The 65,740-nt window shown below is 36.3% G+C and overlaps 1 pseudogene; it reads right to left on the minus strand.

Annotated features, from left to right (window-relative positions):
* Nucleotides 1-28,321: 28,321 nt before the first annotated feature.
* On the minus strand, nt 28,322-45,327 carry LOC141575601 (large ribosomal subunit protein uL6 pseudogene; annotated as a pseudogene).
* Between the last annotated feature and the right edge of the window lie 20,413 nt (nt 45,328-65,740).

Genomic DNA, 65,740 nt, shown 5'->3' on the forward strand with positions numbered 1-65,740 from the left:
ACCATCCATAAAAGAACCATTATAAACTGGAATTAATGAAAGTAAAAAATAATAATAATAACTTCTGTTCTTTGAAACATACTCTCAGAAAAATAGACAAACCAGAGACTAGAGTGCATATCCACAATTTATATATCTGATAAGGAGCTTGTATTCAGAATATGTAAAGAACCTCAACAATCAATAATAAGAAAACAAACAACCCAATATAAAATGGGCAAAATATTTGAACAAATATTTAACAAAAGAAGATATTCAGGTGGCAAGTATCCAGAAAGATACACAATATCATTAGTCAATGGAAAAAATGCAAATTACAACCAAAAGGATGTACTGTTATTTACCAGTTAGAATGGCTAAAATTAAACTAATCATAAAAAACTTTGTTGAGATAGTGGGCTATTTGGAACTCTCACATACTCAATGAAAACAGAAAATGGTAAAATCAGACTGGAAAGCAGTTTGTCAGCTTCTTAAAAAGTTAAACATGCATTTAACACATGTAGCAGCCATTTCATTCCTAGGTATTTATCCAAGAGAGAAGAAAATATACAGGAATGTTCATAGCAGCTGTATTTGTTATAAAGAATCTTGAATCAAATTAAAATGTTTATCAGCAAGTAAGTGAATAAATATGGTGGTACATCCATACAATGGAATATTATTCAGCAATAAAAAAGAATGTATACAACAACATGGATGAATCTCAAAATAAGCATACAGAGTGAAAGAAACCAAACCAAAAAAGGTATACAGAGTGTATAATTCAAGGATATAAATTACTAGAAAATCCAATCTAATCTATAGTGACAGAGAGCAGTTCAGTGGTTGCCAGGTAGGATGGAAAAAGAACATATGGGTCCCAGGAAGTTTGGGGATGTGATGAAAATGTATTTTATGTGTGATAAAACTTGTTTGTGGTGATAGTCTGGATATACATATGTATGTCAAAACTCAACCAATTTTACACTTTAAATGCATGCAGTTTACTGCATGTCACTTATGCCTCAGTACAACAGTTGAGAATGGTGTGCAAGAAAAATTAAGTAACATCTCATATGGTCAAAGGACAAGGAATATTAGAAGTAAATCTACGACAGAACTAAGCTTAGACCTAAAACCTAAGTGTAGCATAGACAAAGTGGGGTAAAGATAACATGTAAAATTGTAAAGGAAGCTGTATGAGAGTGAGTTGGTATGGACTCGGGTGCCATCTTGGGCTTCATGCTTCTGATTAAACCGACATTCTCTTTAACTGGTCAGTGCCTGGGTAGTTATTTAAGTTTCATATTTTCTCTCAGTCCTGCTTTAGGAAGTATGTGAAAAACATGCAGGCAAAACAGAATAGGCAAGTTTTCAGTTACCAAAGGAAATAGATTTAATTTATCCAATACGTATTGAATATTCATATTTCCAAGCAATAATATATGGTAAAAATTCTGCAAAGTATGACAGACATGCTATCTTTCATCCTATCATTTGGGGGTTACCACTGGACAGAGGATGGGATGTTAGACACAAGTGCCTAGAAAGGTAGCTGAAGGAGCACGTTCTTAAGTTACAGGAGAGTTTTTGAGTATCTAGCATTTTTGCATCACTATAATTAATCAATGTCGGAGAAACAGACATCCCTATGCAACAGAAGCGGAGAATTTAAGACATACATCCGCGTCCCGAGTAGCCCTATGGAAAGTGACTACAACTTATAGGACACACTTCTCTCACAGAAAAGCACCCTGTGAGTAGAAAATTCTTTTGTTTCCAAGTGCGTCGATGCAATGCCTCAAGCTGTTCTGTAATTGCACGATTTCAGAGTTGTTTTTCACTGACGTGACCGAGTCTTTCCAAAGTAATGCTTAATAGACAGAAAGCTGAAGTGTTGCAGCTTTGCGATGAGATTTTTTACAAGTAATTACCAGAATGAGTCACCATTCCGGATGGTGAGGAGCATTGATTTTTTAGTCCCTTTAAAGATTTATTTTTTTTCCCTTTTAACTTATCTGAAAATCTTCAGTAAAGGAATGGTGCTGACAAAGTATGTAATCATAAACCTTTAAAGCAATGACAAATGGGGAAAATGATTCCCTTACGTTTCTTTCAAAACGTATTTGAAAAAATGTGAAGTTGGAGACGTATAAACTTGCAATCCCCTTTAAACTGTATCAAGATGTCAATATTTTAGGGTAAAAAGGTTTTATACTTTTTGAAACTATAGCTAGGTATATAGCTAGATCAGTGTCAAAAATAAGAATGAGCAAAAATTTCACAATTTCAGTCTCACAGTTTCACAATAGTTGCACAACAATTTTACAGTTTTACTTTTACTAATGTTTTCTTTAGATTTTGGAACTACTGTCAAGTGAATGATAAAGCCAGGAAGCCCATTCCACAGACTCAAAACAGGCGTCTTGCACTGACTTGCCTCTAATTTTGTTTCCTAAACTAGGCCTTCCTAAAGTCTAAATATTCTTTATAACGAAAAAAATCAATGTCTCTACACAGAGGTGAGGAGTAAGCTCTCCAGCTCTCAAGGCTGATGGAAATCATGGTAAGATAGCCTTACTATTTTTTCTAATTAGTATATTTAAGATTACATTTAATATTTTATATAAACAACTTGAAATATTCTTGTTTCGTTTTGCTCTTTACTCAAAGCAGCAGTTTATACAGTTTCTCGTGTGTGTGTGTGTGTGTGTGTGTGTGTGTGTGTGTGTGTGTGTGTGTTTTGTTGGTATATATATCAATTAAGTAATCAGCCAATGCTAAGTGCTTATCCTTTATTGGTTCCTTAGTATTTCTCCTTGAAGAAAGCTCTTCATTTGAACAACAAACATATTACACAGCCCTAGACGCCAGGCATTATGTTAGCTGCTGGAATATTGGCAAGTATTGACAAACAAAGACAAAGTCTCTCTCCCAAAGGAACTTGCTGAAAGTGTTTTGTGGTGATTGAAAAAAAAAAACAAAACTCACCAATTTTCTTCAATAATTTTCTCCTAATTCTTTTGCGAACCAGTGTTGGTAACTCCATGGAAGAAATGGGGGCATAAACAGTATATATAAATATATATTCTCATCTGTGTAATTAAATATACAAATAACTCTATAGCCATGATGCATTCTTCTACTTCATGGTATTAGTAAGTAGCTTCCCTTATTTCTTAGTTTTGCCATCTTGTTTATTTAACTTAAACCTTCTGTCTTCAGTTCCCTTTTTTGAGAAATAGAGATAATAATCCAAACCATATCCAAGGGTAGTTATGAAGATTAAGTAATAAGGTCATTCGTGTAAAGCACTGGGAATAATGCCTGGTGCATACATCACTAACGGTCAGATTTTTTTAAAATTTTGTTACCAAACACTATGCAAAGTATCATTTTCCAGTGTTGATCATTCAAATGTATGCAAAAGCAGTATCAGCTACTGAATACTGGATTTTTAAAATATTTATAAACAAACACCAAATAAACACTGTAAATACTCAAATGCCCCTTTGACAGATTTACCTCCTACGTGACAGCATTCTTTATTCCTCTAACAATCCAAGTAACTTCCTGAGATCCTACAACACTTACAACACTACACATCATAAACTTTATCTTTTAATTATATAATGATTTTTATTGTCACTATAACTTTTGTCCCCATGTCTTCTTATTTCATTATGTGCCAGTTCTCTTCCATTGGATTTAAAATTAATTCAAAGCAAGCAATGGTGTTATTTTTTTCTATCTTCCTAATACCAATACATCTACTAATTGATCAAACATTTCTAGATTTTATTTTTAATAATTTTAATTGAATATTGCTTGAAAGAAACTATATACTATGATTAAAAACATGAGTGTTTCATGAGAGATCTTTATCTTTGGTTCTTTTGAAAAACAAATGAAAAATGATGTTAATTCAATGGAAACAGCCTAAATGTCCATCAACAGATGACTGGATGAAGATGTGGTGTATTTATACAATAGAATACTATTCAGCCATAAAAACCGACAACATAACACCATTTGCAGCAACATGGATGCTCCTGGAGAATGTCATTCTAAGTGAAGTAAGCCAGAAGGAGAAAGAAAAATACCATATGAGATCGCTCATATGTGGAATCTAAAAAACAAAAACAAAAAAACAAAGCATAAATACAAAACAGAAATAGACTCATAGACATAGAATACAAACTTTTGGTTGCCAAGGGGGTGGAGGGTGGGAAGGGATAGACGGGATTTTAAAAATGTAGAATAGATAAATAAGATTATACTGTAAAGCACAGGGAAATATACACAAGATCTTATGGTAGCTCACAGAGAAAAAAATGTGACAATGAATATATATATGTTCATGTATAACTGAAAAATTGTGCCCTACACTGGAATTTGACACAACATTGTAAAATGATTATAACTCAGTAAAAAATGTTAAAAAATATTCTGGGATAAAATATAAAATATTTGGGAATTAAAAAAATAAAAAAATATATAAAATCATATCCAAATTTTAGAAAGCAGCAATGGAACATTTATACTACTTTTCTGTTTTTTTTAATAGAACAGCCCTCCTACACTCTTGCTGGAGAGAAATCCCTGTGTTAAGTATCTTTTACCAAGAAAAAACCGATTCAAGCAAACAAGCAAACAAATGTCTGAAATTCCATTAGCAAAAGGCTTGCAACAACATGAGATCAGCCAAGCTTATAATTTAATTTTTTCCCACGCATCTTTATTAAGTTGTATGTCTGATCAGAGGGTCATGTCTTCATCATATGGCTCAAAATTAACTGTGTAACCAAGCACAGGGACCCAAAGTTAAACATAAACTACTAAAGAAATTAATGGAAGAGTAAGTTTTCATATGCAGAAGCTTAAGCTATTTTCTGCCAGATGTGCTGCTGACAGATTATTGGTCATTTAGCAGAAGGCATTTCTAATGAAATAATGAAGCCACACACGGAATGTATGAGTGTGGAATCTTTGAAGCCAAGTGAACAAATTGTATCAAAGAACACTGTTGACTGACTATGACAAATGAGACTCATAGAACAATCAAGGTGATGATTGAATTGGACTGTTAGACTTCATGGTATTGAACCCACTGTTGACCTTCTCCAAGTAGTTGTGGCAGAATTAGTGGGTGCAGCAGTCATTGTACAACCAGAGAAACAGAGCCAGTAGGAGATACATAGGAAGGGATTTATTACAAGAAGTTTATGCAGTTGAGGGGACTCCTGAAACCCATAGGGTAAGCTTATGAGGAAGAGCAGGCTGGAACTTTCCTGCAGCAGCTGAAGCTGCAGTCCCTGCGCAGAATGTCTTCTTTTTCTGGGAAGTCTCGGTTCTGCTATTAAGACCTTTCAATTGATTGAATCAGCCTCATCCTGATTATCTAGGATAATCTCCTTTACTTAAAGTCAACATTAATCACATCTACTAAATACCTTCACAGCAACATCTAAATTAGTGTTTGACTGCATAATTAGGGACTATAGCCTAGCCAAGTTGAAACCTTAAACTTGGCCGTTCTAGTGGACATGAAATGCATTTAAGAGAAAATGAGAGAGGAGGAATTTAAGACAACAAATAAATCAGTTCAACAATTCTACAACAAAGAGGAAGAAACAAATATGTCAGGGAGTTGGGGGATATTAAAGAATTCAGGAAATAAAGTAGTTAGGGCTTCCCTGGGTTTCAGAAGTCATGATTTTCAAGAGACCAGTCACTGTGGTTACATATTTTTCTCTAGATATTCTTAGCTACATGCGCCATGCTGATTAAGGACATAGTTCAATGTAAGTTACTGATCTAGCAAGTGAAGAAAGAGAGTTTTCAGTATAGCAGGAGAGTGAATACAATAATCGGTCATGAAATTTAAACTGGGTAAACAGGAAGGTAAGAACATACATGATAAGACGCAGAATAAAAGTATAGTAGGGGCAAAGGTATTACGGGTTTTTTAGAAGTTAGATGCCGGAAGGACTACATGGAAATAACAGTTGGTCATCAAAATGTGGGATACTTGAAGATGAATTTATAGAGAGATTGATGTGATTAATAATAACATGGTCTAGGAATTACCATGAAAGGAAGAGGTGAACATATTGTAGATTCCAAAGTTATTTGAGGACTAGGATTGAAAGAATGGAGGCTCAAGATTATTTGCATATCAACATCATAATTAATTAAGAAGTGATCAATAAATAATTTAATTAATTTAATCAAGGTATAAAAGTATGAACTGGTATGACTAAAAGTATGAATGCCTGCCACACCAGTAGCTGATTATGGCAAATAATTATTTGTCACATAATTAAAAATTTTACAATTATAATATCTTAATTATACCAATTATTAACAATCAGAAAAGAAGTGAAAGCTGTGATAAGAACATTTTTTAAAGACCTAACTTCAAAAGTTAACATATTCTTCAAAGAGAATAAATAATTTGAGGTCATATTTTTCATGTGTAAGAGTTCAAGTAGGACAAGCGTCAGAGAGAATCCCAGTAGGGAACATACACAGAGAACAGCAATAACTTTGCTACAAAGTTATCGTTCAAAATAAAATGGAATATTTTAGATGAGTTTGGAGGAGAGAGAATTTTCCTGAAAGGTCTAAATTCCTAAGGATTCTGTCTCTCTTGTATTGCTCTAAGCTTCCACTGACATTTACTGTTAGATGTGGAATTAGTAAGAGCATGACTAATATATACTAATATAATATATAGCCTTCTTATTGTGTACACAGTATCAGTAAGTTCTGTTATTGGAGCAGGCCCTTAGGAAGGTGTCTTTTTCTGCCTGTAGGTTAAAGAGCAGGAGAACTTCAAAATATCCAGGCATCAGTCTCAACATCCAATTTCACCGAGCCATTGTGATGATCAAGGTTAAGTTGAGAAGAATTGTGTCTTAACAGTGGTGAGTCTTCTCACCCATGAATATATAATATCTATTTATTTAGATCATCTTGGGTTATTTCAGTTTTGTAGTTTTCTGCATACAAAGCTTACACTGATTTTATTAGATTTATGTCTAAGCAGTTAATTTCTTGTTTGTACTATTATATTCTTTTGTTTACTTTTGTTTTAACTTTTTATACTTGCTTCCTAAATTGAAGTTTAATTTGCGGGATTGAGCACAAAGGATGCATTCACTCATTACAAGGCAAAAATGAGTATGTCAGCTAAAGGATGTTAAGTAAACACAGCTTTTCCAGTTTCCCCATTCTCCATGATGAGCCAAATTTGGTAGCTAAATTTTGTGACGCCTTTGTTAAGTCATGGGATAAGCCTTGTTAAGCTTCTTATATCTCAGACAGAATCTCCTTTAAACTGCAGTGCGATTTTTTTTTTTAAAGTTACAGAAACATCTTTCAGTAAGTTGTCACATGGGTCTAATATCTATTTTTCTTGAAAAAATGTTATTACTTCTAAAGATAGGATAATGAAGAAAGCATGCTTTAATGTAGTTTCTAATGCGACGGGGTAAAAATGACCTGTCTGTGGTCTTACACCATGAGTTCAATGTCTCAGAGAAGTTTAGCAGCTGAGTTCTGACTAGAGGGTAAAAATAACATACCCTTTGATATAGTCAAGGTTTATTTTATTTAAAATACCACTTTTCAACAGGATAAAATAAAATAATGAGAAGAAAAGGGCCTTTCTAGGTGACTTTTGTATCCATAGACCACTCTGTTATTTGAATACTTTATTTCAGCATCTTTAGGTCTTTATAAAGCTATGTGTATTCAAATGGACATAATGGCCAATAAGAGTTTCCATTTGCTCTAAGCATTATTGAAGAACAGCAGATGTATGAGAATCAATAATACTGAATGTGCTAATGCTAAAAATGTAAAGCGTCAGTAAAAAGGTCAGATTCAATTCTACCTTTAGATATACACCTAATGGATATATATATGCATTTTGCCTACATTTATATTGACATTTTGTTACTTCAGTCTTTATAAATATTACTAAATCAGCAATGGTATGGTGAGTTAGGAAGCATAACAGTACATAAAAAGTTAGGAAACTAAACTGTTCCCAAGTTAATATTTTAAATTAATCCATTACTTTCATTTTTAAAGGTGAAATCGTTATGAATGAAGTGCCACCAACCATTACAGAAAATTTCTTCTCTGAAATTGCTTGATTTAAGGTTTCAGTCATCTTTGTGGAAAACCAGTACAGTGACCCCCATGTAGAAAATGTTAACTACATAATGAAATAGCGATGCGTTCAAGTTTTATTTATTAAAATGCCCAAGGAATACTTAAAATACACTATTAATAAAAATGTAATCCGGTGACTTCCCTCTTTTAATTTAAGCTTGAGTAACAACCAAGAGGAGTTTAGTCCCCAGGTAACCTTAAAGAATGCCTTTTATACAAACATAAACTTGAAAAACTTTGAATTTATTTGACAGTCATTTGCTATTTTATTTTCCTACTGTTTTTCCAGTTACTTGTGTTTCATTTAGTTCTTCTCTCTCAGTTATCAGTCATTTCTGATTCCTCCTTGGCTGGTATTGAAAACAAAATTTACCTATTTGAACACACACACACACACACACACACACACACACACACACATATACATGCAAAGAAATTTTATGAATAGTTCAGAAGTAGTATAACCAAAAGAAAAAGAGAATTATGCTTTCAAATAAAACTTAGCAACTTTCTAAAAGCATATTTATCTAATTCCCATCCAGTGACCCAAGTCAAAAGATCCAAATCAATCAACTTCTCATCAAGGTAGACTGTATTTAAACATACTATTGGCTCAGCCAACAGCTATGAGGGTGGTTGGCTCCTCTAATGGAAAGGGCTGATGTACCAGTTAGGAGTGATTTCATCTTGAACACTCTTCTAAAATTCGATGGTAAAGAATGCCATCCATTCAATAGGAATATTGCTGCTATCTAAACATTTTGCATGAAAATATGTAATTATGCAAGTAAGGAAAATTTCTTCTACTAATCAAACCCTTTAAACTAAATGGTAAAAAGTGTACCCATTCAACAGAAATAATGCTATTCAAAAAGTCTGCATAGAAAGACATAGTAATTCAAATAAGAAAAAGATTCTTACACAAATTGTTAAAAAGTATTTCATTATATACATACTTATCAAAATTAAGGCAGGTTTATTCAGGCCTAACGGAATATTTTTTTAAAAATCTACTTCATGAACAATATATATGTCAAATAAATATCAAATTAAAAATGTGGTTTTTTAATGCTAGAAAACATTTTTGGCTTTTATTTCATTGTATAGTTTGGTTATCTCTTAGGACAAAAGGACCCATTTGCACACTTGGATAAGTTAACATAGACTTGCCTGATTTTTTTGGTGATATTTACATGGGAACTTACTTATTCTTGTTAAGGAGGCAGTTGGAAGGAAGCCATCATGTAGGGAGCATTGACTAGGTCCCAGGAACTATAATAGATAGTCTTTTAAAACTTAACCTAGTCTGTCCTCTGCTTTGCTCCTCAAAAATGTGTGTAGCCAGCCATTTATTCTGAGGGGCTTATAACATGGGACCATGCACGTTTTGCAGCTGAGTATAAAAAGAGGCAAAAACTCTCTGAAGGACAATTTTGTTTTATATATTTTAGATACAACCAGCAAGTCACTTTAAAAAAAGCCTAATGAAATAATATTGAGTCACTGTGATGACTTTGATCTATGAATGTCTCCATTAGACAAATATTTTTAAAAAATCAGAGCAAAATATATATATATAATAGAAATATATTAGATGCATTATATGTATCTATATAACTGATTAATCTTTATAGTGAAGGCTTTTTAAAATAGGTTCTTTTCCCTGCATTAATTTTTGGTAGAAGTTGGTGCTCTCTTATCTCCTATACAGTTTACGGGCAGAAGTGTTGTGATCTTGTTTATGTATTCCTCCCAAGTGCCTAGAAGTGCATCTGGCATATAGTGGACATCTAACACATATTTACCAAGCTGGATGAACAAACCATATAAACATGTTTATTCAATTCTATGTGAGGGGGAAAAATCATGTCACAAAATAATACTTGCTTTCAAAGTCACTTTCTGTGGTTTTACATCCACATTATATATAACATGTTCTATATATATGTTCATTTAAAAGAAAAAAAATGGAAGAATTTTACCAAAGCATAAACAAGAATTTTTATCCATCAGATGATCGCATGTTTATGTTTTCTTTCCTTTGGCTTAGAATTTTTTGCCATTGTTCAAATTTTTTTGTAATCAGTATACATAAATATGCATTATCTTTCATTCAGTCAAATTAATTTCAACTCAAGAAGATGCAACACACTTCAGAAGTGTAATGCTTTCGCATTTCAGTTCTTTATTTAGTTACCGTTTAATGAATATCAAATAAAGACCAAAGGATACTGGTATTATCCTAGATCAAAACATGAAAGAACCAGGGCTCATCTATTTTGAGTAATTGGTTTGAAATGATTTAGTTGTTAGTGGAGAAACAAAATTCTAATTAAAGACATTTTGATTCCAAAACTTGGTTCTTTCCCGTGTCATGCCTCTTGAATGTTAATGAAAATATATACACATACATAAGAAATAAATTTTGTAGTAAAAAGTTATAAGTGCAAGCTTCCTTTATATATGATCCTTTTTAGCGCCTCAGAGGAGTAAATGATTGTCAGGTGGATAGAAGCTACCATTTGCTGAAAAATTCATTTTTTGCCCCTTACAACAGCACTTCAGAACACTCTAGTTTTAGAGAAAACAGACGTTCAGAGCTGCCAAATCCCTTGGCCCATGGAGGTCACCGAGCAGTTGTGGAAACGAAGCTGGCAAAGTAGAGTGAAGCTTAAATTGTGAAGTATTTCTTTCGCCACCCTATACATTTGGAATTTAGCCTGTTGACAGTGTGTAGTCAATAGAATTTTTGTCGGGTTCTACTTTGTTGTTTTTAAGAAGAGCAGTACTATCTAACGGGAGGGAAAAAAAGAATAAACACACTTATCTTTCTTAAATACACTTGTCCTTTCTAAGATACATTGAGTAGAGTTCGCTATTCATTTTACTTCCTGCATGGGTTGTTATTGTTTTATATTTTACAACATATATGCCAGTATGTAAGGAGAGGCGTATTCAGCTAAGGGTAGATTTAGACCCTTGGCAAGCCAAAGCCCCTGTTCTATACAGTAGACAAGTTCCTGTGTCAACAATACTGAATAATGTCAACAATCAGAACTTCTAAAATTTCTCACCACCAATTTAAGGATACGCACACACACACACTTTTCTACTAAAGCAGATGTCCAAAATTCATCAGCTACTTCCCCTGTGTTGGTGATTCTTCGGGGATCAACCCTGGCTATCCTTGGAATTATTTCTATATTCTTAAACTCTTGAAACCTTCATGGGATCACTGTGTTTAATGTTCCATGTTACATTTACTTGTTCCTGTTCTGCCCTTTTCATCTAAATATTCTGTTCATTTCTGTCAGGGAAATTTTGTTTTAAGGAATATTTTTACTCTTTCCCCCTCATTTGTTCAATTCTTTTTGTGAGAAACTTCCAGTCATCTTATGTCAACTCTGCTTAGACCTGTAAAAAGAAAAAATTTAACTTTCTTCACGTAATTTTAATTCTGCTATTTTCCAACTAAAAATGCTCCATCTTCTGTTTACAAGAGTGCCTCGCTTTCTTGTACTGCAGTCATTTTAGTGCTGATTTTATTTTTATTCCACATTTCTATTTTCAGTTATGCCAGCTTTTTATCTCCGTCCATTAAATCATATTGCCTTTTGACATCTTCTCTTTTTTTTTTTTTGAGCTCTTGATTAGAAGAGATACATGTTTTATAACTTTTTAAATTTTATTCTGATTAACTTCCTATTGATGTGGCTATTTAAGGATGCTTGCTCTTTGCCTTTGTTTTGTCTTTCGTGTTGTTTTTACATTTTTGTTTATTGCAGTTTTTTTTTTTAACTTCGTGCTTTTTATTTACTACTATTACTTTTCAGAGTGGGATTTTTTTTCTTTGTGTATAGCTTCCTAAAGGGACACTGTGATAGTAGTCACTGTGGTAAGGAAGTGCAGTAGGTGGCTTGAATTTTGGTTTTTGTCTCTGTGTGAGCATGTTTTAACTTGGGTTGCGAGTTTGCCTGGCTCCCAGTGCTCAACTCTTGTGTCCCACTTTTTAAGGGTGGTAATTGGCCATTTATTTCTCTTGAGCCCTCCAGAAGTCTCTGTCTTGATTTTTGTTCAATCTAAGTTAATTTAATTTTATTTGATAAAAAGAACCCTGGAGTTGAATATAGAAGACCATGGTGGGTTCTACAGTCCTGTCACAACCAATGTTTTTATAAACAGACAAATTACTTAACCATTTAGAGAGAGTCAGTTTGAGCCATCAAAAATTGGAAAAATAAATTTATTCTATATGGGGAGTTTGTGATATAATTACAATAATGTATTCTGGTATGACAATCTTAAAAATCAAAGAGCAGGAGGTTGTAATGAGAAATGATGTAGCCAGCCATTTGTTGGTTATTCACCCTGCATCATCTCAGTGCTTGGCACTGTGACAAATAAACAGGTAAATGAGACAGTCTGCACACACAGCGGAAACACAGTGGGGCCAGGACATGAAACTGCCGTGTGCTGCCCGGGGACCCCCCATCAGGATACGGACACTAGTTCCCCAGTCACTCTGAGTTTCTGCTGCGTCACCCAGACCTGCATCCCCTGTCTAGGGAAGTCAGCATCCACCGACAGGTCCACGGGGGACCACAAAGACCTGCGCCGCAGGACAGGCCTAAAAGCCATCCCGGTGCGGAGCTCCTGGCCATCACCCCTGTTGCAATGACTCCTTCTGCCAACTCTGCTTCCCTCATTCTCTTAGAATCTCTTTTTTTCTCCTGAGAGCACTTACAGATCAGCTTCCTGCAAACCCACCTCCATCTTAGAGTCAGTATCTTGAGAAATCAACCTAGGACAGTCTGAGACACATATAAACAACTGAGGAACTGGGGATCCTGTTCCTGGAGGAACCAGGGATAGGACAAGGGGAAGACGGTGTTGCTCATACATCATGCAGGGCAGCTGCGGTTAAATCCCCTCATGGACACTATCTAAGCGTCCAGGATGAAACACACCACAAGCCATTTGGAAATTTGGATTTGAGCAATTCTGCTGTGTATTTTCCTCTTCTTAGAGGGTAGGGTCAGGTGCACAAAAGAATGTTCATAATTCTTGCTTCATTAAGCACTGTCATCATTTGTCCTTGAATTACCATTACCCACCTTTATTCCATTTTACATTATTTATTATTGGCCTTACTAATACAATAGATAGGCAGGGCCCATCAAGCAACCCAAAAAATTAAAATTGCCAAGAATTTACAATGGATCCATTTACACTCCTCCAACCAGGCAACCAATTCCCCTGATTTTCTCTCTGTGGAACTAATCTGCCGAATTTGTGTGCTTGTGTGTAAGTATTTAACTAAACAAAGTACACCTGGCCTTGGACAATGTGTAGGTTAGCACTGTGTACCAACCTTCTGCACAGTCAAAAAATCCATGTACAACTTTTCAGTTGGCCCTCTGGATCTGTGATTCCTCCCTCTCCATGGTTTTGCATTCACAGATTGAACCAACCACAGATCGTGTAGTATTATAATACGTATGTATTGAAAAAAAGCCATGCGTAAGTGGACCCACAAAGTTCAAATCTATGTTGTTCAAGAGTCAACCATATTAGTTTTTTACTTGTTTTTAAATTTACTTAATTTTCTTTAAAAAGTATACTCAATGTAGTCTTCTGCGGGTTGTTTTGCTACTAAATATTATCTTACTGAAATACATTCATGTCATACTATGGACGTGTATTACACTCAATTTCACTATTGTATAATATTCCATTGTGTGAATATAGCATATTTGATTAACTATCTTCTATTCAGTGAATATTTAACTTGTTTCCAGTGTTCTTCTCTTCTTATCAATGGTGCTGCTTTAGACATTTTATATTATCTCCCCTATTGTATAATTACAAAGGTATTTCCTATGCATATTCCTGGGTTACATACACTCACTTTACAAGATAATCCCAACCTGTTTTTCAAAGTTATCATACAAACTTACCCTCCCACTAGCAATGTATATAAATTGCTGTTTATTCACATTCTTTTGAATGCTTGGTACATTTCTTTTCAAATACTTGGTATTATCAAACTGAGTAATTTTTGTGAAGGTAACATTTACAAGATAGTATTTTAGTATCTCAAATCATTTTGATTCATATAGCTCTGGTCTTTGGGCACATTTTTATGTATGTGTGTGTGTATATATATATATATACATATATATATATATAATTTATAAGTATACAAATATACATACCCAATTTATACATCCAAAATTTATATATAATGGCTATATTTTATTTGCTATATATTAAATTATAATATATTTATATAAAATTTGATGAAATTGGTGAAGCCAGTTGGTGAAGTTAACCCACTATTGTATAGTATTTGACTTCCCAGAGTTTGGAGACGGATATAGGGCCAACAGAGTCAATTTATAATTACAAATATATAACCTGCATAATAATGATAATAATAATTACCTACATTACATAGGTTGTGAAATAATCAAATGACAGCTGACCAGAAAGTAATGAATATATTAGCTAGAAAATGTACAATAAGCAATAAAATTTTGTCACTGAAATTGGTGACATTGACACTGCCATTTTATCCCTATGTTAAATTATGAGATGTGCCATCAATTAAACTTATATGTCATGTACTTCAATTTTTTTCCCATCTCCCTTTAATTAAAAAATTAAAATTTTTTTAATGATTTGATGGTTTCACTTTAAAAATGAAATATTTTAATTCTGGAAATTGATTTCAATATAGACTTTTTTTTAAATTCTACACTTCCATATACATTTGAAACATCTGTACTACATTTTAAAAAGAGACACAAAATACAGCAGAATGGGTATTTCTGCTTGGTATGAAACACTGTGTTTTTTTCCTGTATCTAATTTTGGAAAGATTCAATTGTGGGATACAGGAGGGGGATGAAAATGGCAGAGATTCATTTCTTTGTGTTTAAGAAACCCATATTCCCTGAGATGCAGGGGGGAATGAGTCCATTATTTGCGGCATTATTGAAAATCACTCCATTTCCCCTCTGGGCTTGCGGAGCAGAGAAGCACCTGAGGCCTTCTGGTTCCTCTATGGCATTACTGATGTAATACATTCCATTGTAACCTTTCAGCCTAAAAGGAGTCCTGTTTTTCAGTTTCTAACTGATTGCTGGGATCCAAACCCTTAGATAGGTCCAGGGATTTGACATATCTGGATAGACTGTTAATGTTTTTCTTTTAAAAGCGGAGTTTGTGGTACTGAATCTGTTCAATTCTCTTTAGATAAAGCAAACATCAAAAGAGAGTCATGCTTTGGCATTCTGGAATCTCTGCTCATCTTGACCAAGTATGGATGCCTGACAGTTTTAAAGATGAAGAGAATTAACATAGCAACCAACAGAGGTGGTTTTAGCAAGCTAATGAAATGCTGTTTTTCTATGAATTAAAACTTCAATTTCCTCAATTTTAAATGAGTACATATATATTTATATTGCGTATGTACAGAGATTAAATGTGAAAAATAGGCCAAATTTATCATACACACACAATAAAGATTAGTCATCTTGTTAAGCATTCAATTCTAGCAAGTAATATATTTTAAAATATTTATGATCCTTAATGAATGATAAATAGTATATGTCTTACAGGTACTTATAATAATCCCAAAATGCTAAATAATTTTGGGTAAAAATACATTCAGTAATAAGCTTGTGAAGATGCATATTGCCCTTAAAAAATTTTTTTTTATTTAAAACTTTTTAATTGAAATGTAGTTGATTTACAAGGCTGTGTACCCTTTCATTTTGAACATTTAAATTTTGGAAAGTCCAAGGTAGAATAGGCAGAATGAAGCAGCTGCAAGAGGAAGAGTCAATAAATGAATCAAGAGAGAATATAATACGATTCCTCGTGTATCCGTCATACAGAGATGGGAAGGTCAGGATGAGAAGGGAACGAGAGAGCAGATGAACAGTATGGTGAATTCATCTACCTATTCCCGGCACCTTAATATCATCTTTGTCCCATGAGGTTACCGTATCTGCATGAGAAGCTGCTTTTTGTGAGTTCAGGGGCCACCTGTATCTGCCTGTGATGTGCTCTCACCGCCTAGATCAGTTCCCGGCAGGTGGGAGAGGGATAATTTCTTGAATGAGTGAATAACTATATGGAAGAATGAGTGAATCGGCGAGCGACTAAGTGAGCAAATGGATAAAGTAGAAGACGAGTTAGCAGAAGCCCTTATTTAGCTTGGTAATGTTAGACGCTCTTATTTGACCTGATAACGTGAGCAGTTTCCTCTGAATCACAGCCCAGAGCCAATGCAACAAGCACAACGTGGAGAAAAGAGGGCAGTGGCCTAATGAACCACAAACTGTGTGCAGGTTAAACTTATATGATTATTCTAAGTAAGAATAAATTCACCCCCCAAAAAGAAAGTCTGGAAGTGGTCTGTGGTGCCTTTGGTTTAAAACCATTTAACGCTGCCTCCCTTTAGAGATCAGATTTCCACTCTTTTACCAAAACTACCAGATCACTCACTGTTTGAAAAATAAAATAAATATATCTTAGATGTGGAAAAAAAACACATTTTAAAATCCCAAATAGAGTTGTTTCAAGGAACCCTTGCTTATGTTTTTCCCTGCATAACTGAGCTTAAATCTTGTGTGCTATTTCCACTCACCATTCTACATGATAAGGAAAAATGCATAGTTTGACAAAAATCCTGGGTATATATTAAGGGAGACTGCACTTGTATGGAAAACATAAAAGTATTTGTCCTTAGCCTCAGTCACAAAGTATCCCCTGCACTGAAATGCCCATTAATTATTCCCAGTTTCCATCCTCCCTGATCAATGGAATATTTGATAAATTTCTCTTAAAACTCTTCTACGTATTGAATCCTGTACGCATCATGTAAATTGCTAGTAGTTACACAAATAACTATCTTCATACTTTTATGCCTCAGGACCTTTGCTCATACCATCATTTTCACGTAGAACAATCATCCTCCATTCCTGCTGTCACACTTCAATTCATCATGCCAAGCTCCACTTAAAGCTCATCAGAAGTGAGAGCTCTCTGTTTGAATTTCCACTGTATTTTATTTTCCTTCCCTTTGGGACTTTTTAATATTTTGCCTTTATAGTTATTTAGTTCTTGCTTTTTCCTATTATAGTCAGCCCTCAGTATCCACCAGGGATTGGTTCCAGGACCTTGCAGATACCAAAATCAGAGGATGCTCAAGTCTCTTATGTAAAATGGCTTAATACAGGCAGCCCTCCCTATCTGAGGGTAAAATAACCGTGATTCGTTGAATCTGCAACAGCGGATCCGTGCATAGGGAGGGCTGACTGTAGATACAATTTTAAGAAGTGTAGTGGTATATTTACTTTTTGCCTACATTCACACTCAGAAACACAGTGTTTTATATGAGTAAATATTAAATAGGTATTTGCTGTCAGATGAATGAATTGTGTCATTCTGATTTCACATTAGCAATAAAATACAATGGATACATGAGAGAGTGAGGTTTTTGGTTGGTTTGGATGGAAGGAGAAAGTCCAAGGAAATAAGAGATTGTTAAATATATTACAAGCCTAGATAATGGTTAGTCACTTAACAAAACAGAACTTTTGAAAGGTATCTGAGGATAGTAAAACATGAAGAAAAGTGGCATGCTGTCTTACCCATACAGTTCAGGTAACAGGCAGACAAAACTCATGCACTTCAATTGGGTCATTATAACGGAGCTCTGTCCTGTTCCTTTCAGAAGACAGTGTTAGCAGCCACAAGGAAAAATAAAATACATTGGCAGTATTAGTGAATGTACTGTGTTGTTAAGGTAAACAATATTCAGAGAAATCAGCTGAAAGAAATGAGAGATTTCTAAAAGGTGCAATTACCACCCTATCACATAGTTAATGTGTTTTCGGTTCTACTGTCTTACATTTTTATTTCCCTCAGTCTAGAATCTATTCGGAAAAAAAATATGTATCCTTGTCTTTATGCTCCCCCTTGACAACTGGTCATGTTTGGTAGCAAAAGGAAGCCCTTACATGCTATTCAGGAGCAAACTTTTTTTTTTTAGTAATTTTTTCTCAGTATAAAAACTATCAAAGGAACCAGCAGGAGACCCCTCCGTGGCAATTAGTGAGATCCATGTGAAGTGTATGACTCTGGGAAGCACTTGCTGGGGCCTCTCTCCACCTCCACGTCTCTCCAGATGAATTATAGTTGGAGTTCGTCTAATGGAGCATGAACACAACATATCACAAAGCAATCAGGATACAACCAGAACAAGCCGGTTTGGAATAAAATTGTAAAACTAGGCTGCGGTTGTTCCTAAAGTCCTACTATTTATTCTATGTAGCTGTGTGATGACCTAATGATGTGAATCCAGCTCAGCATTTGGACAATTGTGGAAAGTAGAAAAAGCAAACATTCTGTTACGGAGTGGGAATCAGAGCGACAATATGCAAGGTCAACAGCAACGTGACCGACACTGTGTGCTGAAGCTCTGGTGGCGTCCGCTGAGTAAAGAAGCAGAAGAAACACGAAGAGGCCTGAATTGGAAAGAGATTTAATTCTGGAGATAATAGAGTTAGCTTAGTTTAGAGAAATAACGTGAGTAGTGATTTTTTTATTTTAAAAATGTGCCTAACATTACGAACGACAATCAGGTTATCTGTGGCTGTGTGAGCAATACAGCATTCATATGGGTGAACCATTGATTTATCTCGCTCCTCCCTTCCCTGAACTTCTGTTGCTGATGGTGGACCCTGGCCCTTTGGAGAGTTAACTCCCTCCCACTGACTGCATTCTCCTGCATTGCAACAGGGCGTCGTGAGTTAAACACACATCAGGAACCCAGTTCTGCTGACGTGATTGTTTTTCATTAGATTTTTCTTTTTTAAAAATCAACAACTGTTTTGTTGAAGGCTATGTGCTCAGAATAAAGCAAAAGTGCAGAAAATAACTGACATCTTTAAGTCATTTTTCCTCACTAACATTGCCTAGACACAATTTGAAAGGATTCTATAAAAGGGTCAACAGATTCGGCTGAAAAAGCACACAGAAACATTTTGTTATTCTCTCTTGCAAAGCAATGGACTTCAAAGGTTGTGGTATCATAGAACGAGGACCTTTTTTAAAAAAAATTCTTGAAATAACTAGAAAATCTTACTAATTTATGCTTTTGGTTTGGTGATTTCCAGGTGGTTTAAGAGAAGTTTGTATGTTGTACAATACCAGTGTTTAGAAGTTTAGGAACCAGAATTTTACCATTTTGGTGTATTTATTTGACTAATATTTTGGAGATACCACTACAATTTTGGCTGTTTAGTGTAACCTGTACTGATAAGGATTTTGAGCAGTGTACTGGAGCACTTATATTAAATTATGCTCAGCTTTAAAGGTGGAAGGCAGGTCATGTACTTGTTTAATATGCTCTCTAATTATAACCAAAAAAATAGGAAATTCTGTCATAATCAATCCTAAGCTAGAATAATGATTTGTGAATTATTAATAGCAATCCATATTTTACCTCCCTGGGAAGAACACTTCTACAAAATAACAATTCAGAACTAATTAAAAATGGCCAGTCACTATGCCAGATGCCTCAACTTCAACTGATACCTTTATTCAATTAGAATTTCTATAAATTTTATTAAATAGCATCTTCTGATTTTCCACTGTCTATATCGCTGCAACCGTGAGTTCAACTCCTTCCTTCCTATGCCTTGATTGCCCACAGTGTATAAAGCATCGTGCTACACATGGTTATGCGCTGCAAAGCCCTTCGTGGAGTTTGAATAAAATACTCTGATGACCACTACTTTCCTTCAGTCTGATACCTTAAACTGCCCCTTTGATCATATCGTCCTGAAGCTCCTACCTTCACTTTTCTGACAGAATTGACCTTTACTTTATAAAGTCATTAACACGTGTAAAATTTAAAGTCCCAGAATGGTAAATGCAGTAGTTAAATTTTATCGCTAAATTAATTTTTTTTGAAAAGTCTGACTGCTTTATGGTGCACACATTAATCAAGATGGATTCTGATGTGCTCAGTGTAATGCAGGGGTTAACTGGTAATGTCGGATTATGATTTCAGTCACAATCTGGTTCAAAAACCCATTTCTTTCTGCTATAGCTGCCCCATACAGCTGAAGCAGCCACAGCTGGGTTTGAGGGATCTGAGAGAACTGGTGTCCAAGCTTTTTATCTGGACGTGTCTGATGAGGCTACTCCATCATTTTTCAACTCTCACTACTAGGTTTCATCCAGTTGCCTCTCAGATTAAAAGTTTTTGTTTGTTTCTTTCTTTCCCCAACTGCCCTTACCTGTAGACAGTGTACTTCCTTCTTAATGTCTGTCACATTTGTTAACCAGGGGACTTCCTGTGCAGCAAGCCAGCTTTGTCCCCACCTCAGCTAATCTCCCGTTCCCCCATTCACAGTCCCAGGGAGTTGACAGTTCTTTCCATATCCTCAGGAGCCATGCGGACCCTGGGGGTTCATACGTACTGGTAAATGCTAGCTCAGTGTTTCTGTTAATCTAAAAATACCTTTATTTTACCACCTTCTTTGAAAGATAATTTTACTTTGTATACATGCCAGGCTGCCATATATTTTTTTAAAGTTCTTGATGTATTTTTTCAGCTTTACTGAGGTATAATTGAGGTAAATACAATAGCATACATTTAAAATACACAATGTGCTGTTGTGACATGTGCACTTTGAGAAGTGATTCCACAATTGGGTCAGTTAGCACATTCACCACCTCGCAGAGTTGCCATTTTTTTTCAGTGTGTCTGGTGAAAAGTTTTAAGGTGTAGTCTCCCAGAGAATTTTTAGTTCACAAACCTACAGTAGATACACAAAAGATACCGAAAAAGGAATCAAAGCATTCCACTGTGGAAAATCATCCTTTCACAAAGGAAGACAGCAAGAGTGGAAGGAACTAAAACTAGAGGAACTAGAAAACAGCCAGAAAACAGTTCATAACACGGCACTGGTAAATCCTTACTTATGAAAAATTATTCTAAATGTAAATGGATTAGATTCTGTAATCAAGAAGAACGGAGTGGCTTAATGGATTTAGGGGAAAAAAAGAGAGAGAGAGACACACACACACACACAATTAAAGCTGCCCATGAGAGATTCACTTCAGCTTTAAGGACACACACTGGCTCAAAGTAAAGAGATAAGAAAAGATATTCCATGCAAATGTAACCCCAAAGAAAGCAGGGGTATCTATGCTTTTTTAGACTGGCATATTTTTTAATTAGCAAATTGAGAAAGTTTCTGCTCTTTCTTACTTCCATTGTTCCCATGAAAAAGTGTTATGTTAAAATATATATAATTTCTTTATAGATAATCTCTCTTAAATTTTTAATTATCCTTAACATCTTCTCTTTTGGTTTTGTGTTCTGACCTGGCACGTTAATCTTTCTAGGGTTTTTTTTTTTGGGAGGGTGGGATTGCTTGTAACATGCTAATTGTTAAGCTTTGTTGATAGTTGTATTAATGTCTTTTTTAAATATTAATTTTTGGATATTTTCACTCATTAGCCCTTATAATATTGCCTCTTTTATTACCTTCTCATCATCTGGAATTCAAATGAGATATAAAGTCTTATTACTCTAAATACTATTTATTTTAATTTCTTATCCATATCCTCTGTAGTTTTTTCTCTCTGCCTTTAGAAAATAAACAAACAAAACACCTTCAGGTTTACTTTTGGTTTACTAATTCTTTAGTTGTGTTTGTGTTTTATTTATTCTTAAATAATCCAGTTAATTTAAAATTTCAACAATTATATATTTATTTCTAGAAGGTCTATTTGGTTGTGTCTCAAAATATGCTCAGGTAATTTTTAATAACCTTTCTCTAATTGATGAGTTCTGCTTTCACTTTGTTTTGATCTCTGAGGATTTCTTTCCTGCCAGTTCAATAATGAATTCAAATGTTTGTCTTTAAAAAGATTTTACTTGGTAATTTTATTAATTTTTTAGTACTTGGCACTTTGCTTACTTTTTTAAGTGAGAAGATTAATCAGATTATTTTGCTTCATAATGTTGATAAAATAATTTGCCGGGGTTAATCTTGAAGATTTTTAACTCAATAAATAAGTTTCATTCAGGGACCTTCGTGACCTTCCCCGTGTAAAGCTTACTTAATATGGGCACAGGGACCTGGCTAGGGCAAGAGTTCGAAGCCAGTTGTACACTTTTGTGTCTCTGTGCCCATATGCCCAGCATCCTTCAGGCATTGAAGTAACTTACTCCTATTCTGGGGGGTTGTTCTACAAGCAGGCTTTTCCCCTCAAAATTGGGTGTGATTCAGTCAGATGGAAAAGGGCTCCCTGGTCATCCAGCTATACTTGGGCTCACATTTGGGCTTCCCTGTGAAATTCTGCTACCAAATTCCCTTTATTCTTGCTCAGCACTTGGAATTCTCTGACCTTCTGTGGCCTGTCGACCTGTGTATATATTTGCAGGTATAAAACTTCAGTTAACCTCAATTTCCCAAAATGTGCAAAATACAGAATGTGTTAATGCCTCTGCATTTTGAACAATAAAAAAGTAGGAAAGCAGAGAAAAGAAGACAAAACATCATAACTGACGAACTTGTGTTGGTCCAGCACGATCTCAGCTCTCGTTTCCTTTGCTGCTTCCTCGTGGGCCTGGCTACTGCCACCTGGAGTGGTAACACCAGGCACTAATCCAGACAAAACACAGGCTCCAAGTGCTGTGATTTTTGATCAATTTGGTCCAACTGGACAGAGTTCAAAAGAGTTGTCTTGCATCTCCCTAGAATTTTACCTTGAACTTTCAGGCCAATGTCTCGGTAAGAAACAAATGTCCTTCGTTTAAACCTGTGTTATCCCAAAGACCTCCAGGGAAATAATTGGGCAGCTCAAGAACAGGATTGATAGCACTGAGAATCCTGTGAATCCGGCTTCTATTTTTCTGTCTCTGAATAAGTAGGTGCAATACATTCTAAAAGCCACGTCACTGAAAAGGCCAAGGGTTCACCTTGGGAAATCAGGGATAATGTCTGGTAATTTGTTTACCATGCTTCGTCCCATAAACATAGCCTCATTGATTCAACAGACAAAGCAGAGTTTTCCCTAATTTCAAATGAATAGAAAACAGATAATAAAAATTGATCCATCAGGTAAACACAACAGATCCCCAGTTAGAGAAAGAAAGAGTTGTTTGTAAAAAGTTTGTCTCCTATTTTTAATTCAGTAAATTCCTTTTTCCCTAGGAGGCAGTTGTGCTGTTACACAGTAAGGCATATTTCAATAAAGGCTTCATTGATAAATTGAATAAGACAAACAGAAGTGGCAGGAGGCAGAGAGTGCAGAGTGCTGCAGTGGTCAGCCTTTGACAGGGTGTATAACAGAATCCCCTGGGGAGCTGCTCGGACAAAATACTGTTATGTGGATCCCATCTCCAGAGAGTCTGATTTAATTTATCTTGGAAACCGCTTAGAGACACTTAGAGGCATGAGAGCTCTAATATGCAGACAAGGGTGAAGGAAACTGGTATTATAATTGGAAGCCTCTGTTTTACTTATTTTGAATCCCTTGATCCTAGCCTCCTGTTTGGTGCAGAGTTAAGTCCTCAATAGACATGTAGTGTGAACATGGTGAGTAACAGTGAAATTTGTTAACAAAATGGCAGATGCTGATTGCAGGTCAGAGTGAAAGGACAGAGGCCCCAGGGAGCTGAATACACAAGAGGAGTTGTAGCTTTTCACAGGCTCTTTTCTAGAATGATCTTGGGAAATATTGAGGACTGTGCTGAAGATGGGACAAAGTATTCCACTTGGTGTCCTGGTAGAAGGGATAAGAAGCATTAAGCCACGGGGGGCGGGCAAGCAGCCTCTTTTGCCCACAGGACGCAGATGAAGACCTAGTATAGCCAGGGAAAGGGGAAGAGAGAGAAAGGCCTCTGCCGCTGGCGGAGTGGCAAAGAGCCACTAGAGGTTCCCTACGGTCAGTTATTTCACAGGGAAAGGGCAGGATCATGGAGACCAGTCCTGAGACCCAGGAGCTCAATGGCTGCCCGGGACCCAGGAGAACAGAGAAAAGTCCCGCCCCAGGACCAGGCTAGCAAGCAAGGAGTAACCAGCAGCCACAGTCAGTGTGAGACAGAAACAGCTGCACAGCGGGGGGCTCACTGTGTAACATGCTCATTCAGCACACAGAGAAAGTCGACAGTGGAGAAACGTCATTAAGAAAAATTCTTCAGCACACCGGCCACCTCCCTAAGGATAAGGTAAGAGCTGGGGGACTTGAAGCTGAGTGTGCACTGAAACAGCAAAACCCGCACTCAGTTCAGTTCTTGGAGAAATTAATTCAACTCTCCTCACTAACAGACTAGCAGGATATGCATACACATTTCCAGGCATAAATACAAAGTACACATTTCACAGATATGATCTAGCTGTTGAAACAATGGCAGGAATTTTTCATGTTTTAAATATTTAAAATTTTTAAATTAAAAAAATTAAAATAACTATGGTTAATCTGTTAAAGGCTCTAGTAGAAAAGGTGTCCAGCATGCAAGAGCAGTTGGGGAATTTCAGAAAGAAATAGAAACCATAAGAAAGAATCAAATGGAAACGTGAGCAGAGTGGTAGCAGAGATAAAAAGTGCCTTTGATGGGCTGATCAGTAGATGGGACACAGCTGAAGAATCAGTGGTGCTAGGTAAATAGAAATTACTGGCACTAAAACACCTAGAGAGAAAAAGAGCAAATATAAATAAACATATGAATAAAATTGTAATATATTATGAATATATATACACATACGCAACGTCATACGCATTGACATACGTACGTGTGTGTGTGTGTGTATGCAAGCAAATAATAGTCTCTAAGAGCTGTGGAAACAATTCAAACAATTTAACATACTTGTAAATAGACTCCTACAAGCAGAAGAGAGAATGTAGTAGAAAAAAAAATAGAGGACATAAGGTTGAAATATTCCTAAAATTAATGGATGAAATCAAACCACGGATGTGGGAAGCTAACGAATTAGAGGATACATATCAACAGACATACACTCATGTACAAATCACATTCACATTTTTGCATATTAAATATAAAGAGAAGACCATGAAGACAGCTTGCGAATAAAAGACATACTGCGTGAAAAGCAAATCATGTTTAAGTCGTAAGATAATAGATTAACACCTCCGAGATGCTGATACAAGAATAAAACTACTGCCGACATCGAATTGTATAGATAGGGAGGGTACTTTTCATCAAGAATGTAGAAGGACTTTTTTCACACAAACTGGAGCTAAGAGAATTCACTATAGAGAGTCGTGCACTGCAAAAAAAATGTTATAAGAAGCTCCTTAGGCAGAAGGAACAAAATACTACACAGAAATGTGAATCTTTACAAAAAACTGATGATCAAGAGAAATAATTAAAATAAAGGTAAATACAAAATGTAGTTTTCTCATTTTCATCTCTCCAAATGAAAAATGCTTAAAGCATTTTTCTTAAAGCAAAAGTAGCACTGATGAGTTGTGTGGAATGTATAAAAAGCAAGATGCGTAACAACGATTTCTCAAAGACAGAAGGGAAAATTGGGAACATGCTGTTGTAAGATTTATACATGACCCGTGAAGAAGTATACTATGCGTTTCAATATATGCTTTGATAAATTACATATATATATTGTAAGCCCTAGATAAAGGGCATAGAAAGGTAACCAAGAAAAATCTATAAAGAGACCAAAAAAAGGACGAAAATGGAACAAACAGTTTACAACTATCAGGACAGATTTTAACTGAACTATTTTAAAAATTGCATTAAGTGATTTATTTATATTAAACTGCATAAGAAAATAGGTCCTGGCTGTATTCTGTCTACAATAATCACATTTAAAATATTATATACATTGGTTGAAAATAAAATTGAAAATACATATCATGCAAAACTAATCAAAAGAAAGCTTTAGTGGCTCTATTAAATTAGAAAAGGTAGACTCTAATAAGGAATATAACAAGAGGAAAATGTCTCTATACCTACAGAGAAAATCCTAGCCTTCTGATGAATACTCAAATATTTAAGCAAGAAATAATACCCATTGTTAACAAAATTTTCAAAAATAGAACTCTTTCCAACTAATTTGATGAGCCCAGTATTAACCTGACACCAAAGACAGAGACACATCTTTTCTTAGAAAACTGATCATAGCAAAAAGGGTAAAGAAAGTCGTGACTATTGGAAAGGAAGAAATAAAATTACCTCTATTCTCAGACCACACGATTGTCTCCACAGAAAATCTCAACTACTCTGTGTGAATGTTATTAAATCTAATAAATAAGTTTAGCAATTTCAAAGAATACAAGTCAGTATGCAAAATCTATTGTGTTACTACAAACCAGCAATAGACTATTGTAAATTGAAAGTTGAAAAAGGACCACTTACAATAACATCACCAACATCAATTGTAAGCCTAATCATATACATATGTGTAGAGACCGTACGGTAAAACCTGCAAAACAGTTTTGAAAGGAATGTGAGAAACTTACACTAGATCAATGGGGCACCGTAAAAACAGAAGCGAAAAATAAAGCCTTTACTTCTACTTCACACCATATGCCAAAAATCGTCTTGAAATTTATCACCAGGAAAATTCTGGTTGGTGTCAAAATGACATGGAATTCAACGTAATTTAGAGTTGCATCAAGACTGGTGTTGAGGTCCATTCTCAAAATGCTCCAAAAATCTTTCTTATCCTTTTTCTTCTTTCTGAACATGCCTAACAGAAAACTCCTGCTTGCATGGCTGTCAGTGTAGTCTTCTCATTCAAAGCAAATAGGCACCCATTCGAAAAAAAAAGGTCCCAAAAATAAAGATGAGTTTTTCCCTCCAACATCTGATCAATTTATTTTAGATAAAAATGAGTATAAGTCAAGCTGAATATGTTCACGATATTTCAAAAATTATGTAAAAATAATAGTCAGAACATGAGTGTGATCTATCCAGTGCCACTGCAATTCTTTTTCTTGCACTCTGAAATACAGCTCCTATGAAGGAATAAACATTTGATTATAGTAAAATGAGCATTAATTATATAACAGACTGAAAAGTCATGGCTCCTACAATGCTTGCATTTGTTCAGTTTTATAAGTTATAGAAAAGTCCTGTTCTCTGGAAAATATTCTTTTAATTTTTATACACTCTCACTTAAACGTTTAATCTGTTTATATTTTTAACTTCTTTTATACAGATGTTGATGTTTTAATTTTTTCCATAACTTCAACATTATCTCTATTTTCTATGGCTTTTCTCCTTTCTGTTTCTGTGGCCTAATTTTTTATTACATTTATGTATGCATATTTATGGGAACCTTTAGTATCAATCTATATTTGAATCTTTAATGCCAACTTTAACATCAATCTATATATTCAAACTATTTTTAGTTTTCTTTAAGTAACATATATCCCAGTTGAGCTCACTGAGAATATTTACATGTAATTGACATGTCTGATACATTTTTGTTGTCAAATTTTATTGTGATATTGTTTATTCAGTTTAACTTTTATAGTAGCTATGCTCTCATTTTTCTGGTGACTTCTGTTTAGTTCATTCTGTTCTATGAGTATCAATTATCATTTTGGTAAAGTAAATACTTGAGATGCTCCAAAACTCAGGCCCTGGCCCCTCCCTGATGTACCCGGGGAGGTACTCAAGGACCTGGGCAGGATGGAGTTCACCATCCGCCTAGGCTCCCCTTCCCATATACCAGGGGACTTTGCCTTCAGGAAATTTCTTTTATTTCCGAATGACCATGTCTCCAAGACAGTACAGACACTTAATAAGTTCTCAAACATCTAATAGGCCCCTCATATGCTTGCTTCCAAATAGTTCCACATGCTGTATCTTGTTTCCTGCCATCTCCAGATTGTTGAACAGTGTCCAAAGTCTTACATGTGTTCAATAATACTTGATGATTAGATGAAAAAGCAAGCATATACATGTTTTAAATTAAACAATTAATAACTTATTCTTGATAAACAGTACTGCAACAAGTACTGATTCCTTTTTGTTTTTTAATGCAGGGCTTTTGCATCTTTAAAACCTCACAAGTAGATCTTAAGAATCATCTGGCTTTTTGTTTTTTCCTAGCTGGAAAATTCTTAAATATTATTCATCAGCCTGCTGAACTATTCCTTTTCCAGAATCATAGATAGGATCTGAAAATTTCCTTGTGTTTAACTCTTGTGGCCTGCTGAGTCAAAACATCTGAACGTGATACAAGTTTAATGCGTTTCCTCTAAGACTGAACTCATCTTTTGGGGTTTGAGATACTGAACAAGGGCTGCCTAGTCTCATCCTAACATTGTGGATGCGTTTTTCACTCAAGACATTTCAGATTGGAACAAGAGACCTGTTCTCCTGAATAACAACATTGATGGGGAAGTGGGCACGTGCAGATCTCATCTTGGAAAGGAAGCCCTGTACGTGGATAGTAGAAACCATAGCCAGTTCTTTTATATTTCCCCATTGTCAACTGAGAGTCTCTTTTACTTTCCAAGGAGAATGAGTTCTACGTTGATGTGACTGAAGTCCTCTGGGGTGCCTCATGATAACTGCACCTCTCTTCAGAGTAATGTCAACATTTTCTGGAATATCAACAGTCTGATTGCTGAGAATGGTTTTCACTCTTGCAGGGAAAAGATCTCTTAGAATTCACCTGTTACATGCAAGTGACTGACATTTAAATTTTGGTGGCCCTGCCCTATAACCACACCCTTGAATTAGTATTTATTTGTTGCAAAATACAAAGCAGATAGATAGTGTTGGTGTTGACCTCTCAAAGACAGTACAGGATCAGAACCAAATACTCTTCACTCTTACAGAAGGGGTGACGTATGGGTTATGTGAGTTAGCTGAGATAATCATTCAAATGTATTCCAGAAATTGTTTGGTACACCTTAAGGACTGATGCCTTAAGTAATTGCTCAGCTGGTTACTCCTTACACAAGCTTTGGTGGTGAACAGAAAATAAGGAAGGTATTAATGTGATATTAAGCCATAGAAAGCCAAGACACAATGTGAAGAGGATTAAATGCTCAAAGTGGCATGAAAACGCAGTGAAGAAAGATGCTAGTTTGGAATAGATTTTTATAATGTAGAGCTCTGAAATCTTTCTTTTAATCAACAGTAGGCTTGAGGATCTCCCCACCTGTCCCCCTCCCACCCCTCCCACCTCTTTGTTCCGCCTGGTCTTCTATCTCTGCTATTGAATTAATTTTATACCTTTTTTGCACAGACAATTCCTTATTTTGTTCCTTCCTATAAGAGCTAAGCTTTGGTCAGTTCAATTTAGACAGTAAAAGCTTAAAATGCTTTTCTTAAATACATCTATTATTGTTGGCTTCTGAACCTAAATTAGATACTGAGTTTTACATCTTAATTTAAATGTGATTAACTTTATTTTTTAACCCTTTCCTGATCTGATGATATATTTATGCCACAAACTTCTGTTTCTCAAGAAATTTAAAAAAAAAGTTTATTATACTAATAAAATACATTTTACTAAAAAATAATGCAAGCCCAACTAATCACATTAAAGGCATCTTGTATCAGAGAAATGTATATTAATTTTTGGAAATTATTTCTCATTTCATTTCAATTGCTAAAGGATTTTTGAAAAAAAAAAGTTAAATTATAAACAGTAAGCACTGTTAAAGATGTTACTTTAGTCTCAAAATAATGTTGATAGTTTTAAGAAAATCATTTTTTCCAGGCTTAATAATACTTAAGCAGTCAAGTGGGCCATAATATATCATGTATTGCTGGGGATAAAGAAGAAAAATTATCAGAGTTTAGAATTCCACAAGTTTGGGGGAAATGAAGCTACTGAATGTGACTAGTCTCTGCCTTTTCTACTGCTCAGAATATAGCTGGGAATTGGGAATTATGCCTGGTAATAAGCTTTAAGCACATTTGTAGTGTGGGATAAAGTTCTTACTTGGAAGAGTGATGTTCATTTGACCAGAGCCGATTTTAAAGGGATAGAATATAGGCCAGCAGATTTCTGTGACACACTCATAACCTTTCTGTAAATGTGCTGCCTTTATTTTTTATATCAAATGAATGCTGGGGTTTCAAAAGGTATTATTCATAAATAGGATATAGTTCCTCAAAGGGGAAAGAAAAGAAACTAGCCTGTAACATACTGACCCTTGGGAAATAAAACACCAAATCATTTCTCCTTTAACTCCAAAGGAAGCCTATGTTTTTTCATCAGTCCCTTTTTCAAAGGAAGAAATCACTTGAGTTTCACCATCTATCTCTGAACCTATTAGGTTGTCAATCTGGTTTGAGTTTTCATCAGAGTTGGATTAACAGTTGGAAGGAAGAGTTGTCTAATGCAAACATTCACCAGGGGGCAATGAGAAAATTCTGTTACATTTGACATAGGACAATGGTACTTTTTCAAGAAGAGATTTTGAACATTTGTAATGGAAAGGCAACTTTTTGTAAAAATTGTTCAGAGAGTTCTCACAACTGTAGACTTGAAAATTCCATTTAATTGAAAAAGAAGACTAATTTAACAAAGGGGAAATAAAGAGCTATGAATGTACATATTATTAATTAAGAAAGTATTATAAATTAAGGAATTAATGTAGGGTCCTAAAGGAAAACACTGTCAATGATAGACTCTAATAAAATAATAATTCTACATAATAAAATTGACATATTATTTTTAGATTTGTTGGAGGGAATGAAAGAAAAATAATTTGAGGATTGCTAGGTTACAAGTGATCTAAACTTTCTTTTAATAGTGAAGGCATTCACATGTATATGTTTTCTAAGTACATGGGTCCCATAAGTCAACATGACCTCCAGGTTGCTACTCCGGCTGTAAACACTCCTTCTGACAACTGGCGTTAGCATCATATGGTGACTGGAAATTGTCCTCACTCTCACAATCATCAAGCATTAGGGGTAGAAATCATCCATTTTCCTGGCCCTGTTTTAACAAGTTGGACTGCACTTCTTAATGGAGATGCTTCAATTACTTTTCCTTTGTGACTACGTCTCAAAATTGAAATTCACTTATCTATCACGATGCATCTACAGAGATTTGAAATGTGTTCATGAAATACTCTGAGCAGTTACACATAATAAACTATCAAGCTGCTAGAATGTATCTTCTCACAGCCCTTTCTCTCAGGAGTATTTCATTCGTAAGAGCAAAGTTATTCTTTGCAATATACAAAAGCTTCCAGACACATATCTCTGTACAAAAATGGGTCACAGGCCATGTTTACAATAAGAAAGAGTCTATAACTCTACTACTTGGCATTCTGTTGCTGCTTCCTATATAAACAATATAATCAAAGCACATTGTACTTTCTAAGAAGCTAAAGGGAGAGCGTTTCAAATTGTAGAAAATAATGCATGCGATTGCATCTTTCAATGATCTGTTAACGTTCACTTATGTACGTAATGTTTTCACTACAGACCAGCAGGAGGCGATGACAGGGAGGATGACTGATCTGACAGGTGAGAATCTTTGGAGGCCACAGGTCAGAGTACTGCTTCTCATTCAGGTGGAATAATATGTCAAAAGTGATGTGTGGCCCGGTTTTTGTGTATCACTTTCTTTTGGATCCTCTTTGAGCAGTAACATGAGATTTTCCCCTTTTTCCAGGCACAGCCTGCTTCTACTGCCTAAATGTATTACAGCTTTTCTATTTTTGACTAGATGGCCGAGTCATTTTGACCCTGATGAGTTCTTTCTCTAATCTATTATTAAAGAATGATATTTCCACCTTGTTTAGCCAGAACATAACATTTCACTAATGTACAGTTTCTGAGATATTCATGAATATATTATTAGCTTAGGAGAAACAAAACAGTTGGCATGAAATGGAACAATCAGAAAATGAGAGTTACTGATAATTATAGTATCATTGCTAAAATATTTTTTTAAAGATGAAATCCAGGAAGACAAAGTTTAGAATGTTTTCAAAACAGAGAACAAAATATAACATGTTAGAAAATGCTAAATAAGACTTTAGAAAATGTGGAAGATCAGAGAGTTCTAGTATCTGCTTAATAAATCCAGAAAAGACAAATAAAATAGCAATAAATTTATACAGAAATTTCTAAAGTCAAAAGAGATGATGACTCCTGAAACCGAAGCGTGTGTGTGACAGTTGTATTTAGAGAAATATGAATGGAACGAGAACTACTGCAGAAAAAAAAAGTTTTTAAAAAAATTATCAGAATGTCAATTTTATTCAAAGTAAAGTTAAATTCCAAAGATATGCATAGCTGATGGATAGATAGATAGAGAGAAAATATTACTTGCTCACCAGGAATCTGATTGATAGCAGAATTATCAAGTATAAAACTGCACGTTAAAATATTCCCAGTAAAGATTTGTTTCTAATATTCTAGAAATTTAACTCAGAACAACTTTTCAAACTAGCGGTCATGTATAAAAGATTAACAAAGATACATTATAAAACCTCTGTGCAGCTTGCGTGAAGGCCATGCACATGCACACACACATTTATTCATTCTATGACACAACCAAAAAATAGTCAAAGGAAAGGAGCTGAGTCAACTTCAAAGAAGACAACGAACTGATTTATGAGTTAAATGAAGAGGAAACCTAGTACAGGAGATGCACAGGTCGTCTATCAAAATTCCTATGAAGTCAACAGTAACGATGATGATTTCACAAGGAACGTGATAGGAGACGCTAGGTGTTCTGAGAGATGAGAGATAAAGGACGTTCACATTTCTTCTGTTAAAAAGACACAACTGTTGATTAGAGGTAATTTAATTAAATGTAGCTCCCTTCTCACACTGCAGACTCCAAACAGCACGCTCTCCTCAGCCAGACGGCTGTTGAGACATCGAGGCAACGATTCCGTCTGCAGCCTCTGTAGCCTTTAGCTCTGTTGAGGAAATTGCAGGAGAAGAATGAAGCAACTTGTCCTCCGGGAGCTGGCAGTCACCCGGCTAGCAGCATCAGAGCACAGACCCAAGGACAGAGGAGAGTTTAGCCCAGTACTTGGGATTCTTTTGATCCCCAGAGGCAATATTTCATCTGCCCCAACTGCAGACCTGCCACGTCTGAATTCCTGAATTTCACAGTGAATTAAACAAATAGTGTGGAATAACCTCTATCCTTGAGACACTGAACAGGCAGGAAGAGGTGACAGCTTAGGGGCTTCCAATAGGACATGACAGGCTTCCTTAAAACACACAACCATTGGAAAATTATCTTCTTGTCTTTTCATCACTACAGAATGCCCAATATTAAACACTGTCCAACAACCGGATATACTACCGGAACTATCAGACCAAATGACGTAACAGAGAAAGCTGTCCTTTTATCTTTTGGGTGTCAGAAGTCAGAGATAGGGGGTTCATGCTGAATACACAGACCCCATGTCCAGTATAATAACTACCAGAGGAACTGCATCCACACTTGAACATGAAGGAAGCAAGAACAGAGGATCCCCTAGATTTCAAAAGAAATTAAATAACTTCTTTTTGAACTTTACTCAGAAAATTATGCAAAATGAATACATGTAATCTTTTGAGTTGTAGTTCAAACATCCATAAGGATTTCTGTTTTGATTCTACTTAAAGAGGCCACTTTATCAAAAACCTCAAAAGTTAATCTATGCCTCTACACATTTAATTATAACATTGGAAAATCAACTTTAAAAAGAAAATCTTAAAAAGCTACCAGTCAGAAAATAAATATTTCCTCCAAAGTACCAACGTTTAAACTCACAGCATGTTTTGTCTTACCTAAGAAGTCATGGTTTATATTAGTTGAGATAAACTAATATTATCAAATAACTCGCAAGTCTCAGTAGCCTAACAAAATCAGCTTTTATCTTCTGTCCATAATAAATTCCAATGCAAAGGTTCAGCACACAGCTTTACCTAGAATCAGAGAGCCTGGCTCCTTCCACGTCGGTACCCCCCTAAACCCTAGAAGTTGCCCACAGAAACCTCTGTGCCTGGACAGTAGAGGAGGGAATGAGAGTGTGGATTTCCCCACACGCACCCTTTCCTGGTCTCACTTCTGTCCACGCTGTATTCACGAACACCAGCCCCTGGGCATCTCCTGGTCTGAGTCCAGCTGTGCTCCCCGGGAGAGGAGGGGCATCTGTGCAGTTTAGTGAGAATTGGCGGTCTTTCCACCTCACTAGCAGCACGCAAGGAAAAGTTAGTCCAGCCAACAATTGTGAGAGTGAAAGTATGTAACTATTCACAGAAAAGCAAAATAGAAACACTAGGAGAGAAGAGCATCTCCAGGTAGTTAGTGAAAGAACCACTAAAGAATGTATGACAAAAAGAGCAAAGGTATGTTCCAATCTGTTTCAGTCTATAGTATCATAATGTATGAAATATATAAATGTATAAAATGTATATATAAAATATACCTTATATCATAATGCATAAAATATATAAAATGTATAAAATATAGTATCATGATATATAAAGTAAAAAGTAACATATATACACATATATATGCTGTTTTTTCTTTTACTTTATTATGTGTTATCTTTTATAATATTGTGATTTTTTCTGAGCAATTGTTCTTGTATCTTTTTTCTTTTTGCTGACAAGCGTTCCATTAAGCATATGAACAATAGCAACAGTCCTATGTCGCTGTTGTTGTTCTGTTTTTGATTTTTTGTTTTAGTTGTGTGTGACTAATATCGGAGCTTTAATCAGAGGCAATATCCTATTCGATGAAATTATCTGAAGCCTTGCCCACATTGCTTTTACAACTTGCAGGATTCTGTTATGTTATCTATGTCCGCAGTCGTGATTCAATCTTTTTTTCCTACAGCAATATTTCTCTTACAGTAAGTAGGTCATGATTTTCCTTGGATCTCCTCCTGAAAATTGATACAAATACAGAGTTTTATCAGGTGAGTCACTGGTTTTTCTAACAAGGACCTTTCCTCACTCTAGCACAGGCCTTAACATCCCTGGGTGAATGAGACTATCTCTTGAATTTATGTGTCTCTAAAATGCCTCTGTCAATGGCAGGGAAGACATATCTATGCCATTCAGGGATCACATTTCTGCTTATTTAGTTTAAAATCTTGGGGAAGCTTATTTAGTTTACTAAGATGAATGATTCAGCCAAAAAAACTTATGTTAATAGGTATCATGATGGATATCCCAGGCTTTATGACTCAAAGTCTCCCATAGATGCAATATCTGAATAAAATATACACTACTAACGTGAGCAGACTCAGGAAACTGAGATCCCGTCTGTAGCAGACATGACTCCGATGCTCTGTCAAAAAGTTCAAAACTCCCAGGAAGTTTCCTTTTGTCTATTTTTAGGATTTCCTGGCCAATGTACCATCTATTGCATATTGAAGTCCATTTAGTTGACAATTTATTTGTGCAGTCATCTAAAAATTATTTGTATAGCATGTTTCATCAACTCCACATTACCACTCACTGTTATTTATGCTAATATGTCATGTGCAAGATCAGATTATAATTATAATTGTAAGTTGATTGACTTCTCAATCACTGATATGCAAATTTGTGAAAAAAAGTACATGTTAAGATCAGTATAAAATATTTTGAGCAAACAGTCAGACAAGCTCCCTGCTCTTCAATGAAACAGTGGGAGGAATTGATTTTGCAGATAGTTTTTTCCATCAATTGATTGTGTGGATTATGAGAAGTCTAAAGTTAGAGGAGCAGCTGCATAAAGGCATGTATCGTACAGCTGGGACCCAGGGGACCAGATTTCCAGCTGAAACTGTTGATCGACTCTTTTGGCAATGCTTTGTAATAAATGCCCAGGGTGGGCATGAGAGTCACTCCAGTTCCAACCCTGCACATAGAGACTCTTTGAGAAACAGGAGCCCAAATTCCAGTTTCAGTGTAGATGTGAACGCGCGGCAGAACATGGGGGCACAGTGCTTGTTTCAGCCAACGCTTCCCAAATGGGCATCAACTATTTAAGTCAAAACTGTCAGAAGTCACAGTCACAGTGGTTCTCTGCTTGTTCTCCACACCTATTACTGTTATAAACGTGACTAGCAAGATTTCCACCAGATACTCAGGTCGTAGTGCCAGTGGGCAAACACCACAAGCGGCATGCACAGGTTGACTGCATGGATAAACCAAACGGTCTAGAAAACAGGAATTGGTAAAGGCAGTTTCAGAGAAATTGGTAGAGGCAGTTTTTGCATTCTGCCCCAGCAGGTCAGACTGAACAAAAATAAACATTTGTAAACTGAGCAGAGGTGAAGGGGTAGGTGAGGACTTTGGAAGAATGAGTAGCATATCTGAATGCCATCTGAGAATCAAAGTCACGGAAGATGCTCTTCAGGGCCATATTTGTCCATGGCCTCCACCCCGAAGTTCAAAAGCAATTTTAAATCTTTTTAGTGAGCAGAGCTGAGACGCAGAGGCTGCCCAGACTGAGACAAATGACTGATCACCGTGGAAGCCGTCAGTCACAAACATGCGGAAGAGACGGAGTCGAAATTGACGGTCCTCAATTTAGCATTCCTAAATTATAAAGCGAAAGAATGTGGGCCCATCAGGATCAAGGGGGGAACTGTCAGATGGGAGAGAGTCAGTAACACTGAGAAGGGTTCATGAGATTTCATTCTTCCTGGCGTCTAATAGCACAGTAGGCAGTAAAGACACCAGAAAACCTAGTGTTTTCATTGATTTTTGTCAAGCATTCCCAAAAGCTCTTCCGGAAAAAAAAAAAAAGACTTGTCAAGTTTGAAGACTTGGAGTGCGGTCTGTGAATCAGGATCCATCCTATGCGCACTTCCATTTGTATTTCTAGAACTCAGAGCCCCTGGTTCCAGTGTGAAAACACATATCAGCAAAGGGACAGCAAGCTTACTAATCTATGTTGTGAAAAATGATCACATTTGTTTTTAGGTCCACCCTACCCCACCCCACCGTGCCCCGGAAACTGTCCAGGCTCTTTGTTGTAAGGGAACATATCTCTTTACAAAGCAATATAGACACTCATTTCAACGTCAAGTTTGTAAAGGAATGACAAATTTCTCCTGGATTCAACCTTGTTTGTTCTTTCTATCATTACAGAGGACATAAATAAAAAAAAAAAATTACAAAATATATGTTAGGTAAAGAACGTGCCAGTCAGTTAACCTGAGGCAATCTCCTTTCCCCTAAGGAGTATGAGAACAAACTCCTGACAGGAAATTCTGTCTGAGCCACACACAACCGGGAGCAGAAAAAACCAGCAAATTATCCTCATCAACTCTCATCCCAGAGAATACCCTGAGTTATTTCACTCATAACTCTGTTGTAAGTTTTTGTTGTAATTTGTGCATAATGTAAAAATCTTATCATTCATACAATCTGGAAAACGTTTCCAGACCCTTCACTAACCTTGACTATCCAGTTGGACCCCGTTTAAGTATATCAAGATGGTGGGTTATGGAATTTAACAAACAAAATTAAACTTAACTGGTTCTTCTAACAAGTAGTGACTTTCTGTTTGACTATATTTCTTTGAGACTCTGAGCTCCAAATTGGCAGACTCATTCTTTCCTGCTGAAGTCGGAATTTGCTACATTATTTCTCTGCGCTGTATCAGCTGCCCTTATAAACATATTTGTTTAATAGCTTCTTGCTGCTCATAATTTTTCCCAATGCTCTATTTTCCAAGACATAGATGCCTTTAGTCAAGTAATGTTCTCCGTCTGCAGGTAGCTGACTGGCACCAAACACTCTGGTCGGCCAGACGGAGGTTGCCAAGGACCAATGTTTCCTGCATTTCGTACTGCAGAGCTAATTAGTACCAAGGATGTTTGCTTGACCAGCTGCCGTTAGCAGTTTCATTTCGCCTTATCATTTACCAACTTAATGAGGTCCCTAAAATCTTCCTAGGAACAACTTTACTAAATTAGGCCATCTACCCTTCTGAAGATGAGTAGCTTCTAGAAGTCTTGGCTCAGAACTAGTGAGACTGCAATTTCGTTATCAATTCCATTGACCAAACAAATCCCACCGCTGAGGTAAACGTCAAATGGATGGGGAAATATGCTCTGCACAAATTTTACCTTGCACGGTAATGTGCTGGGCCTGAATAAATTAAAAAAAAAAAACAGTAATCTAATTGGCCATAGCAAATTTAAATACTGGAAACTAGGCTTATAAAGTCTTCCTGGGACTTACAAAGGACCCTGTACTATGGAAAATATAACAGAAGGAAATATTTAGCGTGACTTCATATGGAAGCTAGGGATGTGTCTCCTAACAGAAAAAAGAGAGGAATGACAGTCATGGTAATTGAAACGCAGACGCCCACAGGCAAAGAGAATCATGATTCAGAATCAAGAATAAGTGAACTGAAAAAATCCACTTTACCCAAAGAACCTTTGAGTAGGAGACACATTTGGCAGCAGAGTGCATGGGGAGTCTTCAACATATCATACCCTGGGAGGAATAATCACAAAAACTGAAAAGGAGCACGTGTTATTTATCAATTATTTGTTCCTTCATATATTAACACACACGTATTCAAAACAATATGAACAAAATCATTCTTGTAGGACACGTGTGAATGTTAGACCAGTCAGCTACCAAGACTGAGTGACACCCAACGACCCAGTAGGGGACAGAATCTCAAGTTGTTGTACTTGAGAAGGAAAGGATATTGCTCAGAAATGGGTACTGTGATTAGTCAGATCTTGTGACTTCCCTTTGGGGAAGAATTGGAATTTGTTTGTTTTTCATTTATTTGCTTCTCTTCGGTTAAATGAGTGATTGGTTTATATTAGGTGAAGGTATTAGGTCGCATTGATGGCATGATTTTGTTTATCAGTTATGACTAGTTAAAGGTGAGGGCGAGGTGAGGACGTATAACAGTGATTGGTTCTCTCAACTCCAGCTCAACTCCACTCTCCCTGGTAGTCTAGCTCTTGGCTCTTGCGACCTAGCTTCCACAGAAAGAGGCACGGAGCGAGATTTGAAGTGATACAGTCAGGCTGAGAGGGGGCTTCTCCTGTGGCGGTGGTAACGGCGGTGTCTGCTTCCTACCTTTGGGGGTGCCAGACAACACCAGTTTTTGTGGGCATGGGTTGTAGGGGAGGGGCTGTGGTCATTCAGACAGCTGCTTCCTTCTCTCTGTATTGCGACCCAGACACTGTCATTCTGAGTCTTTAGCCTCACGAGAATGGCAGGATAGAAGTTTACTCACAGGACTAATTCTGTTCTGATCATTCTTAGAATTTTGACCTAAAGCCAGTGCGTTTAGACCATCAGGTAGAAACAATCCTAAAACTTAAATAATTAAAATAGTGCTGGCATCAGATTGAAGATAGGCAGGGAATAGAATAAACGATCCTGGAAAGACCCACATACACTTCGAATTTCGAAGGTGATAAAGGTGATGTCTGTGATCTGGACGTGACGTGACGAGGGCTTCTGTTAAACAGTGAAGGTAATCCCTTCTCCATCACCCTGAAGTGGAGGGGAATATACGGCGACGGGGACTAGGAGATGCTCAGAGGACAGAAGCTCACTTATACCTCCTTCATTCACTCCCAACCCAGAGTGTTACTTTCTGACTGGAAATGCAGAAGAACCAGGCAATGAACCGAATGGGTGAGAGAACAAAAGCACAGGCAAGCTCCACCGCAGCCGGCCCCTTGTCACACAATCCGGCTCCTCAGTCTGACCGTCTCTGAGATGGGAGCAGCTCCTCTCAGGCCTGTGTGTGCTTCTCAGATATACAAAGCTCCCTTTCACGTCCGAGGCATCTTAAGAGTTGTATTTATGGAAGACGCTGAATTTTGGGGGGATTATGACATCAAATGTCTATTACTGTAGATGGCTAAATTTCGTAACTCAGTTGAGATCATGCTCTTTCTCTCTGACCAAACAGGTAAATCACGCCTTCGTTTGTGGAGAGAAATAAATAAACACGATAAAGAAATGAATCAAAGATTATCTCTACAAAACCTCTGCCCTGAGATATTCAAAAGATAACCACAGAAGAACACATTGTGTGCTTTAATACAAGGACAGTTAGCACCCTGCTCTACGTCTCTAGAGCAATAACACATGTGAAGCAGGCGGCATGTATTTGACCTTCTGCTAAGATTAATTAGCATATTTCCAGATTTGCATTTCATTTCAACTGATTGGCTTCTAATATCAGATTGTTAGATAAATTATTCCTTTAGGTCAATAACTACCTCTTAATTGTTTTATGTAAAAATATCTCTGACCTGAGTAAATTAAACATAAACAAACATCATAATGGAAATAGTCTATTTGTTCTTCACTAGAACTGTAAGGCATGTCTGCTACATTTTTGGTCCTTAAATAACTGACCCTGATTCTATTGTCCTTCCAATCATCATTATGGGATAGATGCTCGCGGCCATGGTTCTAAATACAAAGACTGGAATGAAGCACATAGAGTCAGAATAAAGCCAGATTTAGTATACTTTTCTCTCCAGTTTTTTTGACTACTTTTTGATACGTGAATATCCACAGTGGGAAAGTACACACATGAAATACTGAAGCCAAATATCATGAAACTAATATATTTCCTCCCCTCTAATAAATCTGTAGCTTGCACATATAAAAGCTGAAATTCCTGATTTATTCTCTATGACAAAGAAAAACATTTTTCCTTGGAATTGTTGTAAGCATAAACAGAAATGTCCTAAAAATGAAGAAAAATACATCAGCTGGGCCCCATGTGTAGGAATAGTAACATCTCCAAAATAATGTATTAGAATAAAGAAAATACTGGAATAGTAAATATGTAGCATGCAAACAGCCTAAGAAATTCCACAAATATCAAATGATAATTCTGGACATTCTGATGGGAGATTAAGAGTAAAGGTTGACACCGCATTCTTACCCCACTTTCTTCTTCCTTAGTCTTTTTCGAAGACTATATTTTCTTGTTTGATTTATTTTCTACTGTGCACTAACACTGTGGGTTTATCTTCAATCACAAAAACAGCTGAGATTCATAGGCATGTCTTTTAAACAAAATTTAGGAAGTACAATTTAAATAAAACAATCTTTCCATGATTGTATAGACAAGAGTCTCCTGGTCTGATTTAGCTGCGTGGATTTCACACTCAAAAAATAAACGACGTTTTCAGGGCAGACTAGGGTAAGGCAGTGAATCCGCACCACCGCTCAGCTTGGATCAAGTGCTGAGGCACTCACCGAGTCTCAGGACCCCAGCAGTGTTGCCTTTAGAATCTAACTGGACAGTTAGTAGCCTTTACCTCCCGGGTTCTCAAAGAAGCTTCTAAAATCGAGTAGAAGTGGGTTTGCAGCTTTAGGCACTGGAACGATGTATGTTATTGTGCACATGTATTCAGAACGGGTTGGAATGGGGGTTTGTAAGCAGCCTGTGTTTCCCTAACCCGGTCCCTCTGTGTTTTAGGGGCCATTTCATTTTCATTTCTGAGTGTCATCCTTTCTTTTAGACAACTTGCCCTCTTTCACTCCATATTATTGCTATGACAATCAATCATCCAACAACTCCAGGGTTAGAGTACAAAAAGATCCTTAATCCTTAGCGTTTGAACATTGAACAGATGTGAAGACGTTGGATCTGAATTATTATGGTGACAACACCCTGTTGATGAATCTGTTTTCAGCTTTTGAGGTTCCTAGAGCTACTTGGTTGCTTTCTGTGATGATTTTGTGGGATCAGTTTTTTTTCATAGATTAACTCCTTTGACTAACCAAAGGATACTCTATTAAAATGCCTGTTTTTGCTTAATGTTATTCAAATTGAACTGTCTGATTGCCATGAAAAAAATCAAACAAACATAGGCAGCTCTAAGGACACTGTTTCCAAAGAGACATCACAAATTCGAGCAAAGACCGTCATTATTAGAAGAACTTTGGCAGAGCTATGAAAAATAGTCAAACTTGACGCCTACAAGCGTACACTAACTTTTTTAAAAAGGCAACTTAAAAAAAAGGTAAGAGAGCTTAATGATGTTTTTGTTTGCCCCTGTCCCACGCTCTGCATGGCTTTGTAATGGTATTGAAGAAAGCAGCTCATGTACCTAGTGCGGGACCCTGGTCCCTACTCTAAAAGAAGCAGAACAGCCCTTATTCTCAAAGCATTGTTTGTCTGTTTTAACCTGTCTGTGGGCTATTCTTCTCCAGGCAATATGATCTTTAAGAAACTATTATTGCTAGAAAATAGTTTAGCAAATTGGCAGGATAGAAGATCAACACACAAAACTGCGTTGTGTTCTGATGCACTAGTAATAAATTACCTGAAAAGGAAACTAAGGAAACAATTTCATTTTCAATAACATCTGAAAACTAAAATACCCAGGAATAAACTTACCCAAGGAGGTGAAAGATTGTACACTGCAAACTACAAAACATGGCTGAAAAAGATTAAAGAATATTTAAATTTAAATAAGTGGAAAGACATCCTATGTTCACAGATTGGAAGACTTATTACTAAGATGGCAACAGTACCTAATACTACAATACCACTACTTAGGCAGCTGAAGTGAGCAACGGATTCAGTGAACTCTCTATAAGAATTCTAGTGACCATTTTGCAGAAATAAAAAAACCAGTCCCTAATTCATATGGAATTTCAAGGAGCCCTAAATAGACTATCTTGAAAAAGAAAAACAAAGGTGGATGACTCACACGTCCTGATTTAAAAACTTAATACAAAGCTATCAAACTCCAAACGGAGTAGTGCTAGCATTAAGTGTAGACAAGTAGACCCATGGAACAGAACTGAGGGTGAATAAATAAATTCATATGTGTATGGCCAGCTTATTTTCAAAAGGGATTCAAGACTGTTAAATGATAGAGAACAGTCTTTTCAACATATGGTGTGATCAACTGGATTTTTGACCTGCCAGTGAATGAAGCTGAACCCATACCTTAAACAATAAACAAAAACTACACCAAACTGGATCAAAGACCTAAATGTAAGACTGAAACCCTAAAATTCTTAGAAGAAACAGAGGAATAAATCTTCATGACCTTAGATTTTGCAATGGATCTGTAGATATTACAATAAAAGCACATGCCACAAAAGAAAACATAAACAAACTGGGTTTTATTAAAATAAAAACAAATAAATTTTGTGCATCAAAGGACACTATCAAGTAATTGAAAAGACAATCTACAGAATGGGAAAAATATTTGCCAGCCATATATCTGACAAGGGTCTAGTATCTCGAATATATAAAGACCTCTTATAACTTAACAACAAAAAAGCAACCAATCCAATTAAAAATAGCAAAGGACTTGAGTAGAGTTTTCTCTAAAAAAAAAAAAAAAATGCAAATGACCAACCAGCACACGAATTGAAACAGGTGCTCAAATATCTGAACACAGTTGCCCACTACAGCACTATTGACTGTAGCCAACAGGGAGAAAAAACCCAAACACTCATCAACAGATGAATACATAAACAAATTGCCTTGTATTCATACAATGGAATATTAGTCAACCATGAAAATGAATTACTGATGCATGCTACAGCATGTGTGGACTTCTAAAGCTTATGCTAAGTGAAATAATCTAGGTACAAAAGGTAACATGTTATCTCACCATATTTATATGCAATATTAATAGTGGGCGTTTGCGATTTGCGAACGTTAATCACTATATATAAAAATAGATAAAAACAAATTTCTTCTGCACAGCACAGGGAACTATATTCAATATCTTATAATAACTTTTAATGAGAAAGAATATGAAAACAAACATGTATATATACACATCACTGGGACATTATGCTATACACTAGAAATTGACACATTGTAACTGACTATACTTGAATTTAAATAAATAAATAAATAAATAAATAAATAAATAAATAAATAAAGGGTAGAGGAATAGAGACAAAATGGATTGGTGGTTGCCAGGACCTTGGTGGGACACGAAATAGAGAATGACTGCTTAATGGACGCAGAGTTTTTTGGAGGGTGAAGAAAAGTGTTTGAAATCTGATATAGGTAGTACTTGTGCAATACTGTGAATGTTCTAAATGACCCTGAATTTCACACTTTGAAGTGATTATTTTTATTGTATGTGAAATTCATCTCAATAAAAAAAAATCAAACTAATATATTCATCTTCCAAAATTAAATAGACAATTTGGAAACAAACAGACTCTTCAGAATGGATATGAATAATAGCAAGGAATATATTCTCAGAGGCTCCGGAGTGGTTGAAATGTATCTATAGTTTTAAAATGATAGGCTTCTAATCGACTGGGGATAATGACAAAAACCCACCTCAGATCTACATGCATTCTAGTTCCATCATGTTATTTTACTCACAGCTACCTTCTCCATCATAATGCCACTGCTGTGGACTGAGAGAGAGAGAGATTGATTCTTTGCACTAAACTTTTCCCACCAGGTTCCACGTGCCTTCATGAGACAGAAATGTGAGGAAAGATACTATTTATTTGTAGAGTACATACATTAACTAAACTGAATTCATTCTGAGAGGATTTTTGATTTGTGTGTTTTTTTAAGCTAAAAGGTATTTTTTTCTAATTACTTCCATATCTATCTGTCTACACACACACACACACACAGACCCTCCTCTCTTTATTCCATTCTATTGATTAACATTAATTCGATGTAGTGAAAACTGATCATTTACATTCAAAATCAGAAATTATCTGCAAAAGACAGTTACATGGTAAAATGCTTCAAACCATTTAGAATGAAAGGTGAGGGTTTTAAAGACAGAGAGAAAACAGTTTTATTGTTGTATTATCGCTCATCTACGAATGAAATGCAATGGTTCTCTGGGAAGTGAGGAAGTAAGGCTCTATTCCAAAATATACTAGAATTATAAAGGTTAGGGTAGGTAATGTTAATTTGTAGAATTCAGTAGGATTACCACTACAACTGATAATATTGATTATGGAAAATATAGTGGTGATTTAAAAGTGAAGAAAATCATTATGGGCTTTTAAAAAATATATGTAGAATGAAATACATTGATTTAGTATTATCATCATTCAGTGCATATTAAATGACAGACAAGGATGCTGGAATGGTTAGATTCAACTCACTGCCTGAGACGTGGTGTTTCCTGAAGCTTCCTGTCTTTACTCAGTTTAATGACCGTGGTCGCTGTGCTGATGCCAAACATCTGGCAGCTAATTGGGAACCAGCCTTCCCCTCCGCATCGCCATTTTAGATCTCTGACGAGAATTTCACTTTATCATTGCCTTAAAAACAGAAAGCATCCACCAACTGCCTTTCTGCTGACATGGAGACAATAGATTTTGCTCTTTTAACCTGTGGGTTGGACTATCAACGTGCCCCTTTTAAATGGTCTTTTAGGAGAAAACACGCAGCCAAGGCTCACCTGCTGCAAAATGCTGCTGTCAGAACTGCATTCACACTAAGTGGCCTCAGCACGTCCCCGCTCTCCTGTGGGAATGGCAATGGCTCCCTGTCAAACACCAAATTGATTTTAAAATTGCTTGGATGGCTTTGGAGGCAGAGCGGTTGGGAGCTGTGTATTTATCCGAGGCGGCGTCAGTGCACGAGCCAGGGTGTCTCCTCCAGCGGGGGTGAGGCGTGTTCATGGCGTTTTCCCAGCACAGGAGAGGTGACAGCCTCAGGGTCCACGTTTTCACCGGCACTTCTGCGGATCACAGCACAGCTGCCAGGTGTACATGTGGAATATGGAGTGTGCGTGCTGCTGAAGGGAGCACATTTGGAACATTTAACTCCCATCAGGTAAAACACGTCAATGTTTTAAAATTGTTTTAAAATATGTGACCTTTTGTGCTTCGATTGTGACACAGAAACACACTGTGTACACAATAAAGGATTAAGAAGTCCAAGTTTCTGAACGTAGTAGCTAAACTCTTCTACATTTAGAACTTATGAAAGAGCCCAATGGAACTGGTAAATTCTCTGAACATTCAGTAAATTTTAGGACAATTAATCTTTATTCTCATTATACCTATTAACAGTCAGTTGTTTAGAACAGACGGTATGAAAAATTGCACTCAAGGACTCTTCAAGTGCACATCCAAGGACAATATGCTTAATCATTTAGGTTTCATTGGTCCTATATCTATTTTGGAAAGGATGTAAGTGCATTGAGGTTGTAAGAAAAAAAAAGTTAGTTATTCAGATATTCAAGAAATCAGGAATATCAAAAAAGACAGAAGAAAGTTAAAAAAAAAAATCAAGGTAATTTCCACCACACAAAAATCTCCATCTTTAGTACAGCAAACATCACCCCTCCTAGGAGGGGCAGCAGATGGCACAGACCCTGTGACACGTGTATGTGTGGGTGACAGCAGGGAGCAGGCACACCACAGAAGAACAGCTGGAACCTTTATCCTACCTCCTCTGGCGTGCGGAGCACAGGATGAGATGTAGAGGAAAATTAAAAGGTATTTTTGATTGGGCTCTAAGAGACAAGAAAGAGTCACAGGAAATAGCTAAGTGCAATAAGAGAAGAAGGCTATAAACTCACCCCGAGAAAGACAAAGAAGAAAAGAAAAAGGAGATTTTGCAAACGAGAGACTGTGAGTTTGAGAGAGGATGGTGGAAGATTTTGGAGGACCGGAGAGCCATCAGAGATGGGGTCCCTTTGATGTATCTATCCCTCGACAACAGATGCACAGCGGTTCATTTGGTGATGACGGCGCAGAGCGCCTTAGGGTTCTGCTGCAACTGAGGTCAGACGAAGTGTAAGGCACTACGAGACCGACCGTGCTGAGGTCTCAGGGAGCATGTGTGGGTGGGATCAACTTCCACTTCGTGTGTTCTTCCCTCTCTCCTCCCACAAGGTTTCATTGTTAGACACTCAACATAAAGGGAGGTGGCGTGACAGGGATGTGTGGTGCTCTGATGGGCTTCCCTGAAGTCTTCCTGGACGGGGAGTCCCGTCCAGAGAAAAGCTCGTCTATCTGAGCATCTGAGACCCTTAGGCAGCCTTTATAGATTACTACCGGCTGAGCCTTGTCAGAACACACAGCTCTGAGTGCCCTCTTAACATCGTGTTGTTTACTCTCTTCTGTCCCTCGGTGTTTATACCATCAAGAGTACTAGTATTTCTCTATATTTGTTTAAATGGTAAAGAATGGAATAATGGGTCTGACTCCATTGTTTGATGCTTGACTGCTGACAGTCGTTAACCCTCATGCCCCCCACGTCCCTTCTGCCTCACATCTGGGCACACGGATAGAAAGTCTGGGTCCTCCCTCCTTTGGTGCATGTGGGAAATTTAAATAAAGTCCCTGCCTCCATGTGGAAATCCTCATCCCAGCCCTTCCCCCTGCCCAATAAAACCCCTAGTTAATGTTGCCATCGCAGACATGGTTTGGAGGGCTGCTTCCCCCAGAGACCTCATTCACGTACACAGTAACTTTTTGTACATTCTCCGTGTGTGTGTGTGTGTGTGTGTGTGTGTGTGTGTGTGTGTGAATCATCTGTCTCAACATCCAAACTGAACTGTGTGTCAAGGTGCTTCTGCTCTTGCAGGATGAGGGTAACAAGTACCAGCACACACAAAGTGCCCTGACTATGGATGGAGAAGGACATATATATTTTCAATATTAAAAGGAAACATATTTTCAATCTTCACAATTATAATGCCTTCCATATTGATATCAGATAGCATTTTGAGACAAGATACTTTGTCATATCTTTTCAAACTAAATATAACAGGATATTGAGAGTAAATGTGTGGCTTTGGTAATTGGCAAAGGAATACTTGGCTAAGTTAAAAAAATTTCAACCCTACATTCTAAATTGAGCTGCAAACAGTTGGGGCTACAATGTCCTCCAAGGGTTACTAACTGGTAGGCCAACAAACTTTGCTGTCCTGACCAGAACCCCAGCCAGATGTCCGCTACGGGATCCTTACCCTGGACCTGTAATAGCAGTTTGTAGAGGGGAGTGATTGGATAAATATACAGTCTGAATTAGAGGCATGCATTTTGGAAAAGTTGAAGATATGGCAACTTTTTAACACGGTCACCTGTTAATTGAAAGTGAAATGTTCCAAAAAGCCAGGTTAAAACTGAATCATTTATAGACGAGGAGGTGCTTTCTAGGGGGTTACTGTCCACTCCTCTCCAGCAAGACGTCTGCTTAGGCATTGGATCTGATGTCCTCTGCACTTCCCTGGGTAAGAGGAGAGATGCTGAAGAGAGAACTGTTACATAATTTCATAAATTTGCCACGGTAATGATAAATTTTTTCTGTTTGATTCTTTTCAAATCTGTGGTTGGTCACTTCTAAATGAAGCCAGTCAATGATAGACAAGTATGTGAAAGGCTAGACATGGTGCAATAACACAAGGGATACTTAATTTTAAAATGTACATTATGGGACATTGAGACCTACTGAAATGCTCTAAGAAGGAAAGACACTATGATTTCATTGTTGTTTTTTCTTAGATAGGTCATATTTGTTATTGAGCCTTAATTTCCTTTTGGGTAGAATGACGGTATTAAATCAGTATGATTTGGGGAGACTTCACGGGGTGGTGTTTAAACCATGAGCTCAGCAGTCAAATTGCTTGGTTTTGAATTCTGACTCTGTCTTTTAATAACTGTGGATTTGAGTAAGTTATTTGAACTTTTTGTCATATTTATGACAGAGATGCTTGAATATTAAGTGGAAAATGCTTACAAGTGTACCTGGAATAAAAGTATGTCCCTATTATCATAAATTAATGTGTTAATAATTAGCCCTAAAATTTTAGAATAAATTACCTGGTAGATCACTTATCAGTGAAAATACTTACAAAATAGTTTATTTTAGCATAAAACATAGGAAACACCAGAATCTAGAATATAAAATAAACATTTATTCAACTATCTAAGTTTTTTAAAGTGATATAAAGGCACTGCAGTTACAAAATCATTACTAAAATCTTTAGCTTTTTTCAAATGATTTCCTTAATAGATGGATTATATTTTGCAAAACTATCCATTTGGGGAAGTCGATTTCCATGCATTTTTTAGAAGATCAGAATACATTTTTCTATTTAACAACAGGAAATTGGGGAATCAGACGCAACATGAAATTGAATCTCACGAGAGATAAAGGCAACAATTACAGTAAATCACTTCAAGGCGGCTTTAGGAGCCAGTCCCTTCAACAGCATTGACAAGAATGCTCTTGGGAAGACAGTGCAAAACTACACTGACAAGCAATGGATGAAATCATGCTATTGTCAAAAACTTCTTAAGAAAGTGTTTTGTATTTCTGTTTCCTAGTATGGACTGAAATGATATCTGTGTGTTACATTTCTCTTCCACTGCTAATTGTAGTTCACATACAAGTGTAATACTATGTATTTTCACTTCATTTGCTGTGCAAAATTCTGGCCGTCATTGTTCTCTTGAGGCTAAAAGAGATTCTCCCATGTTAGAACCCATAATATTCCTGTAGAGCATTTTTGGCACATTTACAAAATAAAAACGTCTGTATATGATCACACTTACTTAAAGGAACGTGGCCCCGTGCTAGAGAAACTCCATTTCGTGCGTGTTTCTGACTAGTCAGTTCTCTCTTCTAATGCTCACTTCACTCACAGGTCCAAGAATCCAGCTTATGAATCTGTTGTTTGACATAGAAACATATCATATCACTTACTATTTGTTTATCACATAATTTTTGTCTTTCAGTGGATTGCTGACTTTCTGTGGAAATATATGCAATTCATTTAGTATCTGTAAAATATTTGGAAATAAATGAACATAAATATGCTTAAGTATTTTATCATTATTTTACCTGATATAAAATATTTAATTTTAGTTATCACATGTGTTGACTGGCGGATGGAATAGAAATTTATGAAATCACGTATCATCAATATTTGTCTTGAATTGACTTCATCATGCATTATACACCACCCTTCCCTTCCCACTACTTCCCTGTATTTATGCAGCAAAAATGGGCATCTTTTATTTTCAAATAACTGGAAAGGTAAGTTCCTCTGAAAGTGAGTGAAATGAAAAATATGACACTACGTCCTTGTGCAGTAATTCTCACGCAAGCGGCTGGCTAAGCTTCTGGTCATCTGCCTCTTCTTTAGGGCTGGAGTTCAGAAGACAGTGCTTTGCAATCAATGACCTATCTGCCCATCTTTCTAGTCCTGTTGCCCACTCTACTTGATGTTTTGTGAGACTGCATCTCGCAATTAATCACTTCAAAGTGACGTTCATAAAAATTTCCCACAGATTCACATCAATGTTTTCACATTTTATCAATTTCTAGTGTTCATTCTAGCATTTTATATAATTTTCTGTATCTTCATGAAAATTTACTGGGGAGCTGAGAGAGATGGCAGTAAAAACAACTAAAGGATCATGATATTGACCTTTGTCTCGGGTGGGTTAACTGGGAAAAAAAGACGTGGAGACGGTGTGTACAGGAAGTTTACTGGAAACTGCCTTTGAGAAGACAGCCTGTGTGGAAGTCAAGGAGGCAGAAGAGAAATGACTGAAAAACCCAGAAACCGCAGCAAGGCTTCAGATGATCCCACAAAATCTTCTAGAACTGTCCCACCTAAAGGCAAAGTAGGTGAGCATTTATACTCCCTACACTGACTAATTACTGGCTACAGGATGCTCCAAGAAGGGGGCATGACCTTGGACAAGGCTGAGAGAAATTGCCACAGACTGATTTGGCTAAGAATCTTGAGGTGCCGTAGTGCCTGGCACCTAGAAGAACCAATGCCTTAGTCTTAAAGGAGAAATCTGGACAGTGCTCTGTGGCATCCACAGCTATCAGAAGCGTAAAACACTATCAATTGAAGACATTTTTGGAGGTTACCTGTTCCTGGTAGAACTACCTTTATCATCACTTGAGTGGTGGGTCGAAATTATTGCTAAGTTTTGATATGGAAAGATGTGAACCACAGTTCAACATATCTATCTATCTATCTAAATAATTAGGTAATTGTATCTAGCCAATCAATATCTGAAGTAACAAGTTAAGCTATGTCTATTTTTTGTATATCCAACATCTATATGAATATATTTATAAACATATGAACACATATTTGTGTATATGTGTATGTATATATGTATACATGTCTGTGTGTATATGTGTATGTATATATCTGTACATTAACTGAGTAACTGACTATGTTCAAAAATGTCTCTATTAGCCCATGAGATAATCTAAAAAACATTATTCTTAACATGATACAGATATTTAAATTAATCTTTAAAATAAGGACCAAGTGTAAGTTAGGTCCCATAATAAATCACTTTTTACTTATCACCTTTTTAAAAATGAGAGTAAAATCCATGTAACATACACATGACCACTAACCATTTTAAGTGTACAGTTCAACAGCATTGAGCACATCCACACCGCCGTGCTACATCCTCATCATCAGTCCGTGGAAGTCCGGTCATCTTGCAAAACGGAAACCCGGTATGCATTATAAAACACTCCCAATTCCTCTCTACGCCCAGCCTGTCCACCACTACTCTGCTTTCTGCATCTGTGAATTTGATTACTCGAGGTAATTCATGTAAGTGGAATCATACAGTATTTGTTCTTTTGTGACTGGCATATTTCACTTAGCGTAATGTCCTCAAGGTTAATCCGTGCTGTAGCACATGTCAGAATTTGCTTTCTTTTTAAGGCTGAATAATATACAATTGTGTGTGTGTGTACATGTGTGTGTATATATATATGTGTGTATATATATGTCTCACACATTGCTTATCTGTTTATCCATCAATAGATACTTGAACTACTTCCACCTTTTAGCTATTGCAAATAATGCTGGGATAACACGGCTGTGCCAAATATCTCTTTAAGATGGTGTTTTCTTTTAGGTGTGTGCCCAGAAGTGGAATTGCTGGAGCATATGATTATTCTATATTTATTTAATTTTTTGAGGAACTTCCATGCTGTTTTCCATGGCAGCTGCACCATTTTACATTCTTATCAACAGTGCACAAAAGTTCCAATTTCTCCACATCCTTTCCGACACTTACTTCCTGTTTTTTGATGGTAGCCAGACTTACGAATGTGAGGGGGTATCTCATCATGGTTTCAATTTGCACTTCCCTAATTACTAGTGATGTCGAGCATCCTTCATGTGTTTATTAACTATATCTTCTTTGGAGAAACGTCTATTCAAGTTTTTTCTCTTTTTTTTCAAATGGGGTGGGTTCTTTTGTGCATGTTATTAAGAGGTAGGAGGTCTTTATATGTTTCTGATGTTAATTTATTTACAGATTCATGATTTGCAGGTATTTTCTCCCATTTTGTGGGTTGCCCTCTCACTCTGGCATAATTGTTATGTTGATGCAGTTCTTCACTGTTCATTTCCTTCCTCTCTCTGCTACAGCTTTCCTCGCAGTTGAGCCTGCACACCCCATGCACGCATCACTAAATTCCTTCAGACAGTTTTTCATAAACTGTACCATAACATTCACACCTTATCTCTGGAAGTAGTGATCTACACTGTTATAATAATACTGAGCAATTCCATCAAATGCGTTTATTTCTCTATCAGATTTGCTCTTCTGTCTTCTTTGTAGATTTAATTTTCATATTTTGAATGGCAGTAACTCAGTTATACTGCAGTAGGCAATCAAAACAGATAGAAGATTTTAAGCAAGTGAAATATTTATGTTGTGGTTCTCAAGGAAATAAACATCTTTAATTCCCTGAAACATTGTCATCTATTCTACTCCTTCGATCACCAGATTTATTAACTTTGGATCGCCATTCCACCTCTGTACTCATTATATCCATCCTGTCTCCAAAGGTTAGGTGATACAACTTGGTGTCCTCTATTTTAGAATTTTATCATCCCTGTTGAAAACAGGGAGTCTGGTTTCACAACAGTACCTCTACTATCAGCTGTGGCTTACAGAATTGAGCCACTTGGCCCAAACAACAAAATCAGTGTGTATTTTGCTGGAAAAAAATCCTTATAAGCCCAGTGTACAGAGGGCTCTTTGCCTTTCTCAAAGAACAAAGGCATCTTCTGAGTTCTCTTGCACAAGATATCCATTCCTGCACGCCCACATTTTGAGTTATTTGACCATTTTCTTCGCACTCTGCTAAGGGAGTTTTTACATCTTTATTGAAGGTGGGCTATCACATTTCCAAGTTTCCAGAATCGCCCTAGTAGTGTATTACGATTCGTTTCTGCTGTTACAGAAAGGCAGCTGAATTCTAAGCCTAAGGAGAGCCCCCACACCCACATCAACACCTTTACTTTATCCAGACTTAAATTCTTATTCCCTGTTGTTCCGTAGCCTCATGGTCCGCCCGCAAGCATGCTACCCAAGTCTCTCAGATTAATTACAATACGTTACTTTGAAGTACTAGCACTGCTTTGGTGGACATGCCATTTTGTACACAGCCTCTTCAGTCGTGCCTGCAGAGATGTGACCTCATGACTGGACTTACTATGGCAGAGAGGAAAGTACTGCTTCGCAATTCACCTGTCTCACAATGTTAGGGTAGAAGTAACATGTCCAGTGAGTAAGACTTGGATAGGAATCAGTATTGTTATGAGTCCAGAATTCTCTCTGAGTCCCCGTTCCACGACTTAGCAGGCGTGTGAACTTTGATCACATTACAGAACCTTTCCTGGTCTCAGCTTCTGTACGTGAAATGTGAGATGTGTATAGATAATATGTATACATCACATATAAACTATGCAGACTATAGATGCAATATATATGAGAGAGGTAAGAATTAGTTCATTCTTGGAATTTTAGGTTTTAACCTGAGTGTTAGAGTTGAAATAAATGACAAACTAACATAGAATATGTCCCAAAGAGTATGAATGGGATTGTGAGGGAAACAAAAGTTTATGTATGTGACACTAACACCAAAATATCAGAAATATCAGAAAAGGAAATTAAGGAAACAACCCCACTTACTATCACATCAAAAAGAATAAAATACTTAGGAATAAACCTACTTAGGGAGGCAAAAGACCTGTCCTCCAAAAACCATAAGACACTGATGAAAGGAACTGCAGAGGACACAAACAGATGGAAAAATACGCCACATTCTTGGATTGGAAGAATCAGTATTGTTAAAATGGCCGTACCACACAAGGCAACTACAATTCAGTGCAATCTCTATCAAATTATCAATGGCATTTTTCACAGAAGTAAAACAATTTTAAAGTTTGTATGGAAACACAAAAAACCACAAATAGCCAAAACAATCTTGAAAAAGAAGAATGGAGCTGGAGGACTAACATTCCCTGACTTCAGACTATACTATAAAGCTTCAGTAATCAAAACAGTTTGGGGGGGCGGGTTGGGGATTCCTCAGCGGCAGAGCACGTTCTTAGCATGCACAAGGTCCTGGGTTCAATCCCCAGTACCTCCATTAAAAAAAAAATTAATAAAATAAACAAGATGAGCAAAACAATATGATACTGGCATAAAAACAGACACACAGATCAGTGGAACGGGATAGAAAGCCCAGAAATAAATCCACATACTTGTGGTCAATTAATCTATGAAAAAGGAGGTAAGACTATACAACGGAGAAAAAACAGTCTCCTCAACAAGTCGTGCTGGGAAAACTGGACAGCTACACGTAAGAGAGTAAATTAGAACATTCTCCAATGCTCTATACAAAAATAATTTCAAAATGGGTTAAAGACCCAAACGTAAGACTGGATACTATAAAACTCCTAGAGGAAACCAAAGGCAGAGCACTCTTTGCGTTATAAATCACAACAATGTATTTTTCTCAAACCAGCTCCTAGAGTAATGGAAATAAAAGCAAAAATAAACAAATGAGATCTAGTTAAACTTAAAAGCTTTGGCATAACTAAGGATACGAGTGACCAAATGAAAAGACAACCTACAGAATGGGAGAAAATATTTTCAAACGAGGAGACAAACAAGGGATTAATTTCCAACATACGCAAACAGCTCATACAGCTTAATATCAAAAAGACAAATAGCCTATTCAAAACATGGGCAGAAGACCTAAGTAGACATTTTTCCAAAGAAGACATACGGACGGCCTACAGGTATATGAGAAGATTCTCAATATTGCTAACTATTAGAGAAATGCAAATCAAAACTACAATGAGGTATCACCTCACACCAGTCAGAATGGCCATCGTTAAAGTCTACAAATAATAAACGCTGGAGAGGATGTGGATAAAGGAACCTCCTACAGTGTTGGCAGGAATGAGCGTTGTTGCAGACACTATGGAGAACAGCATGGAGGTTCCTTAAAAAATGAAAAATACAGTCACCATATGATTCAGCAATCCCACTCCTGGGCACATATCCAGAGGAAACTCTAACTCAAAAAAGTACATGCACTTCAGTGTTCGTAGCAGCAGTATTTTCAATAGCCAAGACATGGAAGTAATCTAAATATCCATCAACAGATGAATGGACAAAGATAAATATAATGAATACTACCCAGTCATAAAAGAGAATGAAATATTACCATTTGTAAAAACATGGATGATCCTAGAGATTATCATATTAAGTGAAGTAAGTCAGACAGAGAAAGACAAATATTGTATGATATCACTTATATAAACCTAAAAAAATGACACAAATGAACTTATTTACAAACTGGAAATAGACTCACAGACATAGAAAACAAACTATAGTTGCCAAACTATGAGGGGAGGGATAAATTAGGAGTTTGGGATTAACATATACATACCACTATATATAAAATAGCTAAGCAACAAGAATTTACTGTCTAGCACAGGGAATAATATTTGATATCTTGTAATAAACTATAATGAAAAGAATTTGAAAAAGAATATATACATATATGTATATGCATAACTGAATCACTTCGCTGTACACCTGAAAATACCACAACATTGTAAATCAGCTATACTTCAATAAAATATTTTTTAAAACTTTATGTATTTGAAATGAACTTTGCCTGTTGAGGACAAGAATTAGGGGAGGGGGCCTAATCTTTAACTAATCAAAAGGACACTCCTGTAAGAAGAATTAAGTGTAAAGAATAAAACCCCAGATGAGAGAATTAAAAATAATGCATAGAAATTATAATGAGGAAGATTCTTTATCAAGATGATAATATGCTAAAAACAACTACAGAAAAAAAAAACCAGGCTGAAATTCCTCTGGAATGCCTTTATTCTCACCTCTGTGGACATATTTAAGCAGAGAGGGATGGGCATTTGCCCAATATGTTGAACAAATTTATGCACCTTAGGGGGTCAGGACAATTAATGCTAGGTAATTAATTCTGATTATGAGATCCTAGCCCCATGATAAGTTATAATTAATTCATGATTATATTTAATAGAGTATTCAGGAACTGGATTAATATACATAATATGTGTATTAGCAGACATTAATATGCATAATATGCATTTCTTTATAATAATGATTTGTACCATAATACATATAAAACTTTCATTTAGGGAAAAACAAATAATTACTGACAAATTCAAAATAGCCTAGAGGTATGGATTCATTTATAAAATTATGTATGAAGTGTTAACAGTACTTTCTTATACTCAGTGCTGCTAAAAGTCAAGGCTAAGATATTTCATTTTACCTTTTATTTATTATGTGCTTATTTTTCTACTGCTATTAATCAATGTTAATGTAACTTAAACTAAACCAGCATTATTCATTTTGCTCCGCCTTTGTGAAACTTGGCTTTGCTAGGTATAACAGCGATTAAAGTTTTATGGGCAGTCCAGTTTCCCCTTGATAATCAGGATCAAAATCCCACTCAGTCCATCAGGCCTCTTCCTTGCCTCATTTAGAGGTACGAGGTGGTCAAAGTGAACAGTGGCTGTTGTAACCTCTCATCAGTGGAATCATTTTGTCTCCTGAAGGAAGCATTCGTCCCTTTGGAAGCCTCTAAACCAGGAGAGCCAAAGGTCACGAGCATAGGAAGCAAATGCTCTGCTAGTGGGTCACAGCATCACTGTACGTTACTACTCCCATTCTCACCCTTGATTCCTGAACTTATCAATCCTGGCTTTGGGAAAAACAGCAACATATTTGGACACTGGTATGGAAACTTGATGAACATGTCCCTGGCCCCACCAGGTATTACCCCTTAGCTGGCACTAAGAATCTTCAAAAGGCCATTGTGTCCCTCTGTCAAGCCAGTTGGACTAGCGAATTTCACGTGCGCGGCTCCACAGATGCACTTTACTTACTGTGCAGTGAGTTTCACGATATGTCAGATTAAGTCTGCCATTTTATTATTTGTTTCTATTTCATTGAAGAGGAAATAAGAAAAAAAGAAGAAAGAAACAAAGTTCATGCCCAAGAAAATAATCTGCTTCTGTGAAAACATGTTGAGACTATTTCAAAGAAATCCTCTATAAAAAGTCAGACAACATTCTTACAATAACGTAATATTTTTTAAAAACGCAAGGTTAAGAGGATGAATATTCTTTCAAAGCAATCTGAGGTCCAGGTCTCAGATTTTTTGTGCTTAACAAAATTTGCTTCAAAAGGACACAATCCACATAATGGAAAATCTAATCATAAATCAATCTTTGTGTAAAACTAATTGCATATTAGAGAAGATGAGTTTGGCTGCATACTGAGTGATGCCTCATACAGTGTTGTAAATCTGATTTGTTTTATGAATTTTGTCATTTTTGCCAGGCTTTTTAAAATTATAAAAACAATATAAAGGAATGATGGGAACCCAAACCTATTAAGTCCTCAAAAAACATTTTCGAATGGCTGACTATCTGAATGAACAAGTAGAGATCACAAGTTTTATAATAAAATTACATGTTCTTTGACATGCTTATTGATAAAATTATTTTTATTACTCTCTTTTTCTTCTAATAATTACTTAGAAACATGTTGAATTATCTATAACAATTTTTCTTGGACAATTTTTATAATTTCTGAATTTTTAGAATTGAAGAAATTGGAAAATATTAAGAGTAAGTATTTAGAAATTTTAAAATCTAAAATATTTACATATGTTATTAATTCACAAAAACATAAAGTACCATAAAAAATGAATGAAGTAATTCTGAAAAAATGAAATAAAAATTACAATATGGAATAATTATACTTATGCTGAAAATAATTATTTTGAAAATTAAAATTGAGATGAATAAACTGGACAAACCCTAGCTAATCTAATACTCAACAAAAGGTTAAAAGTAGGAATATCAAATAAAGGTCAAGGAAAGCTCACAGAACAAAGAGAAACAAAACCTCTCTCTCTGTAGAAATCTGAAAATGCAGGTAAACTGAATGCTTTGGGGGAACTGCAGTATATAGAACCTGCAACCAGGAAACAGTATCAACAAGTCTTAAAAGTAGAAAACAATTTAAAAGAACTTCCCAGAAAAATTCAAAAGCCTCATAATTTTTTCTGAGGGGATTTTTAGCAGATCTTTAAAGATCGGAGAGTAAAATGAAACCTGAACTGTTTCACAGAATAGAAAAGAAAGGAAATTTTCCAATTTGTATAGGAGCATACTGAAGTGTAATTAAAGCAATGAAAAAATAATGCCATTTATGAATATTAGTGAAAATTATTATCAAGCAATCCCACAGAATATTAAAGATAACACATTATGACTAATGACAGTTTTGAAATTCAATACTTGTACAGATTAAGAAATTCTTTACTATGATGCACTATATTTATAGAACTTAAAAGTAACATATAATCATTTTCATATAGACAAAAGTATATTTTTAAGAATTGAACTTCTTTGTCAAGTATCTGAGATGATGTCCATTTTACATGTGAAAAAATTGAGGTTCAGATGGTTTAAGGATTTTGTTGGAGATCATACAGCTAGCACGTGGGGGATGTGGGATTCCAGTCCTCATGTCCCTGATTCTTAATGTCACTTGTAACCCAGCTCTCACCTGTGCGCAAGGTCACATTCACATGCTGGGCATTTGCAGAAACCATTATTTCTCCTGCAGTGGCTTCAGGCATCAGCCCGGACACTGGCAGACATGAAGTATGTAACCCTCCTGGTTGTTCCCCTCAAATTTCCCCATCTGCTCTTATAGGCGGTGCTGTTATTGCCTGAAATTTTCTTGTATTTCTGCAAGTTACTGATTTTCTAAAATCTAAGACTGAAGTTGAGAGTTAGTAATTTTCCAGGCCTTGACTCTCCCAGCATTCTAACAGAATTTTAAGGATATTATTTCTTGTATTAAATACCTATCAGCAGGAAAGAGAGGTTTCTGTTTTTCTGTCTGACTCTGACCAAACTGCGCTTGATGTGAGAAATGGACTGAACCTCCCCGCAACCTGCATTATTTCTGTTTTAACTCTACTGATGAGAAGTACTTGTGTGAGATCTGGAAAATGAAAAAGAAAAATTAAGGCAATTACTCTGGGAGTGGTGGGCAGGACCCATGGGCTTCTGTGGAAGTAATACATTGTGGCTCCCCTGGCTTTTTTTTTTTTTTCCTGCAAATTTCCTGTCCTTTGCTATAGGCATCTGGGATCATTGGCATTTTCCTAGTAGTTTGATAACTCTATTTCCTGAAACCACTCCTAGGAAAGGTTCTCCAATACTTTTGGAAATCAAATCTTTCAATAATTCTTATGCATTTGATTCTTCAATTACTTATTATCTCTTTGACTTATGTATAGTGATAAAAATCAAACTTTAATAGTTACATCACTCAGTCCTATAAATTATATCTTGCAATTACAAGATTAGGATATAGAATCAGAAAATGATGCCTCTGGATTTTAACAACAACAAAGTTGACAGTGTTTTTTATGATATTTTACTGATACTTCTCAATAGTGTGAATTCTGTGACTGTTTTTAGAAGACAAATACATGTTAATGAAAGTATCTAACCAGACTTCACCAGTTGATATCTTAAAGTGTAATAATAATAATCTTTTGTAGATTAACATTGAAACTTTAGCTTTCGAAATGTTTGTCCGTCAATTAAAACGTGGAAGACGTTTTATTATATTATCCGACACAATAAAGCTGAGAGATTGAAAGAATAAACTGCCTACTGCTGAAAATTACCTTTGCCTTGTGAATGTAGCCAGTTTACCACTTAAGTTTATTTGAACCTGTCAAATCCAAACCTTCAATTTATAAGAAGTCACGGGTGATCTTTCACCTGCTTGGCACTTTTTCCCATGTTCGCCGTTAAGACTCTATAAAAATAATGTTGGTGTAAATTCATGCAATATAAATGCATGGTGGCATGCAGGCTGTAGCAGTTCATTTAATTCTTACTGACTTGAAATAGGAAGCAACTATGACCCCCAAAGAGCAGTCATCTCTCTCAGCTCAGTATTAACTATTCCTCTTTTTGGATAAGTAAGTTTTGTAAGGATAATTTATACCTATCTTAAGAGCCTAATTTATGACTTCACTGATGACCTATTAAGCACTCAGCTCTGTACTATGCCCAGTGATTATTAAAGAGATAACTTTTTGGCATGATAAATTAGGATCAATTCCGAAAGGAGCAACAGATAAGGATTTTTAAGTCTAAGCTAACTAGTGATAAAAAGATAAGAGACCACTCTATCTTCCTATGTCATGTAGAGTGTCACTATGGGACTTTGCAAATGAAGTCACTTGCATTTAATTCCTTTTCTAACTGCGCTTCCTTATGCATTTACAAGTTTCTCAAAAATGAAATTAGTTGGAGATAGTGCTTTAAAACTCTTTCAGAATATGCTCTGCTGGTGTTCATTCTGAAATCAAGAAGACTGATTCACACTGGACTATGTTTCAAAATAAAACTGCCCATAAAGCTACTTTAGTTCCATCCTGACAAATTCATGTTTTAGAGAAGTTTCCATAATTCTTTAGTAAAGCATTAAACCCACTTCACTGTTAAATTATACAAGGAAAAAAAAATGATCTACAGGCTTTTGCTTTAAAGAAATGACAGGGATGGCCACTACTTAAACAAGATCTGTATCTTATGAGAAGTGCTGTATATGATAATCGCTCTACCAAGAGTGTCCATTCAAAGGAATGGCTGTATTGGGAGAAATTATGAATGAAATGTGGAGTTACAGGCTGAAAATCTAGGTTATTTCAAAGTCATACAATCTTCTCTGAACCATGCCAGGTTAAAACAAAGCCAAACGACAAAAACCATGCTACAGAAGCATCTCCTTTAAGGGATCAAAATACCAGAGAACCAGGGATGAAAAAGCAACTGCTGATCAATTGGTTAATGATTGAATAGTGTATCAATTCACTGGAATATGTCCAATTGGAAGCTAAGATAATATGTATCTGGATATAAAGGACAGAATCTATTTCGTATTTGTTACTACAGTAACCCTTAGGTATCAAGTGTATCATTTACCAGATGTTTTCAGAGACATTTTCTAGTTTGATCTTCAAAAACAGGCCAAGTGTATAAATCAGGCATGTTTAATGAATTCCTACAAAGAACTATAACAGGCACAGGGAAGTTACGAGAATTTGTTTTCCTTAATTCTGTCCTCTTCTCTCGAAGAGATATTACTAGATTTGATTTTTCACATGAATAAACTGAAGTAGGGAATTTTAATTACTTGCCCATATCTGATAGAATTCATACTAAAACCTGTTCTTCAAGCATAATCCAGACAAATTCCACACCAGACTGTTTAACTCTCAGGAGATTAAAAAATATAATTATTTAAAGCTCTAAGGTACTAAAATATAGCTATAAGTGTACTGAATTTCCAAAGAACAACTTAAAACAAGGGTTAGAAAACTGACCTGTGAACCAGCTGCCTGATTTTACAAACAATGTTTTATTGGAACAGAGCCACGCCACTAACTTATGTATTGTCTACGGCTGTTTTATACTGTAAGAGTGAACACTGAAAACTGGCAATAAAGACTATGTGCACCACAGGCTAAAATATTTACTATCAGATCTTTTAAGGTAAGATTTGCTGACCACTGGCTGGAATTCACAAGGGCCACAAACAGTTTCCAATCACAACACAACGGTACAGAGAAGCACAGCCCATGATCAGGAGAAAACTCAAAGCCTGAGCTCCTCTTAGAGGAGCCAACGGGTCTGACCCCACATTGAGCACCCCAGTTTGCTCAGTGGGTTGTTCACCCATTGAGACACCTGAGAAATGAGCCCCCAAAACATCCAACTCTAAAAACCAACGTGGCTCGCAAACATGACTCACGGCTCGAGACCACAATGCCTGGTAGGGAACTGAGAAACCGCTCTTAGAGAGCTTGCCCCGGAGTCCAGCGCAGAAACAATCCTTTGAAAAGCACCCGAAATTTATACGAAAGAAGTGAATTTACTAACCTTAAGGCGCTGGTCTGAGGGTCAGGGGCCGCTGGGATACACTCCAGGGACAGAGGCTGGCAGGCGTCATCTTTTTGTTTTCTTCTCTCCAGACAGTTCCACCAGCTAGTGGACTCTATCTTCATGCTTTCTGCTTTCCCTCTGCCTTGCTTAAATTTTGAGAAAAGACTTCTGGCGTAAGTAACAAAGGTAGGGAACCTGGAAGATGTCACCCCCATTCTTACAATAACAACAGCGAAAACTGAGCAAACTGCAATTCAAAGACTTTCCTTAAACCCATCAGAGAACTGACATGGCCGCTGATTATTGCAGGGCAAACTGCCACGCTGACTCCAGAAAGACAGGTGAATCCAGTTAATCTCAGCTCCTGGAGCAATTAACTGGTAGTTTGAATAACTGGCTGGGGACTGAGTGTGGACTAGCATGAGAGTGGGAAACTCTGGGAGCTGCAGTCTTTTGTGGATTTCCCCTCTGGAATGCTAGCAGGTTTTTATTAAGAAGAGCCCCCTAAAAGGAAAGGCAATGGAGAGAGGAGTGAAGAAGAAAAGAAAGGAGAATGGAAAGAGAAGGAAATAAAGAAAGGTTTCCTGTGTTTTCAGCAGTGGGAAAAGACAAATAACCATTGTGTGTCAAAGCAGGCCCAGAGGGTATTTTGGTGGTTCTGCAGAACAGCTTGTCTCCACAGCCTGCTCTCCAGGGGAAAAGGCCTTACCAGAGACATACCCACCTAGAGGCAAGCGCATTTAGCTAAGTCTAGCTCCCACCAGCCTTCTGTCTCACTTAAGGGGTGGCAGGAGCTAAGAAATGTTTGTGAAGGTCACAGCACGGGGACAGAGGGCCACTAAAAGAAATTAATCGTAAGCTGGGACTTAATTATAACATTATTGAATGCTTCCCCTCCCCCACACCCTATTACCACATCATCAGAGCTCCAGTAAATAAGAGGGGGTTATAAATGAAATAACCACAAGGCATGGGCTTTATGTAAGGAGACAAAAAGAAGGACACCAGGGGAATTGGAAGCAAGAAATAGAAAATAACTACTAATATGATAGATATTACTCATATATATTAGTAACCACTTGAAATATGAATGGTATAATCATTGAGAACAGGATCATAAAAGTGGATATAAAAATCAGGCATTATATGTTGAATATATGAAGTCCATTTTAAATTTAAAGATTCAAATTAAGTTAAAGGTAAAGGGATGGGAAAATGCACCATGTTAATACCAATTTAAAAAATCTTGAATTGGTGTATAAATTTCAGAAAAAAAGTGGACTTCAGGACAGAGAAAATTATCAGGTATAAAGAGAGATATAGATGATACACATACAGATGCAGATAAAGAAGTCAGTTCTCCATGAAAATATGTCAGTCCTTAACATGTATGCATCCAACAAAAGAGCACCAACACAGGAGGTGAAAACTTATAGAACCTAAAGGATAAATAAATAAATCCATCATTCAGTTTGAGACTTCAACACCCTCTTTTAGTAACTGACAGCTCAAGCAAGCAGAAAATCAGTAACAACATAACTGACCTGAGCAACATTATCATTCAATTGAATTGATATTTATAGAATGCCCCATCTAACCACAGCAAAACACGTATTCCTCTCAAGCTCCGACAGAACATTCACTAAGACAGACAACATTCTCGGCCAGCAGGACATCTAGACAAATTTTAAGGAACAGAAATCCTACGAAGTATATTCTCTTACCTAAAAGGAATTAAAAGAGAAGTCGATAAAGGAAGATATCTGGAAAATTCCCAAGTATTTATTCCCAAATAAAGTTTCCACTTTAGGAAACTAAAGAAAAAACAATTTAAGACTAAGGCAAGCCAAGGAAAAAAAGTCACAAAAGTCAGATCAAAAATTGATGCAGCTGAAAAACATAAAAACAATAGACAAGATCAGTAGAACCAAAAGGTGAATGGATCAATATAATCATTAAACCTCTAGGCTGGACAACCAAGGAAAAACACAACTTATTAATATTAGAAATGAAAGAGGGGTGATCTGTATTAATTTGTGAACATTGAAAGAATAATTAGCAAACACTGCAAACAACTCTTTGACCACAAATTTGATAAATTATGTAACAAAGCAATTCATTGAGAGATACAACTGCCAAATTCATGCAAGGAAGAATAGATAATTTGCGTAGATTTATATTTATTAAAGACACTGAATCAGTAATTTTAACTTTACCGAAAAGAAAACAACAAGCCCAGATGGTTTCACTTGTGAATTTTACCAAATATTTAAAGAAGAAATGATACCAATTCTCTAATATCTCTTCTAAAAATCAGAAGCAGAGGGACACTTCCTAACTTATTCTACGCTCATTCTAGGAGGTCACTATTACCCTATTATCAAAAACCAGATTAAACATGAAAGGAATGCTACCAACAAATATTGTTCATGAACCTGGATGCAAAATTTCTTGAACACAGTATCAGTAAATGAATGTGTAAGAACAAACATTAGCAGAACTATATTAAAAAGAATTATACACCATGACCATGGAGGATTTATTCTAGGAATACAAGCCTGGCTCAATGCTTGAAAATCAATAAACGCAACCCACCATATCAACAAGTTAAAGAAGAAAAATCAAACAATTATATAAATTATTGCTTAAAAAATAAGTGGCAAAATCCAAAACTCATTCATGATTTAAAAAAAAAAACAAACCTCAGCAAACCAAGACTAGAGGAGAAATTCATCACCTTGATAAAATACACCCACAAAAATCTTACAGCTAACATCACATGTAATGTGAGAACTAGGACTTTTTCACCCTAATTAGGAAAAGGCACTTTTATTCAATATCATATTGAAATTCCTGTCAATTGCAATATACAAGAAAACTAAAGGTATACAGTTTGGGAAGGAAGAAATAAAAATGTCTTTGCTTACTGATGACATGATTGCCTGTGCAGAAAATGCCAAGCAATTAGAAACAAACAAACAAACCCAGAACTAATAAACACATTTAGCAAGGTTGCAGAATACACAATGAGCATAAACAGTCAACTGCTTTCCTATATACCAGTACCAAACAATTCGAATTTGAAATTAAAATGTATTACTATTTATATTGGCACCCCTCTCAAAATCCTTATGTATAAAATCTTGTAAAATATGTAGAAATCTACAAAACTCTGATAAAAAGAAATCAAAGATCTATATAAACAGATGTTCCCTGGGAGTTCAAGGAAAGAAGTCAGTTCTTCCCAGCTTGATCTATAGAATCAAGGCAATTTCAATACTAATTCAAGCAAGCTATT

Source organism: Camelus bactrianus, chromosome 30, assembly GCF_048773025.1.
Source record: "Camelus bactrianus isolate YW-2024 breed Bactrian camel chromosome 30, ASM4877302v1, whole genome shotgun sequence".
NCBI lineage: Eukaryota > Metazoa > Chordata > Mammalia > Artiodactyla > Camelidae > Camelus > Camelus bactrianus.